The sequence below is a fragment of the Microtus oregoni genome, unplaced genomic scaffold, assembly GCF_018167655.1.
Source record: "Microtus oregoni isolate MIOR12 unplaced genomic scaffold, Mior012 000000F_ref0000247, whole genome shotgun sequence".
NCBI classification, from domain to species: Eukaryota; Metazoa; Chordata; class Mammalia; order Rodentia; family Cricetidae; genus Microtus; species Microtus oregoni.
In genome coordinates this window covers 34,286,769-34,358,857 of record NW_024543059.1, presented here as the reverse complement: position 1 = coordinate 34,358,857, position 72,089 = coordinate 34,286,769, and the positions used below count along the sequence as shown (strand labels likewise).

General features: G+C 36.0%; 2 long non-coding RNA genes across 2 annotated transcripts; both read right to left on the bottom strand.

Annotated features, from left to right (window-relative positions):
• Positions 1–13,810: 13,810 nt before the first annotated feature.
• LOC121451096 lies at positions 13,811–18,882 on the bottom strand. Its single transcript, XR_005974666.1, has 3 exons — positions 18,823–18,882; positions 16,822–16,903; positions 13,811–13,892 (listed from the first exon to the last, which is right to left on the bottom strand). It is a non-coding gene; the product is annotated as an uncharacterized LOC121451096 (long non-coding RNA).
• A 3,084-nt stretch (positions 18,883–21,966) lies between these two features.
• Positions 21,967–56,218, bottom strand: LOC121450712. Its single transcript, XR_005974634.1, has 8 exons — positions 56,120–56,218; positions 54,599–54,757; positions 54,450–54,499; positions 54,048–54,130; positions 50,876–51,042; positions 35,275–35,385; positions 29,453–29,551; positions 21,967–22,133 (listed from the first exon to the last, which is right to left on the bottom strand). It is a non-coding gene; the product is annotated as an uncharacterized LOC121450712 (long non-coding RNA).
• Between the last annotated feature and the right edge of the window lie 15,871 nt (positions 56,219–72,089).

Genomic DNA, 72,089 nt, shown 5'->3' with positions numbered 1-72,089 from the left:
TGGGAACTCTCCAAGACCAGCTGTCCTGGGTATGGAAAGCCTGGGATTAAACCGGACTCTCTGAACACAGCAGACAATGAGGACTACTGAGAACTCAAGAACAACCGCAGTGGGTTTTTGATCCTACTGCACATACTGGCTTTGGGGGAGCCTAGGCAGTTTGGATGCTCAGTTTAGGAGACATGGATAGAGGTGGGCGGTCCTTGGGCTTCCCACAGTTCAGGGAACCCTGATTGCTCTTTGAGCAGATGAGGGAGGGGGACTTGATCGGGGGAGGGGGAGGGAAATGGGAAACGGTTGCGGGGATGAGGCAGAAATCCTGAATAAATAAATAAATTTAAAAAAAAAACTGACCTTTGTGCAAAGAACTCCCCATTTCCTGACACTGGAAAAAATGCATGATGTCTGAACTGGACAAGCAAGATTAAAGAAAAAAAAAGATTAGCTAGGTAAGAGTTAAAAAAAAAAAAGAGTTGTTCCTTTGTCTCTCTAATCTTTCAGCATTTACCCTTATGTGTGGCTCCCAGTTGTTGTTTTTTTTTTTATTATTAATTCCAATTAGAACTCATGCAACACAAAGAAACAGTCTTGCAGAAAACCCACTTTTTTATCTGACTCTTCAAAATCTTTCCACCACCACCACCAGACCTTCAAGATTTACCTGAGCTTTAGCTGGGACAATATTTTGTAGATATATTTATGGGGACTGAAATCCATAACTGTTTTCTTTTGGTCTTTTTATTTATTTATTTAAAATTTCAACGTTCTCCCATCCAGCACTCATATTTGATGGGACCATCTCTGGTGACACCAACACATGCCTAAGGTCTGATATGTAATAATTACACATTGACTGCTATTTAGTGCTATACAATCTAGTTTTTGTTATAGGGATGAGCAGCTGAGAAATGGAATATAGTTACAGCATGCCTAGTAAGGACCTGCTATGCTGAAAGTGTTATTAGCAGTCTTGCCTCAGACAGCAGGTATGTGTGTTTTCAAATTGTTCCTGGAATATGAACAAAGACAAGAATGATCTCCATTCTACCAATAGGAACAAATCCTGTGGTAACCATGGAGATGTCCATCAGAGCTGCTGCCTCATTTCTCCCTCCGTTCTCAAGGTGTGGTCCGGAAGAAAAAATGAAAGTAAAAGTGGATGATAGAAAAAAAATGCAGTTTTTCTCAGACCAGAATCTTGATCCTACTGCACGTACTGGCTTTGTGGGTGCCTAGGCAATTTGGATGCTCACCTTACGAGACCTGGATAGAGGTGGGCAGTCCTTGGGCTTCCCACAGGTCAGGGAACCCTGATTGCTCTTCGAGCAGATGAGGGAGGGGGAATTGATCGGGGGAGGGGGAGGGAAATGGGAAGCGGTTGTGGGGACGAGGCAGAAATCCTTAATAAATAAATAAATTTAAAAAAAAAAACAAATGGGAAAGCACTGAGAGAGAATTAGAGGTTGATCATATATCCCACTTCTTGGGTCTGTATCCTGCCTATCTTCCTGAAATCCAACATTTCTGACTGAGGATGGCTGATTATTATTCCTCGCCGCCAATTGTAGCTTACTGGTATCACATTCAGAAATGCCATGTCATACTCCCTAAACACACTGACTGTGGAATCTGCCACTTGAAATTTTCAGAATCCGAGATGCCGAAAGTATTCCACAATACAGCAATAATCATATTGGTTCCTCCAGTGGGGCATATGATCAGTACATTCCCGGTTTCTGTCAGGTATTGACTCCCAAACTAAAATTTGATTACAGAAAATGAATAATCAAAGGCTAATCAAAAAATCACAGATATTAAGGCTGAAGCAGTGATTTCAGTGACTCGAGCACATATCCTGCACTGCAAACAGGAACAGGTGACTCTGAGCGGAAGCATGGGGAATCTCAGAAATTCTGTGCTTTTACTAGGTATCTATAGCTTCTGTCTCCTGCAGGTCTCTGTAACAGATTTTCTTTCTGAGTTTGTTTATAGCCGATCTCCTGACTAAATTCCAGCTAAAAGCTGGACTTTAGCCAGGAGACTGGCTGGCAAAATCCCTCAGTGCAGTCCTTTTTATGTTATCTAGGAACCAATAAGAAGAGAGCTCTCAAACCTGAAAGTACAGACTGCGTTTTACATCGTGATCTCATCAGGAGCTGATGATTCATCTGTGTCTCCCTCCTCCCTGTGTGTTGTAAAAAGAAGCAGAGCCATTTGAAGGGGAACACAGGATAAAATATAATTTACCCTTTGTTTTACCTCCAGTTAACAACAGACAAACCTGCCTAATTAAGACTGGTTGCCACAGCAACATTGCAGCTGCTTTTGCCTTGATTCTAGCTGTATACATGAAAGCCTCCATACCTATCTGTAATTTTTTTATTGTGACTTCGCTCTGTCAATTCCATCTGACTTCTTATATTTTCTGATCTGTTTACTTTTTTGTGTTTGTTTATGCATTTGAAATATAATTATTTATGTTTTATATACTACATGTAATATGTAATATATAAATATAATATATGATTACAGTGGTTAGTGTTGTTGTATTACAATACATAATATATTTAAGTCCATTAGAACGTTGTAGAGTGCGATGGATGTATTGTAGAAAAAAATATTGATATTAAGCCCTCCTGAAATAAAGTATCCCACTGTGTCTTAATGATAAAAATGAATTCAAGTTAATTATTTTCTTGAAAAAAATTAAATATATTTATATTATTAACATTTATGTTTGCCTGTTTTTAAGAATTTTTTTTTTGGGTTTTCCAGACAGGGTGTCTCTTTGGTTTTGGAGCCTGTCCTGGAACTAGCTCTGTTGACCAGGCTGGTCTCGAACTCACAGAGATCTGCCTGCCTCTGTCTCCCAAGTGCTGGGATTAATGGAGTGCGCCACCACCGCTCGGCTTTGTTTTTAAGACCTTATAGATATTTGCACCCCCAATTTCCAAGAACTTACTTTCATAATGTTTCTTATCATATGTAATTAAAATACATGAAATATTGTCTTAATATAAATTTATAGGTATTTTTTTTAAAATCCACTCGATTCCAAATTCTAGAAGTCCTCTCAAAATTTCATAATCACTATTATATCTGAACCATATTTTCTATCTTTAAGTATGCAGAATATATTTTTGGAAGTTGTATGTTCACTTATTATAAACCATCTATTGGTACATAAATGCCCTACATGGAAAGCTACACTAATAATAATTTTTTATTTCTTTCTCAATTAGCTCAAGACTACAAATAGCTACTATAATAAGGGTTTGGTTTCATTGTACTTCCTCTATGCATAGTGCGTTTTTGAGCAATGGATATACTACAAAAATCATACCTTTAGTTAGAGTTGTTGGAAATTAATTAGGGCAAAACTGCTTACATATTTACCAATAGATGTTTGATGGAGAAATTTATTAAAACTTGTGCAATTGAGATAGGTTTCCTCCTGTGAATGAAACGCACCATTCTAGACTAGCTGGCCATGAATACTCAGAAAACCTCCTGTTACCACATTTCTCTAATGTCCTGGAATTGTACAATACTAGCATGCCTGCTTTAGAAAACAAATATTCTAAAAATGAATCCAGGTTTGCAAATTTTCAAATGAGCATATTCCTGAGTAATTCAGTTTTCAATGTAACCGTGAAGGCATATAAGTAAAGATAATGAGTATAAATCACAGACCACATAGATAACTCCTCCTAAGATCATTGTATTCTACTTACTCACCAAATATGATATGGTCCTCTGGTTATACCAATATTAAATTATCTTTTCTTAATAGTAAATAATAATGTCAAAAAGTGAAAAATGTCTGGGTTATTCCTCTATAATCCTTAAGCATATAATATAATAAGAGCAACATGGAAGAAAATCCATGGTCATTGGCCAAAAGTAGATTTTTAAAAAAATGTGGTCACAGTTACACAATAAAGAAATATTCAACAGTAAAAACAAAGATACCTTGAAATTTGCAGGCAAATGAATGAAACTATAAAAATCCATTCATTGTGAAATAATCTAGACGAGAATGATGAGGATGGTTTGTACCTCATCATAGTGAACAACAATTATAAAGCATAGAATTGGGAACCTATAACTCAGGACCACAGAGAAGCTAAGTAATAAGGGCGACATTAAGGGAAAAAATTGATAACCCTGGGGAAAGGAAAAAGACAAATATCGTGAAAAAATTGGGAATATATGGGTGAGGTATAAAGGGAATGCAGAAAATAAGGTTAAAGAGAATAATGAAGAGGAAAGAACTGGAAGTAACAGAATTTTAAATATTGGTGAGTGAAACAGATAGCGAGGAAGGAAAAAGTTAAATTCATTGACAGAACATTATGGGATTAGCTAAACCCTGGAATTGGAGGAATTCACAAGGATGACCACAACTTAGACCCTAAGTAATAGTGGAGATGGTACTTGAACAGTCCTTGCCTTGTTGTCAGACTGATGACTATCATTAATGTCATCATCATAGAACCTAAATCCAGCAAATTATGGAATCAGACGCAGATATCCAAAGTTGATCACATGGCTGAGTTCCTGAAGCCCAGGTGAAAAATGGGAATTGTAAGAATACATGCAAGAGAGATCAAGGTTGTAATGGGAGTACCCACTGATACAGCTTACCTAGGCTGATGGTATCTAGGAACTCTGCCTGACAGTGAGGAACTAGGATACTAAAAATCTAAGCACTCTGAAGGTGAGGGAGAGTTGAATGACTGGAGCAGACTGTGGGCCCAGGCCCAGTGGGACCAGGATTGATTCATCCTGCATGTTCTGATTTTAGGGAACCCATTCTCTGGAATGCTATCTAGAAAAGTCTAGATATAGTGGGAACAAAAAAAAATGCAAGTATGGTATGTTCATATTAAATAAAATAATACATAATGAAATTGCCTATGTTAATGATGTTTATTTTAAGATATCATGTAAATCATATATAAACAAGCAACAAAAATATATTATAAAGCAAAAGAGTGCCTTTACATAAAACATATTGTTATTTAAATGTGATTCGGCTGTTGAAATATTTCAATTGGAGACAAAAAATATGAATATTGAATTATTTACCTTTACTATGCTATCTTTATCTCCTTGGAAACAAAGTCCCAGTGTTTTTACTCTTTGCAATTGTATTATTTGTTTATGTCATGTCACAGACTGTGGGTGGAAACCTGACTAAGAAAATGAGCCTGTTTATTAATCCCATATGGAATACAGTTGTAGATCATAGCCCAGTGTGTGGTAAGATATTTAGAATCATCTGGGCAGGTTTAAATTAAATGTTCATGGTGTCGTGCTTCAGTATGTAGACATGAGGATGACATCACTGCTGAGTAAGTGAAATATGTGAGGAATAAACATAGATACTTTCTACTAATAATTTACACAAAATAATACATACCAACACTATTATGAATACATTTAATCATAAAATTTCTCAAGATGATAGCAAAAATGGCAATTTATGTGGACATCAGCATAAAAATAAAATGAAATAAAAAGAGAGAGGGTATTAGCTAATGAAGAACAAGGTACGAAATATTCCTTCATATTGTGTGAATATATGTCATTGTAAATGATTTAAGAAAGATTCTGAGTGGATATTGTCTAAGTAGTATAAGTTTAGGCTGAAGAAACAGACAAAATAGTAGTTAGGATAAATGGAGGACTCTCTGTATCATGAGAAGCTGTGGGAAGTAGATGTAATTGCTATACTGAGAAAATACCAATCCATATGGCAGAGCACATATACGAAATATAATTATTTAAAAATTTATATATTAACTTGTAATGACCTGAGCTATTTGTTGAGTGTTTAGAAATAATAATAATTTTCTCTTTGCTTACTCAGGAACTGTCTAGAGGGAAACAAAACACTGCCTACTTACTAATGACATTCTGATGTGGAGAACCTAATTATGATAAAACAAATAAAAATAGATATCTAAAAGTTTTTAAGCAATCAAAAATAAAATCAAAAGTGGCTTTGAATAAGTGTTTTTGTTCAGCTACAATCAATGCAAGTGGAAAAGAGTGGAATGGCTCTTTAAGAGATATTTTATTAGCTGGGTGCTGGTGACTACCAGCAACATAACTCTATTAAGTGTTCCTTCATCCAAATAATTTATAATGTTTATTAACAATGAGCTGTATGCTACTCAGTGTATGGATAGACACAATAATGTCCCAGAGGTGCAGTGATAACCGTGGCTCTCTGAGACCTCAGCCATGAAGCTCATCTCAAAGGGACCCAAAGGTGAGGAGCCAGCTCCAAATGCCATGCAACAAGATGTGCTTTACTCTGAGCAGTGCTAAATTGCAACTAATGAGTCCTGGTCTCCCTCTGAGCCCCTTAAATTGACCAAGCTACACATCAGTGGAAAATAGTCTTTATAGCAATTGGTATAGAGTTCATGATTTCTCATGAACTTGGTTCTGTTCTATGTAAGTTTCTGAAGATATTCAACCTCCCTTGCTCATATAATTCCTACTTGGTTGGCATTTTGGTATCTCTTCAGACCATTGAAAATTGCCTTTCTTCTATTAATATACAAATATTAATAGGAAAAAATCTATCACATCCCAACTTTAAAACAACTGCCCAGTTTCCAAAATCACTATTTTATCTGAAGAATGTATTCTTTTCTCTCTTTAATGACAAGTCAGTTCATTTAAGCAACTTGTACGTCATTCAGTATGTATCTACCTACTGGACCATAAGTAGCCAATTTTGGAAAATGTCCTTGAAAAAACATCTAATGTTCTTTCTCAGTGATCTCACTCCAATAGGGATCAGGCATCATTAATCCTGCCATTATGCATGCTGGGATTTCTAAATTTATGATATGTCACAAGAATTATGTAGTTTGTTCTATTACTTGGAATTCATGAGTTCACATGTGCTTATGTGAATCCTTTTCAATGTGTCCAAAGGTCAGAGAGTTTAGACCTACTCTTGCACCTTCAAGTGTATAAGCTAGGATGCTTTGACCTAAGGTGTTTTTGCAGAACATTGTGCCAAGGAAACAGAGTATTTTGGCTAGTGTGTGGTTACTTTATGTTTGGAGATGTGTGGATGAAATTACTTTGTTTGTTCTTTATATCATGGCAAGGAAGTCGTGCCTCACACCCAATTTTATATTGAGGTACATAAGAACTAAGAATAATAAACAAGAGACAGCTCACAATATTAACTGGATGCCCTACAAAATCTATAAATTTTCTCTTGTTAATTCCTATCTTGATCTTAATCCCAACTGTGAATAGTTCAGTAACGACCCTAAGTGATGGCTCCTCAGAAGTGGAGCTTGAATATAGTGGTATAGCATTATGAATATTACAAGTTGAGAATACCACAGCGGTTAAGTAAAGAATATGTGCTTGGAAAAAAAAATAAGAGTGAACATGGGTTGTATAACATGAGAATATAGTTGTAAATAAAGTTGTAATGGGGCAGACAATTAGTAGTTAACTTAATATGCAATTGCTTGAAGACGTCTTAACGTTTTGTTATTTATTATTTTTCTTACTGTATAAATAAAAACATTCAAAATTTCTGCTTTTCCCTGCTCCTACTTCACTCCCGCTACCCTTCCCTTTCCTATTTCCCTTCCAGTACTAAGAGAGAGCAGGGTTCCCTATCCTGTGTTAAGTCCAGGCCTCCCCGTCCCTCCAGGCTTAGGAAGCTGTGCATCCAAATGGACTAGGATCAAAAAAGTCAGTATATGCATTAGAGACAAATCTCAGTGCTATTATCATTGGCTTCTCAGTCTTCCCAAATTGTCAGCCATATTCAGAGGGTCCAGTATGATCCCATGCTCGTTCAGTCCCTGTCCAGCTGGAATTGATGAGCCCCTAATGGAACAGGCACACTGTCTCAGTGGGTGGACAAACCCTTAGTGGTGTTGACTATAGCAACAGCTCACATCAAATTAAATGGAGAGAAACTAAAAGATTCCACTAAAATCAGGAAAAATTCAAAACTGTACACTCTCTCCACATCTTTTTAATATAGTGCTTGGTATTCGAGCAATACCAATTAAGACAACATAAGGGGATCAAGGAGATTCAAATTGGAAAACAGGTCCAACTTTTGTTATTTGAGGATGATATGATAGTGTACATATGTGTCAAAAAAACTATACCAGAGAAATATTACAGCAGAAAAATACCTTCAGTGATATGGCATGATATAAGATCAATTTAAAAAAAAATCAGTGACCTTCCTATACACAAAGGATAAAGAAGAAGTGAGGGAAAACAGAGAAACATCACCTTTCACCAAGGCACAAATAGCAAAAAGAGTCTTGGGGTAACATTAACCAAGGATGTGATGGATCGATTTGTCAAGGATTTTAAAGCTTTGAAGAAAGAAATTGTAGAGGATATCAGGAAATGGAAAAATCTCCCATGCTCATGGATTCAAAACATGATAGTCAAAACAATGCTATACAATAAAGGAACTTCCAGTGGCATTACAATCCCTGACATCAAACTCTATCACAGAACTACAGTAATGAAAACAGGTTGGTATTTAAGTAAAAACAGAGACAGTGACTAATGGAATAGCATCAAATCCCGGATATTAATACACAAACCTATGAACACCTGATTTTTAACAAAGGAGCCAAAATTATACAAACTGAGAATCTTTTGTAAAGCAAAGAGTACAGTCATTAAGATTAAAAGGCAACCTACTGAATGGGAGAAGATTTTCACCTTCCCACATCAGACACAGGGCTGATCTCCAAAATATTTAAATAACTCAGGAAACTGAACATTAAGATTCTAAATACCTCAATTAAAAAATGGGGTACTGAACTGAACAGAGAATTCTCAACAGAAGAATTTCAAATGGTCAAAAATACTTAAGGTCGTGTTCAATTTTTTTAGTGATCAGGGAAATGCAAATAAAAACAATTTGAGATACCATCATCCACCTGTCAGAATTGCTAAAATAAAAAATACCATTGATAACATATGCTGGAGAGGATGTGAATTAAAAGAAACACTCATCTATTGCTTGTGGGGATGCAAACTTGTACAACCACTTTGGAAATCATTGTAGCGGTTTTCAGAAAATTGGGAATCAATCTACCTCAGTTCCAGAAATACTACTCGTGGGAATATACCAAAGATGCCCAGTCATACTATAAAAGCATTTGTTCTACTATGTTTATAGCAGCCTTATTTGTAATAGCCAAATCCTGGAAACACCCTAGATGCCCTCAATGGAAGAATGGATAAAAAAAATGTGGCACATCAGCACATTAGAGTAGTACTATGTGGTAAAAAAAACAATGGCATCTTAAAATTGGCATGCAAATGGTTGGAAATAGAAAACACTATCCTGAGTAAGATTACCCAAACCCAAAAATATTAATATGGTATGTACTCACTAATTGCTGGATTCTAGTGACTAAAAAAAGGACATTGAGCTTATAGTTCACTATCCTAGATAAGTTAAGTAATGGTGTGAACTCAAAGAAAAAACATATAGATCCTCCAGGAAACTGGAAGCAGCCATCATCAGGCAAATTTGGGAGCATGGGGGTGGAGGTGGGGGGAAGATGTGAGAAAAGAGAAGAGGAGGGCTGTGGAAAGCTTGGAAAAGTGGGATGTTTGAGATGAAGAAAATATGGATATGGGAGCAGGTAATAAGATATCTTATTTAAGAGAGCCAATTTGGGGTTGGCAAGAGGCTTGGCTTTAGAGGGGTTCCCAGGTGTTCATGGGGATGTCCAGCTAAGACCCTTGGCAGTGGAGGAGAGGGTGTCTAAACTGGCTTTGTCCCATAGTCAGACTGATTAATATCTTGAATATCACCGTAGAAACTTCTATAGGCAGTTGATAGAAATAGTGACCGAGACCCACATCAGAGCACTAGACTGAGCTCCCAAAGTACACTTAGAAATATTTTAAAAGCTAGAGCAGCTCATTGTAACAGTTTCAGAAACAGAAATTTTTAGAATTTGTAGAGCGTCTCTGAATTTGATTTTACAATGATCTTATCTAGAAAACACAAAAAATGAGGTGAAAATTTAAAACCATTATAACCTGGAATCAACACAAAGTATTCTACTAATTTGTGGGTACTTATAAGGTAGAGTTGGGATTTGCACCATGATAAGTAAAAGGCAGTTCCCCCTGCAATGGTCAGAAGTGAGACATGACACTCATATCCACCATAGGAGCTGTTAGATGAGGAAACATTTATAATACTGTGTGATTCTGATCATCCTGTGCCTAGAGAGCTATAGGACGAAGGCACTAAGCAAAAGAATAAGGAACACTGAAGTCCTTTGCTTCTGGTGAGAAATGTTGAGACATAGAGAATGGTGAAAAATTAAGCCGGAGCTAAAAATTTTAAGAGATATAGCAATATCACTTTCACAGAATTAGGAAAGTTTGTAAATCTCCTCTTATCAGAAAAGCACTCTTCCTAAACAGGGCTGGTTTAGAGCAGTCAATGGTGTAGAGACATCCTGGAGTACTACAAACACTCAGATTTAGTTGTATATCTCTTCAGCAAGCTAGTTTCAGAGAAGGTACCAGCTGAGGAGAGATAGCATGTATGTTATTAGCAATAGAGCTACAATATGTGCAGGAAAAATAAAGAAAAAAAAACAAAAAAAAAACTTAAATGCCCTGAGCCAATTTGAACAACTCAAAGAATTAAAAGCAACCAGGACATATATCGCCTTCATGTGGAGACTATCTGTTGTGGAAAACCAAACATGCAGAAAAATTGTTGGGTCACAGATGAGAGATATCTGACCCAACAAATTCCCGTCTCTTTTCATATACTTAATGGTGAGGGACTTCGTAGAAAAAGAAATCAGCAACTAAATTTTGATATAGCAGCATATGCCCAAGTTAATTCAACTGGAAAGAATACCTGGAATACAAAAATTGGAACTTGGGGTTGGGAGGCATAGGAGTAAGGAGACATGGGGAGAGAAAAGTGAGAAGGGCAGGATGGAGAGAGCTTGGGGGAATGGGAATGTTGGGATGGGGGAAGGGTGGATATGGGAGGAGGGAAGTATCTATCTTAAGTAAGGGAGCCATTTTAGGTTTGGCAATAGACTTGACTCTAGAGGGGTTCCCAGGTGTTCATACAGATGTCCCCAGCTTGATCCTTGGGCATCTGAGGAGAGGGAGCCTGAAATTGCCCTATCCTATAGCCATCATGATGAATATTTTGTAAATCATCATAGTCCCTTCATCTTGCGAATGATGATACAAGAGACAGAGACCCACATTGGAGCACTGGAATGAGCTCCCAAGGTCCAAATGAGGAGCAGATGGAGGGAGAACATGAGCAAGAAAATCAGGACCTCGAGGGGTGCGCACACCCACTGATATGGTGGGGCTGATCTAATGGGAGCTCACCAAGGCCAGCTAGACTGGGACAGATTAAACATGTGATCAAATGAGACTCTCTGAAAGTGGCAGACAAGGAGGGCTGACTGAGAAGTCAACGACAATGGCACTAGGTTTTGATCCTACTGTATGTACTGGCTTTGTTGGAGCCTAGTCTGTTTGGATGCTCACCTTCTTAGACTTGGATGGAGGGGAGAGGTTCTTGGACTTCCCACAGGGCAGGGAACCTGGATTGCTCTTTGGACTGGAGAGGGAGGAGATGCGGGAGAGGGAGAGAAATGAGAGAAGGGTAGGAGGTGGAAATTTTTAATTAAAAATAAATTTAATAAAAGAGTTAGCTAGAACAAACAGTATTGAAATAAAAGGAATACCTGGAATAAACTTCTGTTTCCTAAGTAGCAGACTGAAGAGTAATGTAAATTTAATGAGGGACCTAATGAAATGTTTTATAATGCGTACTAACAAACATATTAATGGGAGATACAGAAGCTGAACATTTGAGAGATGAATAGCAAGCATATGCCAATTCTATTTCAGTTATTAAGTTTGCTTTGAGATCATTTAAAATGAAAGGTAATATGTCTGATTACATTTGAATATCTTCAGATATTGCACTCTTATATAATCAGTTCCTAGCTATAACTTCTTCTTTACATGAAAAAAATAGTTATAGACGTTATCCCTAACAAAGAAGTCTAGAAATTGGAGATTGACATAAGATTCAAGAAGAGTTAATTAGAGTAATTACTGCTTCTATTGCTTTCTCAATCTTCCACAGCAAAAGATACCAATAACATTTTCTTAGATTTACAAGATTGTTTTTTTTTATTTTTTTCTTTCCCTGGGTTCCTCAAAGTTGTCAAAGATTTGTATTTAGTGTTTCATCAGTCAATTCAAAAATCCAATTAGAAGATATAATTGGAATATCTTGATTCATGATATGACAAAAAGATTTACATTATGCTTGAATTCTGTTTCACAGGCTACACAAATTATTAGAGATCAATTTCAACAAGTTTATATCATCCAATAAAGGATGATTACTTGTTTGTCCTAATAAAGGAAGTAAATTTGTTTGAAATATCTTGTCAACTTCAGCTTAATCCTGTCCCTTCAGGGTTAGTAATTTCCCCAGTGAAAAAAAAAATAGCTGTCTTTTGAATATTTGGGATATATGTTGTATCCAGAAGAAATTAATTGTAAGAAATCAGAAATCAAGAGAGAAAGATGACAAACTTTGAACTAATTTCAGAAATTATTGTGAGATATACCAAATCCATGGTGGCTTCACAGGACTCACCAGTTCCTCAGATCTACACTTGCTTCTTGAAGTGTATAAGCTAGGATGATTTGACGTAAGGTGTTGTTATAGGACATTGTGAGAAGAATAATGATATTTTGACTTAGGGTGTGGTTGCTCCATGTTTGGTAATTTTGAGAGAATATTACTTTGTTCTTTGTATCATGGCAAGGAAGTCTTGCCTCCTAAATCATTTTTGACTGAGATATATATGAACTTTGAATAATAATCTTGAGATATATAACAGTATTCACTCTGTGTCCTTAATATCTATATAGTATTTCTTGTAAATTTTTATCTTAATCCTTATCCCTACCACAAGTAAGGAAATGGGTAGGTCAGGACAATAAATGTTGACTCCCAGGAAGTGAAAATGGACTATGGATATATTGCATGATCAATACCAAAAGATAGACAATTCCACAGGTGTAATGTAAAGATTAAGTGCATGGGAACAAAAGTAAAAGTGAACATGGGTCGAAAAATAAGAGATCATGATTGTAAATAAATTTGTATTGTGACAAAAAATCGGTAGATAAGTGACTATGCAATTGCCTAGGAGATAATTTACAAACTAGAGGAGCTTAGGTGGATCAGTTTCAAAAACTGAATTTTTTAGAATTTGTAGAGAAACTTATCCTTTGATTTCCCAAGCATGATCCCTTGGACACAGATAAATTGAGGTGAAGTACCAAGACCATTATAACCTGGAGTTAGCTCAAAGTATTATTTTCATATATGAGGGCTCATAAGGGTGACTTTGTATTTGCACATAATAGGTAAAACGTAGTTCTGCCTGCAACGGTTAGAAGTGAGTCAGGGCACTCCTATCCACCACACGAGGAAACATTTATGGTACTGGTTGATTATGATCAGGCTGTGCCTAGAGAGAGCGATAGGTAGAATCTGCTAAGAACAAGAATAGGGAGTTTTCAAGTCCTTTGCTTCTGGTGAGCAATGCTGAGAAGTAGAAACTGGTGGAATAATTAAGCAGGATCAAAAAAGCCTGAGGAATTTAGCAATATTACCTTCACAGAATTGGAAACTCTGTAAATCTCCTCTTATCACAAAAGCAACCCTCTTCTTACCCAAGGTCTGGTTTAGATCAAGCAGAGACCTGGAGTAGTGTAAACATCCAGTTCTGTTATGTATCTCTCAAGCAAGCTAATTTAAGGGAAGGTATTTGCTGAGGAGAGAAAGTACGAATGTTATTAGCAACTGAGCAAAGATAAGTGCAACACAAATAATAAGTTAGTTGCCCTGAGCCCATTCAAACAACTCAAAGAATTTAAAGCAACTCAAGCTCAGTTTTGCCCAAATGCTCCTTTGATGCAAATGCTGCTGGAGTACAGGATTTTAGAAGCCTTACACTATGGGAAATGGAAACAACTGGACAAAGCTTGCCTGAAAATGGAGACTATCTGCTGTAGAAAACAAACATGAAGAAAGATGTTGGGTCACAGATCAGAGAAATCTGACCCAACAAATTCCCTTTTCTTTTCATATGCTTATTGGTGAGTGACTTTATTGAAAAAGAAATCAGCAATTAAATTTTGAAATAGCAGTATATGCCCAAGTTACTTTAATGACAAGAAGGCCTGGAATCAACTTCTGTCTTCTGAAGAGCAGACAGAAGGCTAATGTCAAGGATCAGGGACCTGATGAATTGTTTCAGGATGCTGCAATAACCAAACAGATTAATTGGAGACACTGAAACTGGATACTTGAGAGGTAAAGCTAGCTTACAATAATACTATTATAGTATTTACGTCTGCTTTGAGACCATTTAGAAATAATACTAATATTTCTGATTTTATTTGAATATTCTCAGATATTAGACACTCGTATAGCCAGTGCCTAGCTATGACTTCTGTTTTGCAGGAAAAAAATATAGTTAATGATGATTCTCCTGACAAATAAATCCAGAAACTGGTGATTGGTATAAGATTTAAAAACCATTAATGAGAGTTAAAGGGAGCTTTACATCTTGCATTGCCTTCTGTTTCTTCCAACAAAATATGCACATAATGTTGTACTATATTTAAAAGATTCTTTTTATACCATCCCCTGGGCTCACTGAAATTGTAAAAAATTTGCAGTTAGTGTTTCATCAGTTAATTTCAAATATCAAGTTAGATAATAGCATTAGAACATCTTGCTTCAGGGTATGACAAAAAGTTTTATATTATGGCAGAAATCTGTGGCTCAGGCTACATAAAATCTTACATTTCAATTTCCACAGTTTTATATTATGCTTTAATGATGACGACTAGCTTGTCCATATAAATGGAGTAAGTTTGTTTGTAATATATTGTCAGCTTCAACAGAATCCTGTACTTTTGGAGTTATTAATTGCCCCAGTGAAAGTCCAAAGACAGCCATCTTTTGAATATTTTGGGATATATGCTTATTCAAAAGAAATTAAGCCTCAGAAATTGGAAATTAAAAGAGAAACATCACAAACTTTGAATGACTTTCAGAAATTCCTGTGTGATATACCAACAACCACTGTGCCTTCATGACACCCACCTAGTTCCTCTGCTTATTTGTGACTGTTGTGATGCTTGAAAGATTAGTGGGACACCAGGTAATGAGAGAATGATTTGTCTCTGTGGCTTTGACTGATAATTTGAAACCTGTTCCTCATGCAGCATTGCATTTTTCTGCATAAATATAGAGAGAGATGCCTGATGTTATGACAAGGCTTTAGCCAAGCTTTCTGGTGTCAATGAGAAACCTCCTTCATACTGTGAGAATACAGTGGAGGAACAGAGTAAGAGGATGTCCAAATATAGGGGTGGAATAGGACGCAGAGCAGAGGCTGCCGTCATGTGGAAAATAACAAAAGAAAATAATTAAATTAAAAAAAATAACTGATTGTCATACAGGGATGGCAGATGGACATTTGATTCAAGGGCTCCTATGGTTTATGAAAACATATTTTATCAATGCATAAAATTTGCATCTAAAGATATTCTATTTGTTTTTAAGTTTTTCAAGACATGGTTTCTCTGTTGCTTTGCAGCCTGTCCTGGAACTAGGTCTGTATAGCAGGCCGGACTAAAACTAATGGAGACACACCTACCTCTGACTCTTGATTCCTATGTGCTGGGATAAAAGGTGTGCATCATCTCCACATAGTGGATATGTTACTTTTGAAATGATGTCCTACTTTTGTTCCACAGAAGATGAGAACCTGTGGATTGTTACCAGGCCAACGTTATTTGAAGGAGCAAGGACTCCCAGAAGACCTCCAGAAACCCTATAAAAAGTTTCCCAACAAGCTTAGGAAGCATTTTGGAGAAAACTACAAGCAAATTTCCAAATAATCAAATATGTTGATCTTTATTTTAGGTGGGACATTATATTTAGAAATGAACCATTTACATTGGATTTGATATTAGTTTACTTATAAACATATAAGGTTGATTTTAGTATATGTATCTGCTCTTGATTAAGGTTTTGTCTTTGCTGGTCATTTAAATACGTATAGTTAAGAAGATTAATAGATAGTTATTAATAATAATCAAAATCTTAATAACATTATTTAGTTTTTATAAATATGCAGAGATATAGTTCAGTTACATAGATAGTCTTCAACACTTCAAAGACCTAAAGAACATAACATTTAAAAGGTTTTAAGAACTTACAATTTTCTCCACAGTGAAACATATCTGCTTTTGGCAGCACAAATTACTTCATTTGTGGGTGCTTAAAAGGGAGAGTTATGCTTTCTACCCTAAACAACATAGATGACGCCCCTGATGTGGTTAGAAGTGAGAGAAGACTCTCTGCAGACAGAGGAGCTGATAGATTAAGAAGTATTTATGGTACTGTGACACAATCAGTCTGAGCCTAGTAAGCTGTAGAAGAAGCCACAAATACCATAGTGAGGGTCTTTAAAATCAATCACTTCTGACTAGGAATTCTGAGAGTCAAAGATGGTGGAAAGCTAGAACAGGAGCTAAAACGCCTGAGAGACTTAGTAATTTCACTTTCACAGAAGTTGAAGTGTCTGAAAATCTTCTGTCATAAAAGAATTACACATCTAACATAGTGGCTGATTTAGATCCATCAATGGTGCAGAGATCTCTTAGAGCAAGGCAAACACCCACCTTTTTTATGCATTTTTCCTACAAGCTAGTTTCCAGAGAAGCAGTGAGATGATGTGAAGATGTTCAGGGATTTCCAGTATTTCTAGAATAGAGCAATGAGATGATCAGGGAAATCTACTCAGACAACGAGACCTGAAACCATTAAAACAAGGCAAAGTATTAAAAGCAACCTAAGCATAGTGTGACCAATGTTCTCCTTTTACACATGCTGCTAGAGTATATGGATTTAAAAGCCATACTACAGGGACTTGAAATAGACAGCCAAATGTTGCCTGATAGGTAAAGGCTACCTGACGAGAAAAACTGAGTTTTCAGAACAAAGTCAGTCCACGGCTGTGAGTAATATGGCCCAAGGAGTTCTTGGAATAAATTTCTTTCTTCGGGAGAGCAGACAATGGACTTACCTTAAATAAGACAGGGACCTGTTGAGTTATTCCAGGATTCTGTTTCCACGCTGATGCAGCCATTAATAAGAATATTAATAATCCAGTATGTTGATTTTTGATTATTAAACAGCTATCCTACGGGAGTACTAATGTAATATATCAGCTTACTTTGACATCTTTTAGAAAGAAAGATGCCATTTCTGATCTTATTCAAAATTGTTGAGGAATTTTAACCTCATACACCCAAGGACTAGTTATGGCTGCTGCTTTTCAGGAGTAAACACGTAAATGTGTTCTCTCTCAACATAGAAATCTGTAAAATGGAAACTGATAGAAGAATTATAAATAGTTAATGAGACCGCACACCTAGGTTGAGCTTTAGAGACTAGACTGGATTACCTTCTCATTAAGGTATGGACCAAATAATACCTATAAAATATTTTAGATTTAATAGATTGATTTTTACCATGCCTTTTGTTCCAAAATATTTTCAAAGATTTTCATGTAGTGTTCCATAGGCCAATTAAAGGACCAAATTGAGAGATATTATTGATTAGTGTTGCCTTAGGTAATGGCAAACAGTGTAATATTATGCAATACATGTGTAGATCATGCAATACAAAATATTCTAAATATTTTCAACTAGTTTTCATTATCCATTCTGGATTCTGTTTGTTCATGAAAAATGAAGGAATTTGCATGCAATTCTTGGACAGCTTCAGCAGAACCTTTCCCTTATGGGTAGTTCATTTCCCACAGAAAATACAAAAGCAACCACCTTTCCCAATCAGGACATATATTTCATCCTAAAGAAATTAAGACTCAGTAATTGGATATTGGGATCAATAGTTTGAAAACTTTGAAGGAATGTCAGAAATAACTGGTAAATATTCATTGACTGTGCTTATTTTAAAATTGTCTCCTGAAAATCATGAGCAATGCAGTGAGATAATTGGGAGAAGTGACCCAATTATCCCAGGTTTTATATTGAAGCTGCAGGTCAAAGGTTGACTCAAGTGAGCATTCTCCCTGGCTTCTTGAATACACAATTTCATTAAATAAATAAATAAATAAATAAGTAAATGTGAGTTATCCTTCAGTCACGACATAATTCACTGCATCATGTACTTTTTCTTCTAAATTTTCTAAATGTGAATTCCCACAAGCATTTTACCATGCATAGATTTTGGCATGATGGTGTAGAAGAGACTTTTCTCTAAAGCAAATGAAAAGACCATTGCAATGGATTATGGACAGGACAAAACCATGCTATTATATTGGGTCAAGTGCATGTGAGCTCATGTGTGTGTGTGTGTGTGTGTGTGTGTGTGTGTGTGTGTGCTGTGTGTTTACACAAAGATAAAGGACCACAATAGCTTCCTGAAAGTTTGGTGTAGTGGACTGACCAGAAGATTACCAGACTAGATGATATTGGAGGTGCTAGTGCTCACCAAGTAGTAATGGATTGAGATTGCTGAAATTGTGGTTTTGAAACTCTGATGATAATAATGGATACACATCATTGCCACAGTGTGTATAGAGTGTGAGTTTATATGTATGCATTTCTATTTGCAAAAAAAGAATCATTTTTATAAGCAGTTGTATTTATTCATACCTTTTGTAGTTCATATATTTTATTGATCACGTTGAGTGACAATTGTTCCAGGGAAAGGCTGCTTGCTCGTCCCAGCCATCCTGCTCACTTAACCCCAAAATAACAAAACAGAAATTATATTAATTAAAACACTTCTTAACCCATTTGCTCTAGCCACTAATCAGCTAACTCCCATATCTTGATTTAATCCATTTCTATCAATCTGTATATTGCTACATGGCAGTGGCTTACTGGGAAAGAGATTCAGCATGTCTGAATCTGGTGGCTCCCTGGCAGCTCTCTCCTCTGCTTTTTTCTCAATGCATTTAGTTCTGTTTCCCCTGCCTACCTAAGTTCTGCCCTATCAAAAGGCCTAGGCAGTTTTTTTTTTTATTTATTAACCAATGAAAGCAACATGTATACAGAACGCCCTCCTACACCAAGATGTATGTATTTTACATAAAAATTATGTAATAATAAGGATATTTTCTAAATAGGAATGTTATCTTAAAACCCAGTCTGAACATGCAAAAATTAAAAAAAAATTGTATCTAAAAATGTCATGATAATGTAGTAACAATTTGATGTTTTCATTTGGAAAAACAGAATATACCTATTATTTTTAGAATTTCACAATTCTCTCCATGCTTCTATTAGTGTTTTACATATGTGTACATCTTTTGACATTGATTTCAGAGTAATAGTCTTAATTAACGTTTTGAAATGTTTTGAGGTACTTTTATATGAACATTTAATTTTTTATAAAATTCACCACAATGTGTTCTCTAGATTTTCCCTGTAATCACCAATATCAGTACTCCAGCCTCAGGTCATTTATCTATTCTCTCTTTTCAGTGACATCTGATTACAGGGAAAATGTGTGTGTGTGTGTGTGTGTGTGTGTGTGTGTGTGTGTGTGTGCGCGTTTGTGTGTGTGTGTATGTGTGTGTGTGTGTGTGTTTATGTGTGTGTGTTTTGTTATGGGGCATTCTTCTAGCACATGGACATCATTTCAATGCTAGCATACATGAGAAAATCTATCATTCCAACTTGCCATTTCTATAAATAATTTAAGCCATTTTGATAATATTTTGCATTCATAAAGTTCCTCAGAATACAGTAGAACATTCTCTAGATTTTGTAATGAAGCAATTAAATATAAAAACTTACACAATGGAAATTCAATAATAAAAGTGTACATATACATAAATACCAATCAATTAGTATTTGTATGTGCTAGTATAATAGGATGCAACAGCCTTGAACTGTGCCATATATGGTATAAAATCATGCAAGTAAATCTTACAGATTTCTTCATTCATGCTCCATGTCCTGGGAAACTTGATAATGTTAGTATACCAGTTTTCTTCACATGTATATATTATAAATATATCCAGATGTTCATATTTCAAATTACCAGTTCATGGACAGATCCCTCTATGAGTCTGTTAATTTTCAATCATAAAAGCATAAAATAACAGAAGGGTTATTATTAAAAGTTGACATTGATGTTTTTAAATATAAGTAACTACTCTATTACTTTCGTTCCTCTGATTGTATTTTTGCATTTGTACAGATTCTACAATTGTAGCCTGCCTCCTTAAGTAAAACCGTAGGATCACTACAGTATCTGCTGTTTTATATACTCACAATACATCAAATAAGAGCAACATTCAGAAGTCTCCCATACAATAACACTTAGAAATAAATAAAATTAAGTTTTACAGTTTATCTTACAGTTTATCTCGCAGGAAGCAAGAGGGGCAGGGAGCAAGGGGCAGGAAACGAGAGAGAGAGAGAGAGAGAGAGAGAGAGAGAGAGAGAGAGAGAGCCAAGAGCACTAAAGCAGCTGCTTATATAGGGAATTGGCACAGCGGTCGCCCAGTAATTGGCTGCCACCATCAGCTGCCTCCAGACTGCATCGAGATAGGCCCAAGGACCCTTATCCACCATGCATGCGGGTAGCAGGGGACATGCAGCTCTCAAAGGCTTAGCCAAATATGGAGTTGTTTATTTCCAACAAGACAGGATGTTGGCGCCATCTTGTAATGGCGATACTGTCCGGCTCACTACAGTTTATTTTAAAAATGAGGTATTTAAATAATTATTTACAGTATTAGGATCTGAGAATCAGTCTCTTAAACCATGAATATAGCTATAATTTCTATAATCATCCTAAAATGTTAATTTCAAAACCGCAACTAACAGCAGTACAACATATTGAGGTAAAATGTGTGATTTTTCCAGCTACTTCAAATGTCATAAATTGACAAAATTTAGCTCTTCAGAGTTATTACTTGTTTCATATGTATAGACATGTCTAAATTTTCACTCATAGCTTCTCTTAGATATGCAAATATGTAATTGACAAAAGGAAAAATTTGCCAAATGCAAAAATCAATCCTATTCCATATTGTTAGGGTGATAGTTGAAAGAGAATCATAAACTTCTTCTGCAACATTTCTAAAAGAAGTTATTTTCCAAAACTGTCAAAAATATTTATCCCTAGACACACAGGAAACATTGACTCTAACTTCCAGAAAAAAAAAAAAGATAAAATTGGGGTTTTAAAGGGTAAACGTATAGAAATCTTAAATGCCCAGTAAAATTAAATGAAAGCAAAGAAAGAGTGAAAAATGCTTAGCATAATGACATCCCTCTATGAAATGTTAAAAAGATGGAAAACTCTCTACAATTAAAACAATTAGGAGAAAACCAATAAGAAATGCTGAAGGCTAAGAAAAAAGAATTATTTTCTACTTTACAGTAGTATTGATTGGCCTTTGTATTAGAAAGGTCAATGTTAAATCAGTTCTAAAAAATCACAAGAGTGTGTATTCAGTATGGAATACTGGTGTATAAAATCATATCTACACAATAAAATATAATAATTTTGTTGGATACTTACTGCTTCCAGATTCAGTGTTGCACATCCTGTTGTGTTTGGCTCCTCATGCTGTTCTGATCTCTCACATACTAACTCTGCATGGATTTATTGCTCCATTGTTCCCACGGTTTGAACATTCTGACTTTTCTTCATGTTGCAATTAGGGACTTTATGCCTGACCATTAGAACATAGTTAGGTTGTCTAGTAAGTTGCCTAGTTACCCATGTACAAAAGGAGAATTTCTCCTTTCCCTTACCCTTTATTTACCTCAATTCTTCTCTTGAATAAACAAGTCTTGATGAGAATCCTGTCTTGTCTCCATCTCTAGTGTCTCTTGTCCCATCTATTCTCACTTCCCGTCTAGGGACTCTGTTGACATTCAGGTAGGCAAGGGTAGAGTGGTGCCCAAAGTGTGTCCCGAACACAGGAGATTCAGTGAAGAAGCTGTTCAGAGGGGACCATATAAAGTGAAGTATAATTAAGATGAAGAAAAACACAGGAATCTGCTGTGTCTTCTAAACCTCGGAGAGCAGAACAGTGATCACTGGACAAACAATTACTTAGCATGAAATGAGACAGGCATTCAAGGTGTGAGGGGTAAATACAAAAATTAAAGTATAGGGTTTTTTGAGTATATTAAAGATGTTTTATAGATGAGAAAACATGATAGAGAGTCAGAGAGGCTCTTGAAGATTACTGTTAAGCATTTACCAAGAACTGTTCGTATAACTGTCTTTTTTACTAGAATTAATATTTTTTTTTTATTTTAGAGGTATTATGATTTTGGAGTGGGCAATGTTATTGGGATAGAAGAGAAAGTATTATTAAAAGATAAGTTGGACATAATGCATAAAAAGGAGCCTAAATATTTGCAATGGCAAATATGAGTTTTTAAATTTGAGAAGGCTCAAATTGATGCAGTCAGCAACAATCCTCTGCTAAGGGAAATTATTTTTTCTATGTTAACAGGGAAGTGGAACTTGTGATAACCCTAATCAGCAGGCTCATACCCCAGTTGAAATACATGAATAACTGAGAGAAATAGGCATGGGAGCATGGGAGCATCTTCGCTCCATGGGAGAGAACGATGGTTCGTGGATTAAAGTTATCCAGAAATCTAATGAGCCTTACATTGAATTCCTAGTTTGACTAAAACAGGCAATAGAAAGACTGTAATTGGAGAAGAAGCAAGGAAATAACTTCTGAATAGGCCAAACATATAAAAATGTAAAGGTGTGTTATAATGAGCTATGCTATCAGTTCAGGAAACAGGAAATATTAATATTTATAGGAAAATATGAAAGATATTCCATCTGAAAGAAAAGTGCAATTGACTGCTGAAACTATGGCCACCATTTATTATAATTTGTAAATTAAAATAAAAATTTAAAAGATTTAAAATGCTTTGGATATTGGAAAATAAGTTTCTTATCAAAGAATTTCAGACAAAAGAAAAATTAGTTAAAGAGCATATTTAAAAGGCCTTTTTGAATAGGTTATAACCTATGATCACATGCAAAATGTCTGAAGATCTGATATTTGAAAATTTGGAAATGCTCTAAGGGATCTTTGGTAGCCTTTTCCTTTGTTAAGGATGACAGTGTACATTTACATACTAATGCTAATCATCGACATGTTAAAGATAAAAATCCATTTTGATATAATAATCATACTTTTCCTTGGACAGCCGAGTAGAGGGTGCCTGAACTGGCTTTATCCTATAGCCACACTGATGAATATCTTGCATATCACCATAGAACCTCGTCTAGCAAAGGATGGAGTTAGAGACAGAGAACCACATTGGAGGACATGGACTGAGATCCCAAGGTCCAAATGAGGAGCAGAAGGAGGGAGAACGTGAGCCAGGAGTCAGGACCACGAGCAGTGCATCCATTTACTTAGACTGTGGTGCTGATCTAATAGGAGCTCACCAAGGCCAGCTGGACTCGGACTGATGGAGCATGTGGTCAAACAAGACTCTCTGAATGTAGCTGAAATGAGAGCTGACTGTGAAGCCAAGGACAATGGCACAGGGTTTTGATTCTACTGAATGTACTGTGTTTGTGGGAGCGTAGTTTATTTGGATGCTAGACCGTAATGGAGGGAGGACAACGTTGAACTTCCCACGAGGCATGAACTCTGACTGCTCTTTGGACTGGAAAAAGTGGGTGAAGGGGGTGGAAGGAAGGGAATGGAAATGGGAGGAGGAAAGTAGATGGAATTTTTTAATAAAAAGAAAAAATTCCATTTTGATAAATTAATCATACTTTCAAGTCCATTACATTTTAAAACAGCAAATTGAAATTTTAAAAAAGGAAGATTTTGGTAAGAAATAAATATGAAATATTTGAAAGAATAATTGCAACTTTACATTTATACATATTAAGTTTCTTAAATCTGCCCTGAACGGATATTCTAGTAAGAGTAGATAAATATTTTGCTCATACTCCAAATGTTGAACTAGCAGAAAAATTGCCATAAATACTGAATTGCAGCCTTCATTTCTAATAGTGAAAGGGACCGGGTATGGTATTGTTTGTTAAGGATGAGTGACAATTATGACTCCTGAAGTAGACGTTCCAATATTGGCCCTGGTAAAATTATACTCATGGAAGTGACCTCTCCAATACTGATCTTCACCATGATCACCAACTTGGGGTTAGGTAAAATCTTTTGTGCTCTATGGTCAGATTATTGTTCAGCAGTCCAAAAGACCAGTTACAGCTGAATATTTTTTCTGGCCGTATGTGCTCTGTTAATTGTCTCTTTTGTTCAGGGATCAGCTGTAAATTATTGTGCTTATGTCTTTTGTACACCTATGTTTAAGCCTGTCTTTTGGGGAGATACTGATGTTTTAGTGTATATCACTGTAAGTATCCTCTCTCCTCCTTGGAATGACTTGACTTATCTGAATAATTTTGATGGGACCTCTTATAATTTTACTTATATGGATGATAGAAAGCCAATAAGCTGTGAAATGGTCTTTGTCTATAAGTGGGATTACATCATTGGTTACGTCCTAGAATTAAAATTTGTAGATCTCGTACTCATCTTCAAAGGCTTTCAGCATGTTAAATTAATCAGACCTGGTGCAATTATAATAATTCACAATGAATTATTGTATCCTGTATGACCAGATTTTACATATTATAGTTAAAATATCAGCCATTTATTTGGAAGACTTCTTTGGCTAAATTTGGCAAAATAATTGAAAATAAATAGATCCATTGGTGCCCATATTGTCAACTTATTAACACTTGTTCTGAATGGAATATTATCATTTGTGATTTGCTTTATGTTACCAGGTGGAATTGATTCGAGAATGAAATGATAACTGGAAGACATCTACTGGCATGGGGAGATGGAGGAATCAGTGATAATCACATTCCTTACTCAAAGACGCTACTGCAATTTAGAAGATTGTGGCTGCCTTAAACCTGTTCAGCTTTTAAATGGCTCATTTATATCAACAGAAGTATCTGCTTGCCGGGCGGTGGTGGCGCACGCCTTTAATCCCAGCACTTGGGAGGCAGAGGCAGGTGGATTTCTGTGAGTTCGAGGCCAGCCTGGTCTAGAAGAGCTAGTGCCAGGACAGGCTCCAAAGCTACAGAGAAACCCTGTCTCGAAAAACCAAAAAAAAAAAAAAAGAAGTATCTGCTTCTACTTATAAATTTCATTTATTTGGAAGTAGTTATGTTACTGCTTGTGTACCAGTACCACATGCATTTTTGTTGGAAGAATTAATTTTACAACTGGAATTAATTTTTATGAATGTTAATTGTATTTATATATTAATTCCACTGTTAAGTTTGATCCTCATAATCAATCACTTATGATATTACAACAGTATACACATATTTGGCTGCCAGTAACTTGGGTCGTTCTTGGGCTCAAAATCCTCTAGATAATATTGTAGAATTCTTCAAAAAGATATTGAAAAGATAAAGCACATGTTCGGTATAATAATAGTTGTCATTCTTAATCTTATTGCTATTTTTCTACTACTTCTGTGGCTGGTTTGTAGTTTATAGAGACAGAGAATTGTGACCAATATGAGTACTCCAGCCTCATGTCATTTATCTGTACTCTCTTATCAGTGACATCTGACTTCAGGGAAAATGTGAGTGCGTGTGTGTGTGTGTGTGTGTGTGTGTGTGTGTGTGTGTGTTTGTGTGTGTGTGTGTGTGTGTTTTGGTATGGGCATTCTTCTAGTACATAGGCATCATTTCAAAGCTAGCATACCTGAGAAAATCTTTGGGTGATAGCCTACATAGCCGGTTGTCTCTGTCATTTATTCCGCATTTGAAAGTTGCTTCTTTGTACTTCCTTTTTATGTAATATTATTTTTCTCTCAATTTTTCAATGGGTTTGTATACTATGTAGGCATCGTTACATTCCTCTCATGACTTGGACAAGCCATTACTAATATCAGACTTAGACTCCTTAGGATAGAATTCATTGAAATATTTATGATAAATTTCTATCTTGATATAGTTTATGATGTGTGTAACTTTACTTTTTGTTTTGTTTTTCAAGACAGGTTTTCTCTGGTAACTCTAATTTTGATACTTGATATCTGTTCTTATTTGTATGTAGTTTTACAATGGGTTTAAAACTCTCTTATTTCAACAAAAGGGAGAGGTCCTCTGGGAACTCCTTAAGACAATGGCTTTGGATGCTGGACCACATGAACATGGTCTTGGCATACTATAACAACAGATTAGGAAACATGCTCTTGCTCATTCTTGTCAGTCTGATTCTGTTCCCTGTTCCCTGCTTGTGCAGAGGACTGTTGATCTGAGAGGCTACCCCCAAATAAAGAATCCTTTATTATAATCAATGCCAAAATGATGCGGTACTATTTTATCATGATGCTCTAAAAATAGTTTTTCCTCTATGGTAGTACACATTTAATTCAATATGAACTTTGCTACAATAGGATCTAGCTCAAGGAGTGGAATATTTGAGGCAATTTCTAAAATTATTTTCTCAGTTATCAAATTATACCATGAAAATCAGTTTTTTATCTTAACAAATGTTCTCTTCATTCTCTAATGTAATGGTAAATATCAGCATTTTACACCAATATTACTCATGCACAGCTGTTCAAAGTGCTAAAAATTGGCAGTGTTTCTTCTAATTACACCCTATTAATACCTACTACTTACCATTATTCTTGGACTTAAAAATACTTCATGCCATGTGTATATCCAATTTATATCCCAAAGAAAAGGATACCTTATTTGAAGATAGCATATCATAAGGAGTAGATCTGTCGGCAGATAATGATGGCTTGTATCCTAAAGCCCTGACTTGAAATAACGAATCTGAAACTATATTATTTACAATAATGTCTGGCCAATAGCTTAAAAGTAATGCTAGCTTACTCCTATATCCTAAAATAACCCACTTCTCCTAATCTGTGGAGCACCATGAGGTCGTGGCTTATTGGCAAATTTCAGCAGATGCCAGGAATGGTATCTGTTTCTGGCAGCAGCTTCATGACTTCTCAGTGACTCTTGCTAATTTTTCTATATAGCTCCTTCAGGCTTTCTTTACTCTGCTAAGACATTGGTGGATTCAGCTTACTTATTAACAAATGGCAATACAAGGTATTCACAGAATATATCACCTCCCAAATCAACTTCCCTTTTCTTTCTAAATAAAAGAGAAAGGTTTAATTTTAACATACTAATATTGCATATAAAAACAGTTATCTAGCAATAATCACAGTTATAATATTCATATGTATCTTATATTTTATCATAACTAAGGAAAACTATACTTATAACTATTTATTCTGTTTTATAGTACCTAACATTTCATTTCCTGAGTATCCTCTTGTTATAATGAGGAAGAAAGACATCCCCTCTGGTGATCTGTGTGTTTGCAGGGATGCTCTTATACTCGAAAATGTAGATTTTATCCTTCCAACAACTCAGTCTCCACAAGCTTTGTATCCTATGTTGCATCATTGAAAAGAGGATTGATTGCAAAAATAAGTCTTCATCTCGACGGAAGAATGTATTGTTCCAATAAAAGGCAGGTCCTTAAGGTTCACTGATTCTGCTCTACTGAAGATAGAGCAAGGAACATCTAGGGCTTTTTTTGTATTGTATGACTAGGTCATTTTAGCAAACCTAGGCAGCGGTGATGAATAGCTGAAAATATTAAAGTAAGTTCAGCCTAAGGGGAAGTCGGGAACAGACATTTAGGTTGTTGAAATGAAAATGAACCTCATTTGAGAAGGCCCAAGCGAGAAGTAATTCAACCTATTTCATTCTCTAGGAAGTTAGCTGGGGCCTTGTACTGAATCAGTAAATCATATCGATCTAACTCTTTGAATCATGTATCAGTTTCCTGTTGCTGCAGAGACAAATCACCAAGCATTTGCTGTTTGAAAGCAACACAAGTGGATAATACTCCTGATTGTTAGTGTACAAAATGGGTTTTTCTGATCTCACAACAAGATGTTGTTCAGACTGCTTTCCTTCTGTGACTTTTGTTCAGGAGTCCATACCAATGTCATACAAATAGACGGGTGACTTCCTGCCTTTTCAGTGAATGCTTGTGTTTCTTACCTTATCTTTTAGGTCCCTTATCGTCTCAATAAAGACCTCTGTGGGTATACTGAGATAGCTAATCTAAATAGTACACAATCACTTTCACATCTCATAATCATGACCTTAATTGTAGGTACAACATATTGTTGGCCATACGAGGGAATGTTCACAGACTCTGTTGATTAAGAGAAAGGGATTTCTAGATTTATCACACCTGTCACAGAAGAGGAAAGAGTTCTTTGGATTCTAATTTGAACGCACATGCTTCAATTAAGCAGAGGCATAAGGAAGTAAGCACTGTGAGACCTCGTAGGTGTGATGATAATTTTAACATCTCTCTGTGCTCTTTCTGCTTTGTGTTGCATCAGCAGTAATATAGGTGACCACCACCATTTCTGTGGTGATATTTTTATATCCTCAAAGGGAAGGAGAGAAGCAATTTCAGTTTTATATAGATCTTATGGATAAGAAAATGTTGGCAATATTAAGACCATATCATTTCCACAAGATATATTTCCTCATAAAGATGTACAAGAAGGTATGTTATTTAAAGAGTAACATTTTATCTGCTCTGGTTCTTTTTTTCTCTGACATCTATCTCTATGCAACAAAAGAGGAGACAAGATAAAGATTTGCATTAATGAAAGGAGGTACAAACTTACTAATTCAATTGACACATTGTCAACACAGAAAGCACATTTCATCACAGTAATTAGGTTTGACAGGGGCACATTCTACAGAAAATGTATCCAATTAGAAACAGAGTAAGTAAACCAATGATAGAAAGAAGATGGTCATGTGTGAACCATGCTAGGGGAATGTGTGGACAGGTAGCGTGTGTTATACAAAGTACAGAACTAGATCCTCTTGTTAAATAGAAAGATGTCATACTCAATGATGACAAGCTTTGGGTCAATGCAAACATACAGGCTTTCGCTAGCATAGTATATACAGCAACAGACAGGTAAGAAACTTAAGATGTATTAAATGGAAGAAGAAGGGTACATAATGAAAGAAAAATTGAGTAAAAGAGTGAAAAGAAACATAGCACAACAAAGGCAACATCCATTTTGCTAATCTGGGACCTCCAAGAGCAGAAACAGCACAAAAGAAACACAAATACAACATGAAAAACTTGCAGTGGTTAACGATATTGTAAAAGGAGTATAAAGCTGGGAAGTCAATGCTTCAAGGGAATACCTGATTCAGAGAGGCACAGATCTCATATGGAGGGTTCTGGTTTTGAAGTATACTGAGTTAAAACATTCATCATAGATTATTCTGTGGAATCAGAATGTGCTGGAAAAGAAAGAATAGAGGCAGAAAAAAAATGAGATAATAGAAACATTACAGGACACAACAACAAAAATTGTCTCATTCAAAAGCACAGGATGAACAGGAGAATGTGAAATAATAGCAAAAGTACAATAGTTTTGTTCTCTGCAAGACTGAAAAGATTTCTACATTCTTTTTTTCTGAAAATGTACTTCAGCTTAATAAAAAAAAAGTGTGATCACATTTTAACCCCTCAAAGTTAGGTGAGGAGATATGTATTTCTTCTTAATTAGCGTTCTTAACTCTGAGACAGTAAGAAAGTGCCAGAGTGGGAAACCAGGGATTTCTGTTAAAAATTTTACTGAACCCACCTTTTTCTGTGTCTAGACTGCATCAAACATGAATTTATTGTTCCATTCTCTGTTCGTTTGTTTGTTTGCATTGCTTAATTTTAACTCACAAAAATATCACAATATATGCCCATTGAAACAAAAGAGTGTAATACAGAAGTTAATATACCATTGCATGTACTTCCATATCTTCCCACTCCACGTTTTCTCCAATGGGTAAACGATGGTTTAGAGGGTTTCCATTCAGATAACATGCCTGACTATGAATATGATACTGATGTATTTATAATTAGAAGGATCTTCATAGACTTCAGCATTATCTTTTGTAACATTATTTGAAATAGTACTAAATGTTTTTCTGTTTTTACCAAATTTTACCTATTTGTTATAATTCTTGTATTAATTTATCAGGTCTTTAAAGACATTTATCTTTATGTTTAGCATTCCTGATCATTCTTAGTCTTTAAGTTAAAACTGTGGATTATTGCATGTTATGAAATGCTTACCCAATATCTCAAGAAATTAATTATGTGGAGTTTATTATTTAATCTATTACTCTTCAGTAAATATTGGTTTTTGGCTACAAATCTTTTCCAAGTGTTGTCAAATAATGGGAAAAAGATTAACCATTTTATCCCTTATTTTTGGTGGTCATAATATCTTAAAAAAATATATGGCTAAGTAGTATCATTTTTTCTTGTAGCCACAAGTAATATCACTTTCTGGTTCTCAACTGGAAGATTGCCCCATCAAGAGCTCTTCAAAATGTTTGCTTACATTTGATATGAGGAACAAAGCAAGTTCAGTAAATTGTTATTTGGTGCCAGGTTTTACCATGGTGACTTATATAACTTCAAACAAACTTCATCAAACAGCTGAAAATAAGAGAAAATGTAAAAGGAAACAAAAGAAAAGGTAACATTATGTGCAGAAAAACCTAGTAAACAACTGTAAGTCCCATAAGAATCAGGAGGTTAGACAGTGGAACAGAATGCTGAAATGCTAAACAACAAAACAAAACAGGCTAACGTGTGCAATCGAATATAATAAGTACAAAAATCTATAAATCTAAAATGCAGTCAGAGAAAATAACCTTCAAATGCAAAGGTCAAATAAGTGATGTAAATAGCAGACAGAATTGTCAGCAATATTTTATACCAAAAAAGCTAAAGGTATTTTTCTGTTTGCAAAGATAATACTCATTGAAACTAAGTGGTCTACAGGAGAGAAAAGTTAGAATAAGTTGTAAAGTTTCAATATTGTCAACTCATTAAAGGATAGTAGGACAGTTAGATTATTAAGTTCAAAGGTGTGGTGATATTTTGCTTGTGTTCTAAAAAAATAAAGGTTGCCTTAATATCAGAGAGCAGAGCCAGCTACTAATTAACCATAGAGGTCTGAAGGCCTGTAGAGACAGAAAGGGTGGAGAGAGGAATATAAGGTAGGAGGAGATAGGAGATCAGCCGCTTTTTCTTCTGAGGTGTTAGCAAGGTAAGAGTTAATTGTGACTTGCTGCTTTGTCTCTCTGATCTTTCAGCATTTACCCTATGTCTGGCTCCGAGTTTTTATTATTAATTCCAAATAGAACTCATGCAACACAAAGAAACAGGCTTGCAGAAAACTCCCTGTTTATCTGGCTCTTAAAAATCTTTCCAACACTACCATCAGACCTTCAAATTTTACCTGAGCTTTAGCTCAGATAGTATTTTGTAGATGTATTCATGGGGACTGCACTTCATAACACTTTTTTAGTCTATTTATTTATTTATAATTTCCATCTCATCCCATCTTCCCATTTCCCTCCAGCTTCTTCTACTCATCCTCCCCCTCCCTCTCCAGACATAAGAGAAGTCAGGGTGCCCAACCTTGTGGGAAGTCCAAGCCCCCCTACAATCAGGTCTGGGAAGGTGTGCATCCAAACAGACTAGGCTCACCAAAAGACAGTACATGCAGTAGAATCAAAATCCAATGTCATTATCATTGGCTTCTTAGTTAATCCTTATTGTCAGCCACATTAAGAGAGTCCAGTTTGATTACATGCTCGTTCAGAGCCAGTACAGCTGGTCTTGGTGAGCTCTCATTAGATCAGGCCTACTGTCTGCGTGGGTAGATGCACCCCTCACAGTCCTGACTTCCTTGCTCATGTTCTCCCTCTGATGGGGAGAGCCTTCTGTTTTGTATTAATTTCATTGGTTAAATAAAGAGACTGGCTTGGTCCTTTGATAGTACAGAAAATTAGGTAGGCAGAGTAAACAGAACAGAATGCTGGGAGAAAGAAGCCTAGTCAAGCAGTCTCCATGATTCTCCCACCAGACAAACATGCAGGTTAAGATCTCCCTGGTAAGCCACACCTCGTGGGGCTACATAAAATTTCAGAAATGTGTTGAGGGAGCGGTGGGGCCGCGTCCCCGGCACCCAGCTGCCTGCATGGTTTATGCCCCACAATAATTACGCAGAAACTCTATTCTTTTAAACACTGTTTGGCCCATTATTTCCAGCCTCTTATTGGCTAGCTCTTACATATTGATTTATCCCATTTCTAATAATCTATATAGCCCACTAGGTGGCTTACCAGGGAAGATCTTAACCTGCTGCTGTTTTGGATGGGAAATCATGGCGACTGACTGACTCAGCTTCTTTCTCCCAGCATTCTGTTCTGTTTACTCCGCCTACCTAATTTTCTGTCCTATTAAAGGCCAAGAAGTTTTCTTTATTAACTAACCAATTTAACAACAGATAGAAAGATGGCCCACCTCCTTCAGAAATGGGTTAGATCAATACGTAAGAGTTAGCCAATAAGAGGCTAGAACTAATGGGCCAAGCAGTGTTTAAATGAATATGGTTTCCATGTAATTATTTCGGGGCATAAGCTAGCCAGGCGGCTGGGAACCAGATAGAACACAGCCTGCAGCACATACAACATCCCTCCTTCTGCTCTTCATCTGGGATCTGGGAGCTCAGTTCAATGCCCCAATTTTGGTCTTAGTCTCTATCTCCATCCCTATCCAGATGAAGTTTCTATGGTGATAGGCAAGATATTCATCAGTGTTGCTATTGGAGAAGGCCAGTTCAGGGACCCTCTCCTCTGCTTCCCACAGACCTAGCTAGGGAAATCCTCTTGGACACCTGGGAACCCCTCTAGAGCCAAGACTCTTGCCAAACCTTAAATGGCTTCCTTAGTTAAGATATCTTCTTCACTGCTCCTACAATAAAAAATATTCACAGATAACATGACCTTCCAAAACACCTTCCCTTTTTTTCTAAATAAAAGAGAAAGATTAACTTTGACATAATGAAATCTCTTATAAAAAACTGGTCTAGCAAGAATCACAGTTCTTTTTTTTGGGGTGGGGTGGGGTTTCGAGACAGGGTTTCTCTGTGGCTTTGGAGCCTGTCTTGGAACTAGCTCTTGTAGACCAGGCTGGTCTCAAACTCACAGAGATCCGCCTGCCTCTGCCTCCCGAGTGCTGGGATTAAAGGCGTGCGCCACCATCGCCCAGCAAGAATCACAGGTATTATATTCATATGTATCTTATATTTTATCATAACTAGGGAAAACTATAATTAATTATAACTATTTATTCCTCAACTCCATGAATTTCTCCAAAAGGAGATGATATTACCTAAGTTAACAGGAATTCCATTGTATGCAATTTCCAAAACTCTAGAATTAAGAAAGTCGTCTGACTGCCTGGACAGTCATCCAAGGATATTATGTAACTTTATAGGCACATTTCTCTGTGGGTCCAGCATGTCTAATATTGTATAATATTAGACAAGATACCATTAAGCAGTCCAGGCAAAAGCAGTTTCTTGTCCAAATGGCTAGCAAACTCCATTAGGAGCCTGCTAGATGCCCATCTTCCTCTTGAAGTAATTGGTGCTACCAGGAACAGATAAGTATGTGTCTCAATGTCATGAAAAGTCCTAAGTTTTGAAAACATTTAAATATAATATTTTGTTAAACTTTGAGAAGCTTAAATAATAACTATCCATCTGAAATATATCTCTGTAACTCTAGAAAAGGTAAGTAACCTGACAACAAACTTGACTCTTGTAGATGACTCTATATTAACCTATGTTTCAAAATTATACATTTTATTTTAAACTAGCTGCACAATGCAATACCTTAATCAGGAGCAGAAATATATATATATATATATATATATATATATATATATATATTATAATATATATAACAAATTTATTAAATTTATATTAATAAACCAAAATCTATGCCAATGCATATCTCTATTGTGTATCATGCTTTAAATGTAACCAAACTGTATAAAAAAATTTTTTGTTCATACCTCTTTCCTAACTTCTTCCTGCTGTTTATTGGGCTAAGTATTTGGAGGAGTTTATTTAGACCTTTAAGTGCATCATTTTCCCTTGAATCACATTTATCTTGAGAAATCCACAGGTTTCCATTCTCTTTGCAAAGGAAGTATAACCTCTTTTCCAAAGCAAATATCCTTACCTATATCCAAATTTTTAAGTCAAGATAAGTTTAATGCACACATTTTGGTTTAGATTAGCACTACATGCTATGAAATATCTTTCTGTACTTAACTCATTAACAGTCAAAAATAATCCACAGTAATATACATAAGCCAGTCTCCCTGTGTATTTTCATCTTTATATGACTTATTTTTCTTTACTCATTTAATCTATGACTGTCTATACTCTGTCTATTTAAATACTTTATTTACTTTCAATCAGTTGTTTATTTTTATTGCTATAACTGTTTTTTGACCAGAAGCTTTTTAAATGCTAAGTGGACAAGGCTAGGATTAACTCTGCCATATTGCCTGTCAGTTCCATTCAATCAAACATGTTGAAGGCATGTATACTGCCTTTGAGAGCCTTTGTCTCAGATCCAGATACAAGCTTGGTTCTCATCAGATATGTGTTGCCATTAAGTAAGTTGTAGAACTCTGCTCACAAACTCCAGATAAATGCTCTGCAGCCAGACCACCAGAAAGAGTTATAGTTGATCCTGAAACTAACATAAACCAGGATGCTTTCTTAATAAATCTTGAAGATTTTATGCTACCACTGAGTCAGGAAGCATTCTCTGAAATAAAAAAAAAATCATTCCTCTGCTTGCTGCAAGCAAACAGAGCCCACCCAAGAAAATGCTACTACCAAAAAATCTATGTGTAAATCTATCCTTTTTATCTAGCATTCCTTTTTCATCATTCTCAGGTTTTGATGGATATAGTTGACATGCAGGTAGTTCATTCCACCATGGCCATCCTGACTTAAATAATAACTCAGAAACTTTATTCTTTGAGTACTATTTGGCCAGTTGCTTACTCTATGTGTGTTGTAGCTAGCTATTTTATCCTAAACTGACTAGTATTCATAAATCTGTTCATTAGTTCAATAACTTACTGGAAAAGTTTTGGCAGGTTGCTGTTGAGGCATTTGCCTCTTGCAGCAGCTACTTGTCTTCTCCTGGAATCTGTCTACTCACTCTGTCATTTCTTTCAGCCTGGCTTTACTCTGTAAAGACATAGGTTGAAGGCCTTTTTTTAATTAACCAAAGGCAATAAAACCAACTAAAAGCATACATCACCTCTCACTTCAGGAGAACATATTAAAGAGAAAAAAAATAAGGTTAGGAAAAAAGAACTCCAACAAAAGAAACTAAACAAAATTAATTAAAAATCCAAAATTGTGTAAGCACAGTGACATCAGAAATTTTAATGCCCACACAGCTACAAACACTCTCAAATTCCCACACATAGCAGGAAAGTCATGAACAAAAAATTCATGCGAAATCAGAAAAGATCAGCTTTTACTGAACAATGATATTGATAGTTTTAAAATTCAAAATGATAAGCTAAAATGGGTACATATAATCCCTACATTCCTTATTCAATTTATGTTAGTTGTGTATATATTTGTGTATGCACAAAATGTAAAATAACTTCACATAATTATTGTATTATTTGATATTTTCCAATGCACATATTTTACTGAACGTAGCAGGAAAAATTGTGAAGTAATATAAATACTGTACTTACACATTATATTCTAAACTACATAAAGCAATTGTACCAATTAATAAATGAATTATATATATATATATGTATATTTGAGGAAATACATATAAATATATGCAATACATAAACTTACATAAATATTTGAAAGGAACTAAAAATATCACAGTACAGTTGGTGAGATATTTTGAAAAGTGTACCTCCTATAATATGAAAGAATAGGATATTTTAACACAGTTACCCATGTAAAACACCAATCCACATAAAATAAAAATAAAATTAAAAAAATTAAAAATAACTTGACTTATAAAGAATCTTCATCTGGCGATGGATCGAGAGAGAGACAGAGACCCAAATTGGAGCACCGGACTGAACACTTAAGGTACAAATGAGGAGCAGAAGGAGGGAGAACATGAGCAAGGAAGACAGGACCACGAGGGGTGCACCCACCCACTGGGACAGTGGAACTGATCTATTGGGAGCTCATCAATGCCAGCAGGACTGGAAGTGAATAAGCATGGGATGAAACCAGACTTTCTGAATGTCAAGACAATGAAGGCTGATGAGAAGCCAAGAACAATGGCACTAGGTTTTCAATCCTAATACATGAACCGGCTTTGTGGGAGCCTAGCCTGTTTGGATGATCACCTTCCTGGTCCTGGATAGAACTGGGAGGACCTTGGACTTCCCACAGGGCAGGGAATCTGGAATGCTCTTCATTCTCCAGAGGGAGGGAGAATTGAGTGGGAGGGAGAGGGAGAGGGGGAGAGGAGTGGGAGGAGGGGGCGAAGTGTCAGAGGAGGGTGAGGGAAATGGGAGATGGGGAGGAGGCAAACTTTTTTTTCCAACAGCTTAAAAAAATTAAAAAAATTAAAAATACTCCTTCAGTGATACAAAAGATAGTAAAGATTTGTGAATTTCATTGTCACCTGTTCTGAGGAAGTGTGATAATATTCAAAGTAAATTAGAAACTAAGTTTTATGTAGGTATGTTATTCTGAGAGAATGTATAGTTCTGATGTATTGCCACCGTTTATATCTCTGACATATATGTGTTATATGCAAATGAAAATATGATGCTCCATTTGATAGAATGTACAAAATTCAAATTAATTTCCCCTGAGTCTATCAACATCCATCACCTAGATCTCATCAGTGGAACTGCTTATTAATCCCACCAATGCATGAATTCAGAGATTTGGATGTGTCTGCTGTACTCTTCCTTTGATTACATATGCACGTGATGCTTAGATCCCTCAGGTTAACTCTAGTTTTTCATGGTAGTTTGGCTTTTGAAAATCTTAGACATATTTGTTATATTAGTACAGAGCATAACATTGAGAATACCTACAGCTATGCTTTAAACTTGTGTATTCAGAGAAGAGATGAAAATACTACTGCCTTCTCTGCCTTTGAGATACTCACTCCATACCAGGGATCACTTTAGTCTTCTATTATGGAATATCTACCTATTTTCTACATAGGTCCTAAGTGTACAAAAATTTAGTTCTTCATCTCTTGGTTGTTTCATTCAATGGAATAAAGATGTGGTTATTGCTAGGCTGTTCATGTTAAATTGGGCAGCATAGTGAAAATTTGCAATAGATATTATTCACACAACGCGTAAACTTGTCTTTCCCTAGATTGCTTTATGATTAATACCTTCCATGAACTTTCTATCTGTCCTTAAGTCTGGCCACAATACCATTCACAGAAATGCTGTCTTTCATTCAAGAATTTTTCTGCTATGATTCCAGGTGACACAGAAAATGTCTATATTGTTCTCACACCTCTTTCCCTCACAAATCCAGCACTCATATTTGTGACATCCAATGGGACCATCTCTGGTGCCATCAACACATGCCTAAGGGCCAATATGTAATAATTCAACATTGACTGCTACTTAGTGCTATACATTCTAGTTTTGGTTATAGGGATGAGCAGCTGAGAAATGGAATATAGCCACAGCATGCCTAGTAAGGATCTGCAATGATGAAAGTGTTATTAGCAGTCCTTGCCACACACAGCAGTAGTGTGTTTTTTCAAATTGTTCCTGGAATATGAACCAAAGACAAGAATGATTTCCATTCTACCAATAGGAACAAATCCTGTGGTAACCATGGAGATGTCCATCAGAGCTGCTGCCTCATTCTCCCTCCCTTAAAAGATGTGGTCCAGCAAAAAAAAAAAAAAAAAAAAAAAGAAAGAAAGTAAAAGTGGATGACAGAAAAAAAAAATAAAACACGCAGTTTATCTCAGACCACAATCCAATTATCCAAGGGGAAAGCACTGCGAGGGAATTAGTAGTTGATCATATATCCCTCTCTTCCTGAAATCCAACATTTCTGCCTGAGGATGGCTGATTATAATTCCTCGCCGCCAATTGCAGCTTACTGGTATCACATTCAGAAATGCCATGTCATACTCCATAAACACACTGACTGTGGAATCTGCCACTTGAAATTTTCAGAATCCGAGATGCCGGAAGTATCCCCAGATATGGCAATTATCGTAGTGGGTACTCCAGTGGTGCATATGATCAGTACATTCCCGGTTTCTGTCAGGTATTGACTCCCAAACTAAAATTTGATTACAGAAAATGAGTAATCAAAGGCTAATCAAAAAATTAAAGATATAAAGGCTGAAGCAGTGATTTCAGCGACTCGAGCACATTTCCTGCACTGCAAACAGGAACAGGTGACTCTTAGCAGAAGCATGGGGAATCTCAGAAATTCTGTGCTATTACTAGGTATCTATAGCTTCTGTCTCCTGCAGGTCTCTGCAACAGATTTTCTTTCTGAGTTTGTTTATAGCCAATCTCCTGACTAAATTCCAGCTAAACGCTGGACTTTAGCCAGGAGACTGGCTGGCAAAATCCCTCAGTGCAGTCCTTTTTATGTTATCTAGGAACCAATAAGAAGAGAGCTCTCAAACCTGAAAGCACAGGACTGCATTTTACATCGTGATCTCATCCGGAGCTGATGATCCATCTGTGTCTCCCTCCTGCCTCTGTGTTGTAAAAAGACGCAGAGCCATTTGAAGGGGAAAACAGGATAAAATATAATTTACCCTTTGTTTTGCCTCCAGTTAACAACAGACAAACCTGCCTAATTAAGACTGGTTGCCACAGCAACATTGTAGCTGCTTTTGCCTAGATTCTAGCTGTATACATGAAAGCATCCATACCTACCTGTGGTTTTTTGATTGTAACTTCGAGCTGTTAATTCCATCTGGCATCTTAATTTTTTTCTGATCTGTTTATTTTTATGTATTTGTTTATGCAGTTGAAATATAATTATTTATGTTTTTTATACCACATGCAATATGTAATATTTAAATATAATATATTATTACAATGGTTCCTGTAATTGAATTACAATACATAATATATTCAAGTCCATTAGAACGTTGTATAGGGCAATGGATGTATTGTAGAAAGAAATATTACTTTTAAGCCCTCCTGAAATAGACCTGATTGTAATAAAGTATGCCTTTTGTCTTAACGATAAAAAGTGAATTCAAGTTAATTCTTTTCTTGTAAAAAAATTAAATATATTTATATTATTAACATTTATATTTGCCTGTTTTTAAGACTTTTTTTTTTTGGTTTTTCGAGACAGGGTTTCTCTGTGGTTTTGGAGCCTGTCCTGGAACTAGCTCTTGTAGACCAGGCTGGACTCGAACTCACAAAGATCAGCCTGCCTCTGCCTCCCAAGTGCTGGAATTAAAGGCATGTGCCACCACTGCCCAGCTTTGTTTTTAAGACCTTAGAGATATTTGCACCCCCAACTTTGCAAGAACCTTCTTTCATATTGTTTCTTACCATATGTAATTAATATACCTGAAATATTGTCTTAATATAAATTTATAGGTATTTGTTTTTAAAATCCACTAGATTCCAAACAATAGAATTCCTCTCAAAATTTCATAATCACTATTAAAACTGAACTATATTTTCTATCTTTAATGTATGTAGTATATATTTAAAGAAGTTGTATGTCCATTATTATAAACCATCTATTGGTACATAAGTGCCCTACATGGAATGCTATGCTAATAATAATTCTATATTTCTTTCTCAATTAGCTCAAGACTACAAATAGCTACTATCATTAGGGTTTGGTTTCATTGTCCTTTTTCTATGCATAGTGCGTTTTTGAGCAATGGATATACTACAAAAATTATGCCTTTAGTTAGAATTGTTGGAAATTCATTAGGACAAAACAGCTTACATATTTTACCAATAGTGGTTTGATGGAGATATTTACTAAAACTTGTGAAATTGAGATAGGTTTCTTCATGTGAATGAAACGTGTCATTCAAGACTAGCTGGCCATGAATACTCAACCTCCTGTTACCACATTTCTCTAATGTCCTGGAATTGTACAATACCAGCATGCCTGCTTTGGAAAACAAATATTCTAAAAATGAATCCAGGTTGGCACATTTTCAAATGAGCATATTCCTGACTGTTTCTGTTTTCAATGTAACCGTGAAGGCATAAAAATTAAGATAATGAGTATAAATCACAGGCCACATAGTTAACCACTCTAAAGATCATTGTATTCTACTTACTCACCAAATATGATATGGTCCTCTATACACCAATTTTAAATTATATTTTCTTAATAGTAGATAATAATATCAAAAAGTAGAAAAATGTCTGGGTTATTCCTCTATAATCCTTAAACATATAATATAATAAGAGCAACATGGAAGAAAATCCATGGTCATTGGCCAAAAATAGATTTTTAAAAAATGTGGTCACATTTACACAATAAAGAACTATTCAGCAGTAAAAATAAGGATTTCTTGAAATTTGCAGGCAAATGAATGAAACTATAAAAATCCATTCAAAGTGAGGTAACCTAGACCAGAATGATGAGGAGGGTTTGTACCTAATCATAGGTGAACAACAATAATAAAGCATAGAATAGGGAACTACACAGGAAAACAGAGAAGCTAAGTAATAAGGGGAAAATTAAGGGAAAAATGATAACCCTGGGAAAAGGAAAAAGACAAATATCATGAAAAAATTGGGAAAATATGGATGTGGTAAAAAGGGAATGCAGAAAGTAAGGCTAAAGAGAATAATGAAGAGGAAAGAACTGGAAGTAACAGATTTTAAAGATTGGTTAGTGAAACAGATAGTGATGAAGGAAAAAGTTAAATTCATTGACAGAAACATTATGGAAATAGCTAAACCCTGGAATTGGAGGAATTCAGAAATATGACCATAACCTAGACCCTAAGTAATAGTGGAGATGGTACTTGAACAGCCCTTGCCTTGTTGTCAGACTGATAACTATCTTAAATGTCATCATCATAGAACCTAAATCCAGCAAATTATGGAATCAGATGCAGAGATCCACAGTTGATCACATGGCTGAGTTCCTAAAGCCCAGTTGAAAAATGGGAATTGTAAGAATACAAGCAAGAGATCAAGGTCGTGATGGGAATACCCACTGATACAGCTTACCTAGGCTGATGGTATCTAGGAACTCTGCCTGACACTGAGGAACTAGGATACTAACAATCTAAGCACTCTGATTGTGAGGGAGAGTTGAATGACTGGGGCAGACTGTGGGCCCAGGCCCAGTGGGACCAGGATTGATTCATCCTGCATGTTCTGATTTTAGGGAACCCATTATCTGGAATACTATCTAGCAAAGTCTAGATATAGTGGGAACAAACAAATCAAATATGAAATGTTCATATGAAATAAAATAATACCTATTGAAATTATTTTTGTTAGTGCTATGTTTTTTAAGATATCATGTAAATCATATGTAAACACGCAACAAAAATACATTAAAAAGCAAAAGAAAGCCTTTACATATAACATTGTTATTTAAATGTGATTAGGCATTTGAATAATTTCAATTTAAGACAAAATATGAGTTCTGAATTATATCCCTGTACTAGGCTTTCTTTATCTCCTTGGAAACAAAGTCCCAGTGTTTTTACTCTTTGCAATTGTATTATTTGTTTATGTCATGTCACAGACTGTGGGTGGAAGCATGACTAAGAAAATGAGCCTGTTTATTAATCCCATATGGAATACAGTTGTAGATCATAGCCCAGTCTGTGGTAAGATATTTAGAATCTTCTGGGCAAGTTGATATTAAATGTTCATGATGTCGGCCTTCATTATGTAGACATGAGGATGGCATCACTGCTGAGTAAGTTAAATATGTGAGGAATAAACATATTTTCTACTAAGAATACATATAAAATAATACATACCACCACTATTATGAATAAATTTAATCATAAAATTTCTCAAGATGATAGCAAAAATGGCAATTTATGTGGACATCAGCATAAAAATAAAATGAAATAAAAAGAGAGAGTGTATTAACTAATGAAGAACATGGTACAAAATATTGCTTCATATTGTGTGAATATATGTACTTGTAAATGATTTAAGAAAGATTCTGACTGGATATTGTCTAAGTAGTATAAGTTTAGGCTGAAGAAACAGACAAAATAGTAGTTAGGAAAAATCGAGGACTATCAGTATCATGAGAAGCTGTGGGAAGTAGATGTAATTGCTATACTGAGGAAATATCAATCCATATGGCAAAGCACTTATAAGAAATATAATTAATTTAATATTTATATGGTAACCAGTAATGACCTGAGCAATTTGTTGAGTGTTTAGAAATAATAATAATTTTCTCAATTCTTACTCAGGAACTGTCTAGAGAGAAACAAAACTCTGTTTACTAATGACATTCTGATGTGGGTAACCTAATTATGATAAAAAAATTAAAAATAGATATCTAAAAGTTTTTAAGCAATCAAAAATAAAATCAAAAGTGGCTTTGAATAAGTGTTTTTGTTCAGCTACAATCAATGCAAGTGGAAAAGAGTGGAATGGCTCTTTAAGAGATATTTTATGAGCTGGGTTCTGGTGACTACCAGCAACATAACTCTATTAAGTGTTCCTTCATCCAAATAATTTATAATGTTTATTAACAATGAGCTGTATGCTACTCAGTGTATGGATAGACACAATAATGTCCCAGAGGTGCAGTGATAATCATGGCTCCCTGCGACCTCAGCCATGAAGCTCATCTCAGAGTGACCCAAAGGTGAGGAGCCAGCACCAAATGCCATGCAACAAGACTTGCTTTACTATGAGCAGTGTTAAATTGCAACTAATATTGTAGTTTAACATTTGTCTCATCTAATCAAAGAACAATGCAGATATTCAGTAAAGAAAGTTCAGGACAAAAAAAAGACTCTAGACAGACGGCTGGGTGTTTATAGATACGCAGGTCTTTTTTTAAATTGTTATTTCATTAAATAAATGAGATAATATTAACGCATCACCAATAAAAGGGTATTATGTAATTGCTTTCTTTTTACTTTCTCTTCATTAATTTTACATTCTAAATAAATTTCTCCCACAGACTCTCCTTCCTCATGCTTGGCTCCCCACAGTCCATCCTCATCAATTCCTCCCAAAGGATACTCCACCCATGGGGAGGCAATATAACTTTACATATTAAGCTGAGGCAGTTCAAACCCTACACCATCAAGAAGAGGAAGACATCCAAACTAATGGAATTGTCTCTAAAATTATATCTTGTATCAGAAATGAGTCCTGGTCTCCCTCCCAGCACCTTAAATTGAACAAGCTACACATCTATCTCCCACAAGCAGATAGCCTAAATCAGTGGAAAATAGACTTTATCGCAGTTAGTATAGAGTTCATGATTTCCCATGAATTTGTTTCTGTTCTATGTAAGTTTCTGAAGATATTCAACTTCCCTTGCTCATATAATTCCTACTTGGTTGGCATTTTGGTATCTCTTCAGACCATTGAAAATTGCCTCTCTTCTAATAATATACAAGTATTAATAGGAAAAAAATCTATCACATCCCAACTTTAAAACAACTGCCCAGTTTCCAAAATCACTACTATATCTGAAGATTGTATTCTTTTCTCTCTTTACTGACAACTCAGTTCATTTAAGCAACTTGTACGTCGTTAAGAATGAATCTACCTACTGGACCATTAGTAGCCAATTTTGGTAAACGTCCTTGAAAAAACATCTAATGTTCTTTCTCAGTGATCTCACTCCAATAAGGATCAGGCATCATTCATTCTGTCATTATGCATGCTGGGATTTCTGAATTTTTGATATGGCATGAGACTTAAGTAGTTTGTTCTATTACTTGGAATTCATGAGTTCACATGTGCTTATGTGAATCCTTTTCAATGTGTCCAAAGGTCAGAGAGTTCAGACATAATCTTGCACCTTCAAGAGTATAAGCTAGGATGCTTTGACCTAAGGTGTTGCTACAGAACATTGTGCCAAGGAAAAAGAGTATTTTGGCTAGTGTGTGGTTACTTTCTGTTTGGAGATGTATGGGTGAAATTACTTTGTTTGTTCTTTATATCATGGCAAGGAAGTCTTGCCTCACACCCAATTTTATATTGAGGTACATAAGAACTATGAATAATAAACTTGAGACAGATCACAATATTCACTGCATGCCCTAGAAAATCTATAAATTTTCTCTTGTTAATTAATATCATAATCTTAATCCCAACTGGGAATAGTTCAGTAAAGACCCTGAGTGATGGCTCTCAGAAGTGACGCTTAAGTATAGTGGTATAGCATTATGGATACTGTAATTTGACACTACCACAGCTCTTAAGTAAAAAAATAAGTGCTTGGAAAATAATTAAGATGAACATGGGTTGAATAACATGGATTATAGTTGTAAATAAATTTGAAATGGGGCAGAAAATTAGTAGTTAACTTACTATACAAATGCTTGGAGATGTCTAAAAGTTTCGTAATTTATTATTTTTATTACTGTATAAATAAAAACATTCAAAATTTCTGCTTCCCCCCTCCTCCTACTTACCTCCCGCTACCCTTCCCTTTTTCCTTCCCCTTCCAGTACTAAGAGAGGGAAGGTTTACCTATCCCGTTGGAAGTCCAGGTCCTCCCCCCCTCCAGGTTTAGGAAGCTATGCATCCAAATAGACCAGGATCAAAAAAAGCCAGTACATGCATTAGAGACAAATCTCAGTGCCAGTATCATTGGCTTATCAGTCTGCTCCAATTGTCCTCCATATTAAGAGGGTCCAGTGTGATCCCATGCTCTGTAAGTCCCTGTCCAGCTAGAATTGATGAGCCCCTAAAGGTTCAGGCACACTGTCTCAGTGGGTGGACAAACCCTTAGTGGTGTTGACTATAGCAACAGATCACATCAAATTAAATGGAGAGAAACTCAAAGATTCCACTAAAATCAGGAAAAAGTCAAAACTGTACACTCTCTCCACATCTCTTTAATATGGTGCTTGGTATTCTAGAAATAGCAATAAGAAAACATAAGGGGATCAAGGAGATTCAAATTGGAAAATAGGTCAAACTTTTGTTATTTGCAGATGATATGATAGTGTACATAAGTGACCCCCCCAAAAAAACTATACCAGAGAAATGCTACAGCAATAAATACCTTCAGTGATGTGGCATGATACAAGATCAATGTAAAAAAAAAAATAAAACAAAACAGTGATCTTCCTATACACAAAGGATAAAGAAGCAGTGAGGGGAAACAGAGAAATATCACCTTTCAAGATAGCCACAAATAGCAAAAAGAGTCTTCGGGTAACATTAATCAAGGATGTAAAAGATCGATTTGAGAAGGACTTTAAAGCTTTGAAGAAAGAAATTGAAGAGGATACCAGGAAATGGAAGGAACCCCCATGCTCATGGATTCAAAACATGATAAACAAAACAATGCTATACAATAAAGGAACTTCCAGTGGCATTACCATCCCTGACGTCAAACTCTATCACAGAACTAAAGTAATGAAAACAGGTTGGTATTTAAATAAAAAACAGAGACAGTGACTAATGGAATAGAATCAAATCCCGGATATTAATCCACAAACCTATGAACACCTGATTGTTAACAAGGAAGCCAAAATTATACAAACTGAGAATCTTTTGTAAAGCAAATGTCATTAAGACAAAAACGCAACCTACTGAATGGGAGAAGATCTTCACCAACCCCACATCAGACACAGGTCTGATCTCCAAAATATATAAATAATTCAGGAAACTGAACATTAAAATTCTAAATACCTCAATTAACAAATGGGGTTTAAACTGAACAGAGAATTCTCAACAGAAGAATTTCAAATGACCAAAAATACTTAAGTTCGTGTTCAGTTTCCTTAGTGATCAGGGAAATGCAAATAAAAACAATTTGAGATACCATCTTCCACCTGTAGAATGGCTAAAATCAAAAACACCATTGTTAACATATGATAGAGAGGATGTGAATTAAAAGAAACACTCATCTATTGCTTGTGGGGATGCAAACTTGTACAACCACTTTGGAGATCAGTGTAGCGGTTTCTCAGAAAATTGGGAATATACCTACCTCAGTTCCAGAAATACCACTCGTGGGAATATACCCAAGATGCCCAATCATACTATAAAAGCATTTGTTCTACTATGTTTATAGCAGCATTATTTGTACTAGTCAAAACCCAGAAACACTATCCTGAGTGAGGTAACCCAGACCCAAAAAGATGAATATGGGATGTACTCACTCATAATTGGTTTCTAGCCATAAATAAGGGTCACAGACTCTACAATTGGTGATCCTAAAGAAACTAAGTAAGAACGTGAACCATCAGAAAAACATATAGTTATCCTCTTGGCTATGGGAAGTAGACAAAATTGCCGGGGAGAAAATTGGGATCTTGGGGGTGGGGTGGGATGGGGGTAAGAGGAGATGGCGAGAGAAAAGGGAGAAGGGGAGGATGGGGGGGATCTTGGGGAAAAGGAGGATTGGGATAAAGGAAGTTTGGATAGGGGAGCACAAAATCACAATTCTTTGTTAAGGGAGCCACCATAGGGTTGGCAAGAGACTTGATCCTAGAGTGGCTCCCAGATGCCCAAGCCGAGATCCCCAGATAGTTCCTTGGGCAGTTGAGGATAGGGAACCTGAAATGACCCTATCCTAGAGCAATACTTGCATATCATCATAGAACCTTCATCTGGTGATGGATGGAGATAGAGACAGAGACCCACACTGGAGCACTGGACTGAGCTCCCAAGGTCCCAATGAGGAGCAGAAGAAGGGAGAACGTGAGCAAAGAAGTCGGGACCACGAGGGGTGCACCCACCCAGTGAGACAGTGGAGCTGATCTATTGGGAGCTCACCAAGGCCAGCTGGACTGTGACTGAAAAAGCATGGGATAAAACCGGACTCTCTGAACATGGTGAACAATCAGGGCTGATGAGAAGCCAAGGACAATGGCCCGGGGTTTTGATCCTACATAATGTGCTGGCTTTGTGGGAGCCTAGCCAGTTTGGATGTTCACCTTCCTAGATGTGGACGGAGGGGGGAGGACCTAGAACTTACCACAGGGCAGGGAACCCTGACTGCTCTTTGGACTGGAGAGGGAGAGGGAGAGGAGTGGGGGGGGAGAAGGGTGGGAGGAGGGGGAGAATGGTGGGAGTAGGGGGGGGAAATGGGAGGCTGGGAGGAGGTGGAAATTTTTTTCTACTTTTCTTAATAAAAAAAAAGAAGATAGAGGTAAAAAAAAAAGAAAATGATGAAAAATTAAGCAGGAGCTGAAAATATTAAGAGATATAGCAGTATCACTTTCACAGAATTAGGAAAGTTTGTTTATCTCCTCTTATCAGAAAAGCACTCCTCTTCCTACACAAGGGTGGGTTTAGAACAGTCAATGGTGTAGAGACCTCTTGGAGTACTGCAAACACTCAGATTTAGTAGTATGTCTCTTCAGCAAGCTAGTTTCAGAGAAGGTACAAACTGAGGAAAGATAGCATAAATGTTATTAGCAATAGAGCAAAGTTATGTGCAGGAAAAATAAAAACTTAGGTGCCCTGAGATCATTTGAACAACTCAACGAATTAAAAGCAACCAGGACATAGTTTGTCTTCAAATGGAGACTATCTGTTGTGGAAACCAAACATGCAGAAAAATTGTTGGGCCAGAGATGAGAGATATCTGACCCAACAAATTCCCACCTCTTTTCATTTGCTTAATGGTGAGGGACTTCGTAGAAAAAGAAATCAGCAATTAAATTTTGAAATAGCAGCATATGCCCAAGTTAATTCAACTGGAAAGAATGCCTGGAATACACAAATTAGAAACTTGGGGGTGGAGGTGGCGTGTGGGTAAGGGGTGATGGGGAGAGAAAAGTGAGAAAAGGAGTACGGGGAGAGCTTGGGGGAATGGGACCATTGGGATAGAGTAAGGGTGGATAAGGGAGCAGGGAAGTATATATCTTAAGTAAGGGAGCCATTTTAAGGTTTCAAGAGACTTGACTCTAGAGGGGTGCCCAGGTGTTCATGGATCTGTCCCCAGCAATATCCTTGGGCATCTGAGGAGAGGGAGCTTGAGAGGGCCCTATCTTATAGCCATATTGATGAGTATCTTTCATATCACCATAGACACTTCATATGGCAAAGGATGAAGCTAGAGACAGAGACCCACATTGGAGCAATGGACTGAGCTCCCAAGGTCCAAATGAGGAGCAGAAGGAGGGAGAACATGATCAAGGAAGTCAGGACCCCTAGGGGTGCACCCACCCACTGAGACAGTGGGGCTGATCTAATGGGAGCTCACCAAGGCCAGCTGGACTGGGACTGATGAAGCATGTGATCAAACTGGACTCTCTGACAGTGGCAGACAAGGAGGGCTGGCTGAGAAGCCAAGGACAATGGCACTGGGTTTTGATCCTACTTTATGTACTGGCTTTGTGGGAGCCTAGTCTGAGTGGATGCTCACCTTCCTAGATCTGGATGGAGGGGAGAGCATCTTGGACTTCCCAAAGGGCAGGGAACATGGACTGATCTTTGGACTGGAGAAGGAGAGGGAGAGGATGTGGGGAGGGGGACGGAAATGGGAGGAGGGGAGAATGTGGACATTTTTAATTAAAAATAAATTTAAAAAAAGAGTTAGATAGAGCAAGCAGTATTGTAAAAAAAAAAAAAAAAAAAAAAAAGAATGCCTGGAAAAAACTTCTGTTCGTGGATAGCAGACTGAAGACTAATATAAATTTAATCAAGACCTGATGAATTGTTTATGATGACATAGTAATCAAACATATTAACGGGAGATACAGAAGCTGAACATTTGCGAGATGAATAGCAAACATGTGACAATACTATTGCAGTAATTAAGTTTGCTTTGAGACCATTTAGAATGAAAGGTAATATTTCTGATTACATTTGAATATCTTCAGATATTGGACTCTTATATAATCAGTTTCTAGCTATGACTTCTCCTTTACATGAAAAAAAATTGTTATAGACGTTATCCCTAACAATGAAATCTAGAAATTGGAGATTGATATAAGATTCAAGAAGAGTTATTTAGATTAATTACTGCTTCTATTGCCTTCTCATTCTTCCACAGCAAAAGATACCAATAACATTGTCTTAGATTTACAAGATTGTTTTTTTTATTTTTTTCTTTCCCTGGGTTCCTCAAAGTTGTCAAATATTTGCATTTAGTGTTTCATCAGTCAATTCAAATATACAATTAGAAGATATAATTGGAATATCTTGATTCATGATATGACAAAAAGTTTTACATTATGCTTGAATTCTGTTTCTCAGGCTACATAAATTATTAGAGATCAATTTCAACAAGTTTATATCATCCAATAAAGGATGATTACTTGTTTGTCCTTATAAAGGAAGTAAGTTTGTTTGAAATATCTTGTCAACTTCAGCTTAATCCTTTCCCTTCAGGGTTAGTAATTTCCCCAGTGAAATAAAAAAAAATAGCTCTGTTTTGAATATTTGGGATATATGTTGTATCCAGAGAAATTAATCATAAGAAATAAGAAATCAAGAGAGAAAGATGACAAAATATGAACTACTTTCAGAAATTATTGTGAGATACACCAAATCCAAGATGGCTTCACGGGACTCACCAATTCCACAGATCTACACATGCTTCTTGAAGGGTATAAGCTAGTATGATTTGATGTAAGGTGTTGTTATAGGACATTGTGAGAAGAATAATGATATTTTGACTTAGGTTGTTCCGTGTTTGGTGATTTTGAGAGAATATTACTTTGTTTGTTCTTAGTATCATGGCAAGCAAGTCTTGCCTCCTAAATCAATTTTGGACTGAGATATATATGAACTTTGAATAATAATCTTGAGATATATATCAGTATTCACTGTGTGTCCTTAATATCTATATAGTTTTTCTTGTAAATTTTTATCTTAATCCTTATCCCTTCCACAAGTATGGAAATGGGTAGGTCAGGACAATAAATGATGGCTCCTCAGAAGTGAAAATGGACTATGGACATATTGCTTGATCAATACCAAAAGGTAGACGATTCCGCAGGTGTAAAGTAAAGAGTAAATGCTTGGGAAAAAAGTAAAAGTGAACATGGGTTGAAAAATAAGAGATTATAATTGTATATAAATTTGTATTGTGACAGAAAATCAGTAGTTAAGTGACTATGCAATTGCCTAGGAGATAATTTACAAGCTAGAGGAGCTTAGGTGGATCAGTTTCAAAAATCAAAATATTTAGAACTTTTTGAGAAACTTACCCTTTGATTTCCCAAGCATCGTCCCTTGGACACAGAAAAATTGAGGTGAAAAACCAAGATCCTTATAACCTGGAATTAGCCCATAGTATTATTTTCATTTGTGGGGGCTCATAAGGGTGAGTTTGTATTTGCACATAATAGGTAGAACGTAGTTCTGCCTGCAATGGTTAGAAGTGAGACAGGACACTCCTATCCACCACAAGAGCTGTTAGATGAGGAAATATTTATAGTACTCTTTGATTATGATCAGCCCGTGCCTAGAGAGAGCAATAGGTAGAAACTGCTAAGAAGAAGAATAGGGAGTTTTCAAGTCCTTTGCTCCTGGTGAGCAATGCTGAGAAGTAGAAACTGGTGGAATAATTAAGCACGATCTAAAAAGCTTGAGGGATTTAGCAATATTACCTTCACAGACGGAGGAAACTCTGTAAATCTCCTCTTATCAAAAAAGCATTCCTCTTCTTACCCAAGGTCTGGTTTAGATCAAGCAATGATGCAGAGACCTGGAGTAGTGTAAACACCCAGATGTGTTGTGTATCTCTCAAGCAAGCTAGTTTCAGGGAAGGAACTTGCTGAGGGGAGAAATTACGAATGTTATTAGCAATTGAGCAAAGATAAGTGCAACACAAATAATAACTTAGTTGCCCTGAGCCCATTCAAACAACTCAAAGAATTAAAAGCAACTCGAGCACAATATGGCCCAAATGCTCCTTTGATGCAAATGCTGCTGAGTTCAGAATTTTAGAAGCCTTACACTTTGGGAAATGGAAACAACTGAACAAAGCATGCCTGTCAAATGGAGACTATCTGTTGTAGAAAACAAACATGAAGAAAGATATTGGGTCACAGATCAGAGAAATCTGACCCAACAAATTCCCTTTTCTTTTAATATGCTTATTGGTGAGTGACTTCATAGAAAAAGAAATCAGCAACTAAATTTTGAAATAGCAGTATATGTCCAAGTTACTTCAATGACAAGAAGGCCTGGAATAAACTTCTGTCTTCTGAAGAGCAGACTGAAGACTAATGTCAAGTAATTCAGGGACCTGATGAATAGTTTCAGGATGCTGCAGTAAACAAACAGATTAATTGGAGACACCGAAACTGGATACTTGAGAGGTAAAGCTAGCCTACAACAATACTATTATAGTATTTAAGTCTGCTTTGAGACCATTTAGAAATAAGAGTAATATTTATGATTTTGTTTGAATATCCTCAGATATTGGACACTCATATAGTCAGTGCCTAGCTATGACTTCTGTTTAACAGGGAAAAAAACAGTTAAAGATGTTTCTCCTGACAAATAAATCCAGAAATTGGAGATTGATATAAGATTTAAAAACTATTAATGAGAGGTAATGGGAGCTTTACATCTTGCATTGCCTTTTGTTTCTTCCATAACAAAATATACCCATAATGTTGTACTATATTTAAAAGATTGTTTTGATACCATCCCCTGAGCTCACTGAAATTGTCAAAAATTTGCAGTTAGTGTTTCATCAGTTGATTTCAAATATCAAGTTAGACAATAGCATTAGAGCATCTTGCTTCAGGTTATGACAAAAAGATTTATGTTATGGCAGAAATCTGTGGTTCAGGCTACATAAAATCTTACATTTCAATTTCCACAGTTTTATATTATGCTTTAATGATGATGACTAGCTCGTCCATATAAAGGAAGTAAGTTTGTTTCTAATATGTTGTCAACTTCAACAGAATCCTTTACTTTTAGAGTTAGTAATTACCCCAGTGAAAGTAGTACAAAGACAGACATCATTTGATCATTTGGGGATATATGGTTATTCCAAAGAAATTAAGCCTCAGAAGTTGGAAATTAAAAGAGAAACATCACAAACTTTGAATGACTTTCAGATATTACTGTGTGATATACCAACAACCACTGTGCCTTCATGACACCCACCTAGTTCCTCTATTTATTTGTGACTGTTGTGATCCTTGAACTATTCGTGGGACATCTGGCAGTGAGAGAATGATTTGCCTCTGTGGCTTTGGCTGATACTTTCAAAATTGTTCCTCATGCAGGAATGCATTTTTCTGCATAAATATAGGGAGATTTATATTTTTATTTATATTTTATTGATATTTATTTATATTTTATTTATATTTTGTTATGTTTTTAGCTTGCCTGGTATTATGGCAAGCTGTTATGCCATGCTATCTGGTGGCAATGAGAAACTCCTTCATACTGTGAGAATACAGTGGAGGAACAGATTCAGAGGTTGTCCAAATGTAGGGGTGGAATAGGAGGCAGAGTAGAGGCTGCAGTCAGGTTGGAAAATAACAAAAGAAAATAATTAATTTTAAAAAAATAACTGATTGTCATACAGGGATGACAGATGGATATTTGATTCAAGTGCTCCTATGGTTTATGAAAACATATTTTATCAATGCATAAAACTTTGAATCTTAAGATTCTCTATTAGTTTTTAGGTTTTTCAAGACATGGTTTCTCTGTTGCTTTGCAGCCTGTCCTGGAACTAGGTCTGTATAGCAGGCCGGACTAAAACTAATGGAGACAAACCTGCCTCTGACTCTTGAGTCCCAAGTGCTGGGATTAAAGGTGTGCACCATCTCCACATGGTGGATATGTTACTTTTGAAAAGATGTCCTGCTTTAGTTCCACAGAAGATGAGAACCTGTGGATTGTTTCAAGGCCAACGTTATTTGAAGGAGCAAGAGCTCCCAGAAGACCTCCAGAAACCCTATAAAAAGTTTCCCAAAAGCATAGAAAGTATTTTGGAGAAAACTACATGCAAATTTCCAAATAACCATATATGTTGATCTTTATTTAAGGTTGGATATTATATAAGGAAATGAAGCATTTACATTGGATTTGATCTTATTTTACTGATAAACATATAAGGTTGATTTTGGTATATGTATTTCTGCTCTTGGTTAAGGTTTTGTCTTTGCTGATCATTTAAATATGTACAGTTAAGAAGATTAATAGATAGTCATTAATAATAATCAAAATCATAATAACATTATTTAGTTTTTATAGATATGCAGAGATATAGTTCAGTTACATAGAAAGTCTTCAACACTTCAAAGACCTAAAGAACATAACATTTAAAAGGTTTTAAGAATTTACAATTTTCTCAAAAGTGAAACATATCTGCTTCTGGCAGGGCAAATTATTTCATTTGTGGGTATTTCATAGGGAGAGTTATGCTTTCTGTCCTGAACAGCATAGATGACTCCCCTGAAATCGTTAGAAGTGAGAGAAGACACTCTGCAGACAGGGGAGCTGATAGATTAAGAAGTATTTATGGTACTGTGATACAATCAGTCTGAGCCTAGTAAGCTATGGAAGAAGCCACAAATACCATAGGGAGGATCTTTAAAATCAATCACTTCTGACTAGGAATTCTGAGAGTCAAAGATGGTGGAAAGCTAGAACAGGTGCTAAAAGGCCTGAGACACTTAGTAATTTCACTTTCACAGAAGTTGAAGTGTCTGAAAATCTTCTGTTATAAAAGAATTACATTTCTAACATAGTGGCTGGTTTAGATCCATCTATGGTGCAGAGATCTCCTGGAGCAAGGCAAACACCCACCTTTTTTTGTGCATTTTTTGTACAAGCTAGTTTCCAGAGAAGCAGTGAGCTGATGTGAAGATGTTCAGGGATTTCCAGTATTTCTAGAATAGAGCAATGAGATGATCAGGGAAATCTCAGACAACGAGACCTGAAACCATTTAAACAAGGCAAAGTATTAAAAGGAACCTAAACTCAGTGTGACCAATGTTCTCCTTTTACACATGCTGCTAGTGTATATGGATTTAAAAGCCATACTCCAAGGACTTGAAATAAACAGCCAAAGCTTGCCTGATAGGTAAAGGCTACCTGACGAGGAAAACTGAGTTTTCAGTACAAAGTCAGTCTACAGCTGTGAGTAATATGGCCCAAGTAGTTCTTGGAATAAATTTCTTTCTTCAGGAGAGCAGACAATGGACTTACCTTAAATAATACAGGGACCTGTTGAGTTGTTCCAGGATTCTATTTCCACGCTGTTGCAGCCATTAATAAGAATATTAAACATCCAGAATGTTGATTTTTATTATTAAACAGCTACCCTACGAGAGTACTAATATAATATATCAACTTACTTTGACATCTTTTAGAAAGAAAGGTGCCATTTCTGATCACATTCAAAATTGTTGCGAAATTTTAACCTCATACACCCAAGGACTAGTTATGGCTGCTGCTTTTCATGAGTATACACGTAAATATATTCTCTCACAACATAGAAATCTGTAAAATGGAAACTGATAGAAGAATTATAAATAGTTAATGAGATCGTGCACCTAGGTTGAGCTCTAGAGACTAGACTAATTACCTTCTCATTAAGGTATGGACCAAATCGTACCTATACAATATTTTAGATTTAATAGATTGATTTTTACCATGCCTTTTGTTCCAAAATATTTTCAAAGATTTTCATGTAGTGTTCCATAGGCCAATTAAAGGACCAAATTGGGAGATATTATTGATAAGTGTTGCCTTATGTAATGGCAAACAGTGTAATATTATGCAATATATGTGTAGTTCATGCAATACAAAATATTCTAAATATTTTCAACAAGTATACATTATCCATTACGGATCTTGTTCGTCCATAAAAAATGAAGTAATTTGCTTACAATTATTGGACAGCTTAATCAGAACCTTTCCCTTATGGGTAGTTCATTTCCCGCAGAAAATACAAAAGCAACCACCTTTCCCAATCAGGACATATATTTCATCCTAAAGAAATTAAGACTCAGTAATTGGAAATTGATATCAATAGTTTGAAATCTTTGAAGGATTATCAGAAATGACTGGTAAATATTCAGTGACTATGCCTATTTTAAAATTGTCTACTGAAAATCTTGAGCAATGCAGTGAGATAATTGGGAGAAGTGACCCAATTACCCCAGGTTTTATATTGAAGCTGCAGATCAAATGTTGACTCAGGTGAGCATTCTCCTTGGCTTCTTGAATACACAATTCCAATAAATAAATAAATACATTAATTAATTAATTAAATGTGAGCTATATTGATGCTGCAGGTCAAGTGTTGACTCAGTTGAGCATTCTCCCTGGCTTCTTGAACATACAATTTTAATAAATAAATAAATGAATGTAAGTTATCCTTCAGTCATGACATAATTCACTGCATCATGCATATTTTATTCTAAATTTTCTAAATGTGAATTCCCACAAGCATTATACCATGCATAGATTTTGGCATGATAGTGTCAAAGAGACTTTTGTCTAAAGCAAATGAAAAGACCATTACAATGGATTATGGAAAGGACAAAACCATGCTATAATATAGGGTCAAGTGCATGTGAGCTCATGTATGTGTATGTGTGTGTGTGATTTTACAGGAAGAAAATGAACCACAATACCTTATTGAAAATTTGGTGTAGTGGATTGACCAGAAGATTACTAGACTAGATAATATTGGAGCTGCTAGTGCTCACCATGTAGTAATGGATTGAGATTACTGAAATTGTGTTTTTGAAACTCTGATGATAATAATGGATACACATCATTGCCACAGTGTGTATAGAGTGTGAGTTTATATGTATGCATTTCTATTTGCAAAAAAAATAGTTTTAATAAGCAGTTGTATTTATTCATACCTTTTGTAGTTCATAAATTTTATTGAATTAGTTGATCACGGTGAGTGCCAGTTATTCCAGGGAAAGGCTGCTTGCTCGTCCCAGCCATCCTGCTCTCTTAGCCCCAAAATAACAAAACAGAAATTATATTAATTAAAATACTTCTTAACACATTTGCTCTCGCCACTTATCAGCTAACTCTCATATCTTGATTTAATGCACTCCTATCCATCTGTATATTGCTACATGGCAGTGGCTTACCGGGAAAGATTCTGCATGTCTGAATCTGGTGGCTCCGTGGCAGCTCTCTCCTCTGCTTTTTTTCTCCCTGCATTCAGTTTTGTTTCCCCTGCCTACCAAAGTTCTGCCCTATCAAAACGCCTAGGCAGTTTTTGATTCATTAACCAATGAAAGCAACATGTAAACAGAAGGCCCTCTTACACCAATATGAATGCATTTTACATAAAAATTATGTAATAATAAGGATATTTTCTAAATAGGAATGTTATTTTAAAACCCAGTCTGAACATGCAAAAATTACAAAATTCTATCTAAAAACGTCACAATAATTGAGCAACAATTTGATGTTTTCATTTGGAAGAACAATATACGTATTATTTTTAAAATTTCCCAATTGTCTGCATGCTTATATTAGTGTTTCACATATGTGTACATGTTTTCACATTGATTTCAGAGTAATAGTCTTAATTAAAGAGTTGAAATATTTAAGGAACTTTTATATGAATTATATATTTAATTTTGTATAAAATTCAATGCAATGCATTTTCTAGATTTTCCCTGTAATCACCAATATCAGTACTCCAGCCTCAGGTCATTTTTGTGTTCTCTCTTTTTAGTGACATCTGACTTCATGGAAAGTATGTGTGTGTGTGTGTGTGTGTGTGTGTGTGTGTGTGTGTGTGTGTGTTTTGATATGGGGCATTCTTCTAGCACATGGGCATAATTTCAATGCTAGCATACATGAGAAAATCTATCATTCCAATTTATCATTTCTATAAATAATTTAAGCCATTCTGATAATATTTTGCATTCATAAAGTTCCTCAGAATACAGTAGAACATTCTCTAGATTTTGTAATGAAGCAATTAAATATAAACACTTACACAATGGAAATTCAATAATAAAAGTGCACATATACATAAATACCAATCAATTACTATTTGTATGTGCTAGTATAATATAATGCAACAGCCTTGAACTGTGCCATATGTGGTATGAAATCAGGCAAGTAAATCTTAGAGATTTCTTCATTCATGCTCCATGTCCTGGGACAACATGATAATGGCAGTATACTGTTTTTTTCACATGTATATATTATAAACAGATCCAGTTGTTCATATTTCCAATTACCAGTTCATGGACAGATCCCTCTATGAGTCTGTTAATTTTCAAACATAAAATAAGAAAATAACATAGGGGTTATTATTTAAAGTAGACTTTGATGTTTTTAAATGTAAGTAACTACTCTATTGTTTCTTTCCTCTGATTGTATTATGGCAATCGTACAGATTCTACAATAGTTGCCTGCCTCCTGAACTAAAACCATAGGATCACTAGAGTATCTGTGGTTTTTATATACTCCACACATACATTAAATAAGAGCAACATACTGAAGTCGCCCATACAATAATTCTAAGAAATAAATAAAATTAGGTTTTACTGTTTATCTTAAAAATAAGATATTTAAATAATTGTTTACAGTATTAGGATCTGGGAGTCAGTCTCTGAAACCATGAATATAGCTATAATTTCTATAAACATCCTAAAATGTTAATGCCAAAACCACAACTAAGAGGAGTACAACATATTGAGGTAAAATGTGTGATTTTCCAGCTACTTCAAATGCCATAAATTGACAAAATTTAGCTCTTCAGAGGTTATTACTTGTTTCATATGCATAGACATGTCTAAATTTTCACACATAGATTCATATATATATATATATATATATATATATATATATATATATTAGACAAAAAGGAAAATTTGCCAAATGCCAAAATCAATCCTATTCCATATTGTTAGGGTGACAGTAGTAAGAGATTAATAAACTTCTTCTGCAACATTTCTGAAAGAACTTATTTTCCAAAAGTGTCATAAATATTTATCTCTAGAACCACAGAAAACATTGACTCCAACTTCCAGAAAAAAAGCATAAAATTAGGGTATTAAAATGCAAAATGATAGAAATCTTAAATGGTCATTAAAATTAAATGAAAGCAAAGAAACAATGAGAAATGCTTAGCATAATGACATCCCTCTATGAAATGTCAAAAAGAAGGAAAACTCTCTACAATTAACACAATTAGGAGAAAACCACTAACAAATGTTGGAGGCTAAGAAAAATGAATTATTTTCTACTGTACAGTAATATCGATAGGTCTTTGTATTGGAAAGTTCAATGTTAAATTGGTTCTATAAAATCACAACAGTGTGTATTCAGTATGGAATACTGGTGTATAAAATCATATCTACACAATAAAATATCATAATTTTGTGGGATACTTACTGCTCCCTGATTCAGTTTTGCACACCCTGTTGAGTTTGGCTCCTCATGCTGTTCTGATCTCTCACATACTAACTCTGCACGGATTTATTGCTCCATTGTTCCGATGTTCTAAACACTCTTACTTTTCTTCATGTTGCATTCTGACATTCGAAAATTTGGAAATGCATTAATGGATCATTGGTAGCCTTTTTCATTGTTAAAGATGACATTGGACATTTACATAAAATGCTAATCATCTACATGTTCAATATAAAAATCCATTTTGATAAACTAATCATACTTTTCCTTGGACAGCAAAGTAGAGGTTACCTGAACTGGCTTTACCCTATAGCCACACTGATGAATATCTTGCATATCACCAAAAACCTCTTCTGGCAATGAATAAAGATAGAGACAGAGCCCACATTGGAGGACTTGGACTGAGATCCCAAGGTCCAAATGTGGAACAGAAGGAGGGAGAACATGAGCAAGGAAGTCAGGATCACGAGGGGTGCACCCATCCACTTAGACTGTGGGACAATCTAATAGGAGCTCACCAAGGCCAGCTGGACTGTGACTGATGAAGAACGTGGTCAATCAAGACTCTCTGAATGTGGCTGAAATGAGGGCTGACTGAGAAGCCAAAGACGATGGCACTGGGTTTTGATTCTACTGCATGTACTGGTTTGTGGGAGCCTACATTATTTGGATGCTCACCTACCGAGACCGTGATGGAGGGAGGACGACGTTGGACTTCCCACAAGGCATGGAAGTCTGATTGCTCTTCGGACTGGAAAGGGTGGGTGAAGGGGGTGAAGGGGAGGAATGGAAATGGGAGGAGGAAAGGAGGTGGAATTTTTTAATAAAAAGAAAAAATTCCGTTTTGATAAATTAATCATACTTTCAATTCCATTACATTTTAAAACAGCAAATTGAAATTTTAAAAAGGAAGATTTTGGTAAGGAATAAATGTGAAATATTCGGAAGAATTAGGGCAACTTTTCATTAATACATATTACATTTCTTGAATCTGCACTGAAGGGATATTCTAGTTAGAGTAGAGAAATATTTTGCTCATACTCCAAATGTTGAACTAGCAGAAAAATTGCCATAAATACTGAATTGCAGCCTTCATTTCTAATAGTGAAAGGGACCGGGTATGGTATTGTTTGTTCAGGATGAGTGACAATTATGACTCCTGAAGTAGACGTTCCAATATTGGCCCTGGTAAAATTATACTCATGGAAGTGACCTCTCCAATACTGATCTTCACCATGATCACCAACTTGGGGTTAGGTAAATCTCTTGTGCTCTATGGTCAGATTATTGTCCAGCAGTCCAAAAGACCAGTTACAGCTGAATATTTTTTCTGGCCGTATGTGCTCTGTTAATTGTCTCTTTTGTTCAGGGATCAGCTGTAAATTTTTGTGCTTATGTCACTTGTACACCTATGTTTAAGCCTGTCTTTTGGGGAGATACTGATGTTTTAGTGTATATCACTGTAAGTATCCTCTCTCCTCCTTGGAATGACTTGACTTATCCGAATAATATTGATGGGACCACTTATATTTTTACTTATATGGATGATAGAAAGCCAATAAGCTTTGGGAATTGTCTTTCTTTATCTGTGGGATTACATCATTGGTTCCAACCTGGTATTAAAATTTGCAGATCTCGGACTCATTTTCCAAGGCTTTCAGCATGGTAAATTAATCAGAACCGGAAGAATTGTAATAATAATTGAAAATAATGAATTATTATATCCTGTATGACCAGATTTTATATATTATTGTTTAAAATATCGGCCATTTATTTGGAAGACTTTTTGGGGCATTTGGCAAAATAATTCAAAATAAATAGATCCTTTGGTGCCCATATTGTCAATTTATTAACACTTGTTCTGAATGGAATGTTATCACTTGTGATTTGCTTAATGTTACCAGGTTGAATTAAGCTGAAAACGGAATTATAATCTTCTGGCAAGGGGAGACGGAGGAATCAGTGATAATCACATTCCTTACTCACAGACGCTACTGCAATTCTGAAGATTGTGGCTGCCTTAAACCTGTTCAGCTTTTAAATGCCTCATTTATTGCAACAGAAGTATTTGCTTCTACTTATAAATTTCCCTTATTTGAAAGTAGTAATGTTACTGCTTGTGTACCACTACCACATGCATTTTTGTTGGAAGAATTAGTTTTACAACTGGAATAAATTTTTATGAATATTAATTGTATTTATGTATTAATTCCACTGTTCAGTTTAATCATGATAATCAATCACTTATGATATTACAACAACATACACATATTTGGCTGCCAGTAATTTGTGCTTTTTTTGGGCTCAAAATCCTCTAAATAATATTGTAGAATTCTTCAAAAAGGTATTGAAAAGATAAAGCACATGTTCGTTATAATAACAGTTTTAATTCTTAATCTTATTGCCATTATTGCTACTACTTCTGTGGCTAGTTTATAGTTTATAGAGACATAGAATTTTCAGAAACAGGGCTGGACATGAGCTGTAGACATAACAGGTGACTCAGAACTTTAATAAGGGGAATAAACACTTACCTGACTGCTAATTTCCCTGGGCTTTTTCTCAAACATATGTCAAGAGGAGTCTGCCGGGTCTGGGCAAATTGAAGTTGTGGTTTCAGATATAAACATGTGTAGCTGAGAGCTAGCATATTCTCAGAGGCTGACTAGGAAGGACCTGCTATGCTGACAATATTTTTTTTTAATGAGAAAAGGGAAAAAAAGTTTCAGCTTACTCCCAGCATCCCATTTCCCTCCCCCTCCTCCCAACCTTCTCCCCTTCCCCCTCTCCTGCCCACCTCCCTCTCCAGTCAAAGAACAGTCAGGGTTCCCTGCCCTGTGGAAAGTCCAAGGTCCTCCCTTCTCCGCCCATGTCTAGTAAGGTGAACATCTAAACTGGGTAGGCTCCCACAAAGTCAGAACATGAAGTAGGATCAAAATCCCGTGCCATTGTCCTTGGCTTCTCATCAGCCCTGATTGTTCGCCATGTTCAGAGAGTCCGGTTTTATCCCATGCTTTTTCAGTCACAGTCCAGCTGGCCTTGGTGAGCTCCCAATAGATCAGCCCCACTGTCTCAGTGGGTGGGTGCACTCCTCGTGACCCTGACTTCCTCGCTCATGTTCTCCCTCCTTCCGCTCCTCATTGGGACCTTGGGAGCTCAGTCCAGTGCTCCAGTGTGGGTCTCTGTCTCTATCTTCATCCATCACCAGATGAAGGTTCTATGGTGATATGCAAGATATTCATCAGTATTGCTATAGGATAGGGTCACTTCAGGTTCCCTATACTCAGCTGCCCAAGGAACTAACTGGGGACATTGCCTTGGCTCCTGGGAGTCACCCTAGGTTCAAGTCTCTTGCCAACCCTAAGGTGGCTCCCTTAACTAAGAATTGTGATTCCATGCTCTACTATCCAACCTTCCTTTATCCCAATCAACCTGTTTCCCCAAGTTCCCCCCATCCTCCCCTTCTCACTTTTCTCTCCCCATCTACCCTTACTCCCATCCCACCCCACCCCAAAGATGCCAATTTTCTCCCCGGCAACTTTGAGATATCATCTTACACCTGTCAGAATGGCTAAAATCAAAAACACCAATGATAGCCTTTGCTGGAGAGGCTGTGGAGGAAGGGTACCCTCATCCATTGCTGGTGGGAATGAAATCTTGTGCAACCACTTTGGAAATCAGTGTTTCGGTTTCTCAGGTAATTCGGGATCAACCTACCCATGGACCCAGCCATACCACTCTTGGGAATATACCCATGAGATGCCCTATCATATGACAAAAGCATTTGTTCAACTATGTTCATAGCAGCATTATTTGTAATAGCCAGAACCTGGAAACAACCTAGATGCCCTTCAATGGAAGAATGGATGAAGAAAGTGTGGAATATCTACACATTAGTGTACTGTACTGCGGTAAAAATCAATGACTTCTCGAATTTGGCATGCAAATGGATGGAAATAGAAAACACTATCCTGAGTGAGGTAACCCAGACCCAAAAAGATGAACATGGGATGTATTCACTCATAATTGTTTTCTAGCCATAAATGAGGGTCACGGAGTCTACAATTGGTGAACCTAAAGAAGCTAAATAAGAAGGTGAACCCAATGAAAAACATATAGTTATCCTCTTGGCTAGGGGAAGTAGACAAAATTGCTCACAATATTATTAGCTCTCCTTGCTGCGGACTGAAGGAGTGTGTGCATTCAAATTTTTCCCTGAACAATGAGGTGTGTGATCTCGATCCAACCAATAGGAACAAAGCCTGTGATTACCTTGGAGATCTGCATCAGAGCTGCTGGCTTATTTCTCCCTCCCATCTCAATGTATCTCCTGACAGAAAAAAAATTAAAGTCAAGTGGATGACAGGAAAAAAATGTAGTTTACCTAGGACCAGAATTTAATTATCAAAAAAAGGAAATCATTGTGACTTAACTAGGATGTGATCACATATCTGACTTCTTGTGTCTGCATCCTACCTATCTACCAGAAAATTTCCATTTCTTCCTGCTGATGGCTGATTGTGATACTATGTTGCTGATTGCAGCTTCCTGGTATCACATTCAGAAATATCATGCCAGAGTCCCTGATCATACTGATGTGGGAATCAGACACTTGAAATTTTCATATTCCCAGGTAACGCAGGCTATTTGCTGACATAGCAATTACCTTAGAGTGGCCTCCAAAGACGCATAAGATCAGTACAACCCGGTTGTTGTTACGCATAGACTTTTAAAGAAAATATTCAATTCGGAAAATACAAAAGTTAAGGCTCAACTAAGAATCACAGATCTGATGGATGAATCAGTGGCATCAGACTCGAGCACATTTCCTGCACTGCAACCAGGAACAGAAGACTCCTCTCACAAATTCTTTGCTTTTCTCATATCTTCTGTATTTTGCAGGTCTCTGCGACACTTTTGTTTTCTCTGGTGTTGTTTAGGGTGAGGCATTGACTAAAGTTCAGCTTTTAGCAGGACTTTAGTCAAAGCCCCACTGGCAAAATCCCTCAATGCAGACCTTTTTATGCCATCTAGGAACCAATAAGGAGAGAGATCTCAAACCAAGGACTGGAAATCAAAGGACAGCAATGAACATGGTGATCTCATCCAGAGCTGATGCGTCATTCCTCCCTGTGTGTTGTGAAATGAAGTAGAGCAAATGACAGGGGAACACAGGATAAAATGTACTTTATGCTGCATTTTGCCTCCGGTTAACATCCTACAAAACTGTCAAAATGTGACAGGTTGTGCAAGCCAGCAGCTGCTTTTGCCTCGAATCTACCTATATACATGAAAGCCTTCATTCCTCTCTGGAGATTTTTGATTGTGAATCTGAGCTGCCAATGTATCTGTCTTCTAATTTGTTGTGATCTGTTTTTGTCTGTTTATATGTGTAGTTTTTATGCAGTCAAATTATAATTACATGCTACATATAATATGATAGAATGAATTATATACAAATATAATATACAACAAGAACCTAATTTTGAAGAAAAAAATATCTTTAAAATCTATATGCTGGTTTAGATTAGCAACACATCCTATGAAATATCCTTTGGTACTTAACTCATTTACAGTGTGGTGTGGGAGTTCCTTATGTTTGTGTGTTTCTTTCATTGTAATGAATAAAGAAACTGCCTTGGCCTTGTTGATGGGACAGAACTTAGGTAGGCAGGGAGTAGACAGAACTGAATTCTCGGAAAAGGGGAAGAGTGAGAGATGCCATGGATCTTCTGCCTGAGACAATGCTGGTTAGAATCTTCATGGTAAGCCACAGTCACGTGGTGATACACTGATTTAATATAAATGGGTTAATCTAATCTGTAAGAGTTAGTTAATAAAAAGTTATAGGTAATGGGGCAGGCAGTGTTGAAATGAATACAGTTTCTGTGTGAATATTTCAGGTGATAGCTGGATGGTCAGCCTGGATGGAACAAATGGGTCCACTCTCCATGCAACAACAGTCAGAAATAAAAGAAAACGCAATAATCTACATAATCCAGTCTCTCTGTGTATTTTCCATCTTGATATGACTTGTTTCTCTTTACTCATTTAATCTATGACTATCTATACTGTGTCTATTTAAAGACTTTGTTTTATTTTTTTTTCAACCAGTGGTTTCTTTTTATAGCAATAACTGTTTTCACCAGAAGCATTTTTTAAATGCTAAGCAGGGATGGCCAAGAATAACTCTGCCATCATGACTGTCAGTTCCACTAAGTCCATCATGGTGACAGCATGTTTACTGCATCTGAGAATGTTGCTCTCAGACCCAGGTCCAGACTTTGGTGTCACCAGGTCTGTATTGCAATTAAGTAAGTTACAGTATCTGATCACAAGCGCCAGTTAAATGCTCTGCAGCCAGACCACCAAAAAGAATCATCGTTAATCCTGCAGCTAGCACGAACCAGGTAGCTTTCTTAACAGAGTCTTGACTTTTTTGCTGCTACTACTGAGTCAAGAAGCTTTCCCTGAAAATAAAATAATGCCTCTGCTTGCTATTTGCAAACAGAGCCCTCCCAAGAAAATATTACCGAAAAGCCATACTTAACTCTGCCCTTTTGTGTCTAGCATTCCTTTTAAAACTTTCTGAGATTTTACGTGGATATAGTTGACCATGTTGATAGTTCATTTTATAACTTCCCTGACATGAAATAATAACTAAAATCTAAATTATTTGCAGTACTATTTGGCCAATTGCTTCCCTTAAAAAAGCTAGCACTTTTATCCTAAACTAACCAATATTCACAAATCTGTTCATTACCACATAACTCACTGGCAAAATTTCGTCAGGCACCCATCAAGGCATCTTCGTCTTGCAGTAGCTGCATGTCTCCTCCCGGAAGCTGTCTACTATCTCTATTTATTTCTTTCAGCCTGGCTTTACTCTATAAAGGTATTTGTTGAAGGCATTTCTTAATTAGCCAATGGCAATAAAACCAACTCACAGCATACATTACCTCTCACTTAGGAGAACATAATAAAAAGAAAAAAAAACTAAGTTTAAAAAATAAGAACTCCAACAAAACTAAACAAAAACATTCAATATCAAAAATAGTATAGGTACAATGACATCAGAAATTGTAATGCCTACAAAGATGGGAAACCCTCCCAAATTCCCACACATGGCATAAAGTTATGGACAAAAATTTCATGCAAAAACAGAAAATATCTGCTTTTACTGTGCAATAATATTTATAGTTTTGAACTTCAAAATATAAGCCAAAAGGCTTTACATATAATCACCCCATTCTTTATACACTTTCTGTTAGTTGTGTATAGATTTGCATATGTGCAAAAATGTAAAATAACTTTCTTACTTCTTGTATTTATTTTGACATTTTCTAATGCTGACATTTTATTGAAACTAGCAGGAAGAATTGTGAAGTAATATAAATACTGCTCTTACACTTGAAATTCTAAACTATATAAAGCAATTGTACATATATATATATATATATATATATATGAAGCTCTTATATATATATATTTATATATATATGCAATACATAAACTTACATAAATATTTGAATGGAACTGAAATATTACAGTGCATTTGTTGAGATATTATGAAAAGTAAACCCATTTATTAATACATTGTTATCAGATGTGCTTCTTGGGCAAGGGCATTTCTATAATTACACACTCAAGTTAAAAGAGCATTTCAAAACATATTTGCACCTTCCTATATGAGGCAAAGCACTTATTTTTGATATTCCTACACACTTATTTTCTCATAGAACAAAAATCCCTCTATTGCTATTAAAAGCCTCACAGGAATTCAATTCATGAGATATGACTGAAATTGAATTTGCATGACATGGCTTAAGTTAGAAGGAACAAAATTTCCCACATTCATGTGCAAAATGGCATCAAAGTGAGGATCAAGAACAATCTTCAGATGTTTTTTTATCAAAGTGGCCCCAAAATGATGCATAAATTGAAGTAACTATGAAGATTATGATTAAGGGCATGGTATGGAAAGAATATCTGACACATATTTAATAGACAAGAAACTGAGACTAAATGATTTCAAAACCACACAGAATTTTTTTCTGTTAGAATCGTATAGAAATAATCTGAATCCTAATCATATATTCTCATACCTAAATATTTGCGCATAGGCAGAATCTTACCAGAAATATTACTTCTGAAACTAGATGGGAAATAACCCAGTGACATGAAGAGAAATCACTCAGGGTAAAACACCAATTAATATAAAATAAAAATAAAATTTTTAAAAATTAAAAATAGGCTTGTGGTGATACAAAAGATTGTGAGGATTTGTGAATTTCATTGTCACCTATTCTGAGAATGTAACAGAATATTCAATGCTAATTAAAAACTAAGTTTTATAAAGGCATGATCTTCTGAAGGATGTGTAGTTGTGATTTATTGTTACCATTGATATCACTGACATGTGCTATATGCAAATGAAAACATAATCCTCTAATTTGCTAGGATGTGCAAAATTGAAATTAATTTTCCCTGAGTCTAACAACATCCATCGCCTAGATCTCAACAATGGAACTCCTTATTTCTCTCACCTACACATGAATTGACAGATTTGGTTTAGGCTGCTCTCCTCTTCATTTAATTACATTTATGTATCAGGGTTGGATCCCTCAGCTTATATCTAGTTTTCTATAGTGTTTGGCTTTTGTAAATCTTAGAAATAATTGTTATCTTAGTATAGAGAGCAACCGTGAGAATGCCTATAGCTATGCCATGAACCTAAGTATTCAGGTAAGATGTGAAAAACTACTACCCACTCTACCTTTAAGATACCCAATCCATTCCCTCTCACCATCTCCCCTTTCCCCCAAACCAAAACCACTCCCGTGCTCCCAACATTTGCCCAGATATCTTGTCTACTTCCAATATCCAGGAGGATAAATATATGTTTTTCTTTGGGTTCACCTTCTTATTTATCTTCTGTAGTATCATGAGTTATAGGCTCAATGTCCTTTCTTTACGAGTAAGTACATACTATCTTCATTTTTTGGGTCTGGGTTACCTCACTCAGTAAAGTGTTTTCTATTTCCATCCATTTGCACGCAAAATTCAGATGTAATTGTTTCTTACTGCTGAGTATAACTCTAAAGTGTGTATGTGCAAAATCATCCTTATCCATTTTTCTATTGAGGGGTACCTAGGTTGTTTCCAGGTTTTGACTGTTACAAATAGTGCTGCTATGAACATAGTTGAACAAGTGCTTTTGTAGTATGATAGAACATCTCTTGGGTATATTCCCAAGAATAGAATTGTGGGATCCTGTGGTGGGTTGACTCCCAGTTTCCTGAAAACCACCACACTGATTTCCAAAGTGATTGAGATGGAGGAAGGGTGGATATAGGAGCAGGGAATAAGATATCTTAACTAAAGGAGCCATTTTAGGTTTGGCAAGAGACTTGGCTCTAGAGGGCTTCCCAGTTGTCCATGGGGATTTCCCCAGGTAGGTCCTTTGGCAGCAGAGGAGAGGGTGCCTGAATTGGCCTTATCCCATAGCCATACTGATGAATATCTTGCATATCACCATAGAACCTTCATCTTGTGACGGATGGGGATAGAGACTGAGACTTAAATTGGAGCACAGGACTGAGTTCCCAAGGCACAAATGAAGAGAAGAAAGAGGGAATACAGGAGAAAGGAAGTCATTACCGCGAGGGGTGTGTCCAACCAAGGGATATTGGAACTAATCTAATGGAAGCTCACCAACGCAAGCTGGACTGGGACTGAATGAGCTTGCGCTTGCGTGTGTGTGTGTGTGTGTGTGTGTGTGTGTGTGTGTGTGTGTGTTTACAGGAAGATAATGAACCACACTAGCTTCCTGAAAGTTTGATGTAGTGGACTGAACAAAAGATTACCAGACTAGATGATATTGTAATTGCTAGTGCTCACCAAGTAGTAATGGATTAAGATTGCTGAAAATTGTGTTTCCTAAACTCTGATAATAAAAATGGATACACAAATTGGTATAATGTGTATAGAATGTGAGTATATATGTATACATTTCTATTTGCAAAAAAATAATTGTAATAGGCAGTTATATTTATTCATACCTTTGTAGCTCATATATTTTTTTTTGATTTAGTTGATCACGTTGAGTGCCAATTGTTCCAGGGAAAGGCTACTTGCTCGTCCTAGCCACCCTGCTTGCTTAGCCCTGAAATAACAAAACAGCTCTAGCCTCTTATTGGCTACCTCTCACATCTTGATTTAATCCATTTCTATCAATCTTAATATTGCTACATGGCAGTGGCTTACTGGGAGAGATGAAGCATATCTGACTCTGGTGGCTCCATGGCAGGCCTCTCCTCTGCTTTTTTCTCCCTGCATTCAGTTAGGTTTTCCCTGCCTACCTATGTTCTGCCCTATCAAAAAACTCAAGCAGTTTTTTATTCATTAACCAATGAAAGCAACAGGTAGAGAGAAGGGCCTCCTACACCAATATTTATGTATTTTACATAAAAAATATGTAGTAATAAGGGTATTTTCTAAAAAGGAATATTTTAAAACTGAGTATGAACATGAAAAATTACAATATTGTATCTAACAATGTCATGATAATTTAACAATTTGATGTTTTCATTTAGAAAAAGCACAATATAAGTATTATTTTTAAATTTCAAAATTGTCTGCATACTTGTTTTAGTGTTTCACTTATGTGTACATGTTTTGACATTAATTTTAGAGTAATAGTCTCAATTAATATTTCTGACACGTTTTAATATATTATTATATGAATATTTAAATTTTGATAAAATCACTACAATGCCTTCTCTAGATTTTCCCTGTAATAACCAATATCAGTACTCCATCCTTGGGTCATTTATCTGTTTTCTCTTCTCAGGGACATCTGACTTCAGGGAAAATGTGTGTGTGTGTGTGTGTGTGTGTGTGTGTGTGTGTGTGTGTGTTTTGGTATGGGCATTCTTCTAGTACATAGGCATCATTTCAAAGCTAGCATACCTGAGAAAATCTATCTTTCCCCTTTCATCATTTCTGCAAATAATATAAGACATTCTGATAATATTTTGAATTCATAATGTTCCTCATAATACAGTAGAGCATTCTCTGGTTTTTGTAAAGAAACAAATACATAAGCAAATTTACATAGTTTAAATTCATTAATACAAGTGTACATATACATAAATACCAATAAATTACTATTAGCATGTGTTACTATAATAAAATGCCTCAGACATGAAATTTGCTACACGTGGTATGAAAACAGGCAAGTAAGTCTCAGAGCTCCTGTATTCACTGCATATGCTTAATGTCCTGAGAAAAACATGATAATGTTTGCATATTAGTTTTTTTTACATGTATGTATTAGAAATATATCCAGTAGTTAATATTTCAAATTACCAGTTCATGGACAGAGCCCTTTATGAGTCTGTGAATTTTTTGAACATAAAAGCAGAAAATAACATAAGGGTTATTATTTAGAGTACACACTGATATTTTTATATATAACTAACTACTCTACTACTTACTTTACTCTGATTGTATTATTGGCATTCTTACAGATTCAACAATTTTTGTCTGACTCCTGAACCGAAGCCATAGGATGACTAAAGTGTCTTTGCGGTTTTTATATAATCCACACATATATCAAAGAACCACAACATTCAGGAGACTCCCATACAAATGTACAAAGAATTAATAAAATTGAGTTTTACTGTTTATCTTAAAAATAAAATATTTAATCAATATTTTACACTATTAGGATCTTAGAGTCAGTCTCATAAATGATTAATATAGTGATATTTCTAATAATCATCCTAATATGTTATGGTCAAACCCACAACTAACAGGACTACAAAATACCAAGATAAAATGCCCGATTTCTTCAGCTAATTCAAATGTCATTATTTGTCAAAATTTTTCTTCAGAGGCTATTACTGGTTACATATTCATAGACATGTCCAAATTTCTACTATTTGATTTTTAAGAACTGTAGCTATATAATTGAAAGAAAGAACAAGTTGTCAATTTCAACAATTGAGCCTACTTTATATTGTAAGTGATAGCACAATCAGAAATTCATATATGTATATTTTAAAGATGGCAGAAATATTGTTACAGAATGAAATGGAGGCTCTTGATTCCAAAGTACCAATGTTTTCCAGTCTCAACATTACTAGCAGATATACACATTTAGAATCTGAGATGAACTGAGATGAAAAAGATAAGTTCTGAACATTTAAAGCATATAAAACAGGGAGCAAAATAACAAAGATATCTATTGCTTTAATGATTTTCAAGGGAAGTATGCAATACCTTGCTGATATCACCAATAAACACTGGATTTCCAAAAAGCACATGCTGTCTTATTTCCTAATTGAGAATGGACAAAAAGTGAGAAAATTCATGTACAAGAGTATTTATATGCAAATACACAAAGACTATGTCAATCAAAACAGCAAATTTGAGACTGTGAGGACCTTAAAAGAAATAGGATAATAAGAAGTAGGTTTACTCTTCTATACCCTATTATAATTAAGAGTCTTTGGGGACAGTTAGGATAGTGCTTTCATATGTTACTGCATAATATTATCAATGATTCTGTTTTCATTAGAAAAAAAAACAGCAATATCATACCAATTTTCACAATGAAACTCAGAGAAAAGAGGAAAGGGTATGACTCCCCTTGACACTGTCATATACTAAAACATTAAGGGAATTATTTCTTTGCAGATGCTGCAGTGTTCAAGACAAAGATATTGGTGCCACAACTTTAAAGGGAAGGAGAGTTTTCAGAAGCATTGATGAACATGTTGCACAAACCATAACAGGTGACTCCAAACAGTAATACTGGAATATACCAGTACCTGACTGCTAATTATCCTGGGTTTTTTGTCGTATAGGAGCAGTCTGCTGTGTCCGGGAAATGTACATTCGGGTTTCAGCTATAAATATTTGCAGCTGCGAGCTGGCATATAGCCAGAACCTGACTAGGAAGGATTCGCTATGCTGACAATATTATTAGCTCTCCTTGCTTCGGAATCCTCTGAAGGAGTGTGTGCATTCAAATTTTCCCTGGAACAGTGACGAGAATGATCTCAATTCCACCAATAGGAACAAAGCCTGTGGTAACCTTGGAGATCTGCATCAGAGCTGCTGACTCATTTCTCCTTCCCTTCTCTATGATTGCTCCACCAGAAAAATATGAAAGTGAAAGTAGATGGCAGGAAATAATGTAGTTTACCTAGGACCAGAATCCCATTATCAAAAGGGAAATCATTATGACGTAGGTAGGACATGATCACGTATCTGAATTCTTGGGTCTGTATCCTGCCTCTCTACCTGAAATTTCCATTTCTCCCTGCTGACAGCTGATATTGATTCTGTGTTGCCGATTGCAGCTTCCTGGTATCACATTCAGAAATGCCGTGTCAGAGTCCCTAAACACTTATTACGGAATCTTACACTTGAAAT